Source organism: Solanum verrucosum, unplaced genomic scaffold, assembly GCF_900185275.1.
Source record: "Solanum verrucosum unplaced genomic scaffold, falcon-dt-bn FXZP01000296.1, whole genome shotgun sequence".
In the NCBI taxonomy this organism is placed as follows: domain Eukaryota; kingdom Viridiplantae; phylum Streptophyta; class Magnoliopsida; order Solanales; family Solanaceae; genus Solanum; species Solanum verrucosum.
In genome coordinates, this window is record NW_026020470.1 from 1,028,751 (window position 1) to 1,100,839 (window position 72,089).

A 72,089-nucleotide genomic window follows, 5' to 3' on the forward strand; every position below is an offset into this window, starting at 1 on the left:
GTGAAATAAAGTTGTGAAAGTTGCAAAAGAAATAGGGTGTTTGGTATTCCATTGGAAGTTGAATAATGGGGTAAATTTTGAGCATGATTCAAATGTTGAAGAAAATGAAAAAAGTGATCTTCAGACCACATTTCATGAGGGTAGCAGCCACTGAGCCTAAATAACCATACATTTACACCCATCCCCGTTACAAGCCTTAAAAAGACCTTTTTGATCTTGAGTGAGCTGAAACTAATTTTAATTAGACAATAAGGGCAAACCTATGGGTGAAGTTATGCATGTGTTCATCTATATGAGTGTGAGAGTTGTATGTGATTTCGAAACTATAAATTGTTGAAGAATTGTGTGTGAATATGGAATCATCTTTGTTGTGAGGGCCTTTGAGTACCTTTGTTGAGCGTAAACTTGCATTTGAAGCAAGTATTGTAAACTTGAGTATATTTGATAATGGTGAGTCACAACTTAAATCTTTAAGTGCACAATTGATTTGCATGGGTAAGTTCAGTCTTGTTGTGTGCATTCATGATTGAGTCTTTTGTAGCACTGTTTGAGACATCCTTTTTGAACTGTTGAACTTGAGGTTTACTTGAGGACAAGCAAAAGTTTAAGTTGGGGGTGTTGATGAGTCCTGCATTTTGACTCATTTAGGGCTTTGTTTGTATAGATTTAGTGTCCTCAAATACTTAATTTGTGCCAATAACTGATGTAAAATCCTTGATTTTCAAGTATATGGATTGAGGAACAAAGCAAGGACACTAACAGGCAAAAAGGAACAAAACATGTTAAAGAAATGAAGAGGGGCGAGCCTGAGGATCGCCGAGTGGCTCATCAGACCGCCTAAAGTTCCAGTGTGCCAAGCTTTAAAGGAAAGAACCAAATCGGTGATGAAAAGGAGAAGTCAGCGGGTCACCGAGTGATTCCGCGAAGCCAAGATAGACCCAAAGTTACTAACCTTGAGGATGTTGAATGCCAAGGCGAAGGGGATATGGAAGAGACCAAAAGGAGGCTCGCCGATCCACTTACTTTGCCAAAGGGGCTTTCATAGCACATTTTTGGTGACTATAAATATGATTTTGAACATTTAGGTTAGTTTCAATCAATTAATCTTTTGAAAAACAATCTTCTGAGTTGTTAGACATTAGAGATAGTTTTCTCCATAGTTTTTCTTTAGCTTTGAAGAATTGAAGAAATTCACTTTTGAGAAATTGGAAGTGGGTCTTTGAGATTCATCAAATTGGAGCATTGTAATGACGAAATCACTCTTTCCCAGTTGATGGATAATCAATTTGGTAACTGTTTTTACCTTTTTATAATGTCTAGCTAAAACCCCAACTCTTGGGGTGTGATCATTTGATTATGGGTTGATTTAGCTTATGGGTATTGCTAATTGTTAGTTTAAATGCTATTTAAAAGTGAGTTTAATCATTAATTGTGGTTTAATTTAAGAATTGTAGTTGTAAATGCATTTCTGTGTTTGTGTTCTTGGCTTGCTCGAGAGAGAGAGATTTTAGAACTAAGGATTTTTATTAATGGTTTGTGGGTATTGGGTTGACCTGGGTTCAGCTCGAGAGAGTGAATCCTAAACCCTTTCCCAGTCATTTAGCTCAAAAGAGTGAATGGATAAAGTTGTGGGTTGGTCTTAATTGGCATGCTTGTTTATGTTTTAGAGAAATCACTTGATTCGGGGTAATTGTTCGAGAGAAAATTACCTCCCTTATAGCCTAGCCTACTCACTAATATCTAGCTATTTACTAATAGTTGCAATTACGCATATTATGTCTATATTTGCCTATAATCGATCACATCCTAAGAATTCGTCTCATTATTGCTAATTCTTATTGTTCGTGACTGTTGTAGTTGACAACTAACACCAAAACCCCCCATTTGACATTCGTGTCACTCCCTTACTTGATTATGTTTTTAATCGATAATTTCTATTCCTATGGCTAATTAGACCGCATTCATACTTCCTAATTGAATCTTAAAACACGTACCGCTCCTTATGGGATTTGACCCCACCTCATTTAGTTGTTTCTTATACTGATTTACGATCATTGAACACCTAGAATTGGATGAGCTGTGCTTGAAACGTTAAATCACCCTTCCCAGAATCAACCCAGAAAAGTTCCTAAGGCATGACCCACAGCCAGACCCACGGACCATAGGTCAGGCCACGGACCATGGTCTAGGTCCATGGATCGAGGCCTCAGGATCAAGTCTCAGAACCCCATCGACGGTTGACCATCACGGACTGTTGGTCCATCCACGGTCCGTCAGTCAGTTCTATCGGTGGCCCCGACAACTTTTAAGTCAAGGGTTGTTTGGTCTTTTTCATATGCGTTGGACCCCTAAACTATGTGGTTTTAGTCAGTTTAAGCCTAGTAACTTAATTATAATCTATCCTAAGCGATTCATTCACCAAAATTTAGCAAATTCACAGCAAGAGAGAAGAAAAGAGTCGACCAACCCCTAGTTCAAGAACGCAACAGGTTTTCATCCGTGTCAGCCCCGAAATCGAAAGATTTCTCTGTGGAATTCTTCACCAGGTATCTGGGATTTCACTAGTGGGTTCCTTTCACCCATTAGGTCCCTAGATTTCAGTCAGAATCTTGATTTCCTTAATATTATCTAGACCTAGGGTTTCTTAATGTTAGACATTGTTGGGTTTTAGTTGTTAGAATGATCCCAAAGTAGATTATCATGTTATTTCTTAGTTTCATTTATGAAACTCAGAACCCTAGCTATGTAGTTCTTTTAGTTCATGAATTACACATGCTAGGTCGGATATTTTTAGATATACATGCCTCAGATTTGAATGTTTCATTATCAGTATATTAATGTTGCATTTTCAGTTAGCATGTCAGTTCTTGAGCTATCCAGTATTAAAGAAAATCAGTCATAAATTGTTAATTATATAATCAATTGGGAGAAGCTTAATACCAAGTGAACTAGGGTCAGTCACCCTCAAGTCCCATAATTACGTGCCCCATAGATTGTAAGTCCTCTGTGTGGGCATCATTTTAGTGATCACGCCAGTCATACCTCTATACCTCTAGCAGGGTATATTGGGTCCTCTCGATGGGGTGTATACATCGGACTTCACACTTAGTTCATGTGGTTTTATGTAGGTTATTAGTAGCTCCTTTACAGTCAGATTATATTACATTGACCACGTTATCAATCACAGCTCAATATTTAGTCTTAGCATATTATAAACTTGGTCATTGCATTCAGTTATTTCATGTTCAGTATTCTCAGTAAAGTATTATATTATGATTATTGTTCAGCTTTATTCTATCTTCCATGCTCAGTACCTTTCAAGTATTGACGCATACTCTGCGCTACATCTTCTCGTGATATAGGTTTTTAAGTGCTCAGCTTCGAGATCACGCATAGATCGGTTCACGATCTTCAGTTCAGCAGCATCAATGGTGAGTCCTCATTCTTCGAGGACGATTGACATGATTATCTTCATTTGCTTTTAGTCATTAGTTTTCGGTAGTTGCTAGATTTAGCTGGGCATGTCCCAGCACTTCTAGTCAGTTAGAGGCTATTTTCAGACATAGTTAGATTCAGCTTTAGCATTTGACTTTGACTTTTTAGTTGTTGTTAAACTCTCAGTTTTATGTATATTCAGATAGTTTTTTAGTATTCCCCATCTTTTCATTGTACATGATGATTTAACTTCCGTGTATTATTTCTTTACCTCAGTTTACTTCAGTATGCTTATGATATGCCAGCAGGGTTAGCTTGGGGTCACTCGTGATCCTAGATCCCGTGTCCACATCCTAGGGGTAGCTTCGGGGCGTGACAAACTTGGTGTCAGAGCATTAGGTTTAAGAGTCCTAGGATGTTTGAAAATCCGCACTAAGTAGAGTTCTTTTAATGGGTGTGAAGTGCACCATATCTAATGAGAGGGAGGCTACGAAGTACTTTAGCAAAACTTCACTTTCTTGATATTCTTATCGTGTGTAAGGTATGATCTAATTCCTCGTTTCTAACTCGACGTTATGCGCTTTCAGATCATGCCTCCTCGTAGAGCTTATGGAAGGAATGTGAATGCATGCAACGCTAAGTGATGCAAGAACAACTAGGGTTCGTGACTTCATTAGGATGAATCCGCCTGAGTTCTTAGGATCGCAAGTTGGTGAGGATCTCCAAAATTTCGTAGATGAGGTCAAGAAGATCTTAGGAGTGATGCAAGTGATAGGTAATGATAGGGTAGAGTTGGCATCCTATCAGCTTAAGGATGTATCTCACATCTAGTATACTCAATGGAAAGAGAACAGGGGTACAGATGCAGCTCCTATCACTTGGGAATGCTTTAGTGAGACTTTTCTGAACAGGTTCTTCCCAATAGAGTTTAGGGAGGCAAGAGATCAGGAGTTCATGAATTTGAGGCAAGGCAACAAGACAGTCCAAGAATACGACCGTAAGTTCACCCAACTCTCCAGGTAAGCTCCTCATATGGTTGCCGTTTCCAGGGCTCAAATGAACAAGTTTCTATAAGGGATATCCGACTTAGTGAAAACAGAGTGTAGGAATGCGATGTTGCTGGAAAATATGAACATCTCTAGGCTCATGACTCATGCTCAGCAGGTTGAGGGAGATAAGCTTAAGGAACATGCTAAGGATAATAAGAAGGCTAGAATAGGAAACTATGAGTATTCTCAACATAAATCAGGTGATGGAAATCACTCGCAGTTTCAGCAAAAGTCTTCAACTCCAGCACCTTCATCATCTAGTGTTCCATCCTCTAAGGGTGTGTTTGGTATGAAGGAAAATGTTTTCCATCGAAAATGTTTTCCTAGAAAATGTTTTCTTGGAAAACAAGTTGATTTTTGACTTATTTTCTCATGTTTGGTTGGTGAGTAGAAAATATTTTTCGAAAAAAATTTTTAGTGTTTAATTTATGAATGAAAAATATTTTTGAAAAATTTCTTTTATTTTTACTAGAGTAGAAAATAATTGTTGAAACTGAAAATATTTTTTAAAAACAAACTTTTTTTTTTTTGGGGGTGGGGGCTGGTAGGGGGTGGGGGTGGGGGATCGAGGTTAGGGGTGAAAAATTGAAATTTTGAAGTTAAAAATATTTTTTAAAAACAAACTTAAATTTTCTTTTGGGGGTGGGGGGGTGGGGGGCTGGTAGGGGTTGGGTGGGTGGGTGGGTGGGGGGTCGAGGGTAGGGGTGGAAAAAATGAAATTTTGAAGTCGAAAATATTTTTTAAAAACAAACTTAAATTTTTTTTGGGGGGTGGGGGGGCTGGTAGGGGGTGGGTGGGTGGGTGGGGGGGTCGAAGGTAGGGGTGGAAAAAATGAAATTTTGAAGTCGAAAATATTTTTTATAAACAAACTTAAAATTTTTTTGGGGGGTGGGGGGTTGGTAGGGCGGGGGGGTCGAGGGTAAGGGTGGAAAAAATGAAATTTTGAAGTCGAAAATATTTTTTAAAAACAAACTTAAAAAATTTTTTGGGGAGTGGGGGGGTGGGTGGGTGGGGGCTAGGGTACGGGGGCCGAGGGTAAGGGTGAAAAAATGAAATAATGTTTTTTAAAAACAAACTTAAATTTTTTTCCTTTTGAAGAGGGTGGGATAGGGGGGGGGGGGGGGCGAGGGTAGGAGGTGGGGTTGTAAAAAAATAAAAAATTGAAATTAGAAATATCTTTTAAAAACAACTTTTAATAATTTTTTTGGGAGGGGTGGTGGTAAGGGGTGGGGGTAGGGGTGAGGGTGGGGTAAAAATATTGAATTTAAAAATAAACTTTAAATTATTATTTTTTGGGGGGGCTGGTTTGAGGGTAGGGACCAAATAAATTGATTTTTTCAACAATTTTTTTTTTAATTGGGGTTGGAAGAGAGTTTTGGAAAATGTTTTCCTTAAGTTTTGAAGGGAAGTCATTTTCTTTAAATTTGAGGAAAATGAATTGATTTGGAAAATATTTTTCAAAACATTTAACCCAACCAAACATGAGAAAATTGGAAAACATTTTTTGGAAAATGTTTTCCTTCATACCAAACACACCCTAAGTTCCAACATTATCAGAAAGGTAGGGCATCAGGCTCTAAGACTCAGGGGAGTATTTCAGGCACCAGAACCTACCCAACTTGTCCAAATTGTGGTAAGAACCATCCGGGTGAGTGTCTTGCAGGAAAGGAAGGATACTTTGGGTGTGGTCAGTCGGGTCACAGGTTGAGGGATTGTCCTTCTACTAAACAGGGTGAAGGGGGCAATAATAGTAGAGCTCAGTCTACAACTTCAGCAGCACCAGCAGATCGCCCGACTCAACAGGGTAACTAAATTGGTACAGGTGGCAGAAAACGCCAAAAATGGTTTTATGCTCCTCAGGCTCGCCAGGATCAGGAAGATTCTCCTGATGTAGTCACTAGTATGCTACTCTTTCCTTTGTAACTCCTTATATAGTAGTCAACTTCAATGTTAGTCCAGAAACTGTCACGACCCGAGCTTACACCCTGGAAGCGACACAGCGTACTTGACCCCGAAGGGGTTTCATACAAGCCTCATAGCATATTCATTGCATAAGATACATAGAAATAGTGAGGAATTTAAAACTTTTCTTAATAAATCCAACAATCATAAACATTAAAAGCAAGCGAAATTCTATCCTCTCACATGGCCATCTAAACAACATACTTGAAATAAAATAGGGTCACGGCCCTTTACAATTGACAAACTTAACAATAGTCTATTACATGAAAAGAAAGGAAATATCTAAACATTTGTCCTCGATTTATGAAGACATACCACTTAGTCTTGGGAAACTCAAATCCAAGCTTCACTAGAGAAAACCACTCAAATGCCGGAACCTACACTTGTAGTAAACATAGAAGAAGAATGGGTTAGCACAATTACGTACGAAGTATGATAGTCATGCAAAAACATGCTTAAAACAGACATTTTATTTGAAAGTCGTGATATATGCCATTTTGATATAACTTCAATAAGCATAAGAGGTATAATATTAAAGGATAACCAACATACAAGTCATTTAACCACATTAGAACATAATCACATATAAACCATTACCTTCACATTAAGACTTCACCTCAAGTAACCCTCAAGCTATACTTTGTGCAATGTATGGATAGCGTCCCATACCACCATCCACTCCAAAGTACCACATTAAGGTCACCAAAAGTGAACTTACCATTCAACCTTTCCCTCCATATATAATACTCATACATAAGAGACATAAACATTACATAAGCCATAGCATCACATAAGGACCATCACCAAAGACAACCCTAAGTCATACTTGTGCAATGTGCAAGTAGCATCACATACTACTCAAACTAAGTACTCTTTTGAAGTCACCAAAGGCAAGGCACATTCATATTCATTAAGTCATGACAAGGAAGTAACTCATAATACAATCCAAGTATAGCATACATCAATACATTAAATACATAAGTCGCATTTTTCATTAGTTTCATTACATTAAGCACACCTTCATTCATTAGACATTAAGCCAACATTCTTCATTAACATCATCACAAGAGCACATTCATTACACTTAATATTATAAAGGAACACACCACAACCTCTCTCAAAGCCTACTTGTGCAGTGCATAGTTGGCGTCTCATACCACAACCCACACTAAGTAGTGCATTCTTAAGAAGACATAGTTCATTAACATTCTTTTTGGGGGTAAGCCTTAACCGACATAGACCATGTGAGAAATTCATGGAACCCCGGTGTCACCCTTATCGGATAAGGGATTCCTACTTGCCTAAGGTAGGACCATTGTTTTATAGCTTAAGTGGATCCACTAGCTAGACCTATGTGGGCACATAGTTATGGGATAAGGAGATTGATACTAGATACCCTACCTCAACTCACGGATGAGAATCCATCTCAAGAGGTTGCTACTAGATACTCCGCCTCAACTCACGAATGAGCATCCACCCCAGTTCACATACACTCGGTGCTTAGCATTATTCCCCACGGAGTACTTTACAGTCATTGCATTAGTTCATCATGGGATAAGAGATTGTTACTAGATACCCCGCCTCAACTCATGGATGAGTATCCATCTCAAACCCAACATTCATTAAATTGGAATATAGGGATTGTTACTAGATACTCCGCCTCAACTCTCGAATGAGAATCCATCCCATCCCAACATTCATTAATTGGAAAGATCATAGATTCAAAGATGAGAATAACCTTTCACCTAAGAATCCCCTTATTGTGAGAAAGTCCTTTCACAACAAGTCATTATCATTCATTAGAGTACAATTGAGAATAGCCTTTCAATAAACCCATCATCATTAACATAATCATAGAAACTTCATTCATTAGTCATTCATGAGTGTGTGTGTATGTGAGAATCACCTTTCACATATAGCCTCATCATTCATAGGTGTTAATTCAGAAACAACATTCAATCATAACACACTTACATTCTAAACATGATCATTATACATTCATTGAAATCACACACATATACTTTACATCATGATCATATATATATCCTTCATATATAGAGGTACAAGGAAGATATCCATCAATTCACTACCACAAAATACATAGTAAGTAAACACCTCCACTTTTCAACTAGATCAATAGATCAAGCATAATTCTATATGTAATTTGATCATAACTTGTTGTTTCAAGGCTATGAACCAACATCAGCCCATAAATCCAAACTACTACAATAGAATAGGAAATTGACATGATTCGATCACTTAATTCAATATAAACATCAACAATTCAACATACTTGCAAAATCAATCAATTCCCACTCACAAATCACAATTAAGGAATTTGGAGAAAAACATGGGTTCTAGGAAGAAATCATCTTAATTCATCTTTGAGTCGACACCCCATTCATAAATCAATGCAATAAAGCCTTTGGAAATCATTTAGAATCGAACCCATGCATAGATTGAAATCTAGGGTTTTAGAGAAAACACTGGAGACTTGAAATCACTTTTGAGATTGGCTCCTTGAAAGAAACAAAGGCAAGGATGAAGACCAACATACCTTTTATGGAAGAATCCCACGAAAATCCCTTGAAAAACTTGAAGTCTTGACCTTGGAAGCTTGAAGTGTTCACCTCCAACGGAGGTTTTCTAGAGAGAGAACTTCTGGAAGGAAGGAGAGGTTTTGATTTAGGGATTTGAAATAATGAAGTGTAAAATATGTTTTAATACATTAAAAACCCTTAAAATACATTAATAAACCAATTAAAATCGTTCCCCAACTAAACAAGACTTAAAATGAATTTACCACTTCACCCCCACAATAGCCAACTTTAGACAGAAAACTGAAGCCATCCACGAAACCCCCATCCACGGACCGTGGATGGGACCACGGGCTGTCTTGTGCCCTCGTGATTTGTGGTTGTGGCTAGGTTTTGAAGGCCTTGAACTACGAATCAAGACCACGAGTCATGGTTGGACCTACTGGGCGTAGGTCATATCCGTAGGTCCAACTTTTTGGACAAAGTTTTGGTTTTTTTGGGGTCTTGGGGGTTAGGCTTTAGGGTCTTCCTAAAGGACCCCTAGGGTGGTCCTTGGGGAGTCGTACCTTGACATTTAACCCCTAAACCCCTCAATCATATCTCGGGACAACATTAAACCACGTCATACCTCACAACAACTCCAAGACACACCTGTTAGGCTCTAGTTTCACTTATTAGTTTTACGGGTCGTTAGAGAAACTCTCTCAGAACTCTTGTCAGTCTCTACTCCAGTCGGTGACCCAATTATAGCTAGACTGGAATACAGAAATTGCCCTGTCACAGTCTTCCAGAAAGTCACCTCAGCAGATCTTGTAGAGTTAGAAATTGTAGATTTCGATATCATTCTAGGTATAGATTGTTTGTAGAACTAGGATTTTTTATATTCAATTTCCAGATGAACCAATCTTAGAATGGAAGGGTAGTAGCTTAGGGCCTATGGGTCGGTTTATTTCTTACCTTAAGGCCAGAAAGATGATTTCTAAGGGTTATCTCTATCATCTAGTTCGGGTTAAGGATTCAAGTTCTGAAAACCCCATTTCTTAAGTCAGTTCCAGTAGCTAATGAGTTCCCGAAAGTGTTCCCAGAAGATCTTCCCGGAGTTCCTCCCGAAAGGGAGATTGACTTTGGAATTGATCTCCTTCTAGATACCCAGCCTATTTCTATTCCTCCTTATAGAATGTCTCCAGCTGAGCTTAAGGAACTGAAAGAACAGTTAAAAGACCTTTTGGATAAGGGCTTCATCAGTCCTAGTATTTCCCCATGGGGAGCACCAGTGTTGTTCGTGAAAAAGAAAGATGGTTCTCTCAAGATGTGCATTGACTATCGGGAGTTGAACAAAGTCACCATCAAGAATAAGTACCTTATCCCCAGGATTGATGATTTGTTTGACTAACTTCAGGGTGCTAGTCATTTCTCAAAGATAGATCTCAAATTCGGTTATCATCAGCTCAGATTCAGAGATAGTGCCATTCCGAAAATAGCCTTCAAGACTCGATATGGTCATTATGAATTTGTAGTTATGTCATTTGGACTAACCAATGCTCCTGCAGCTTTCATGGATTTGATGAACAGAGTGTTCAAGCAGTATCTGGACTTGTTCATTATCATCTTTATTGATGATATCCTCATTTACTCTAGGAATGAGGAAGAACATGCGAATCATTTGAGGGTTGTCCGGCAAACTCTCAAAGATCGACAATTATTCGCTAAGTTTAGAAAGTGTGAGTTTTTGTTGCATTCAGTTGCTTTTCTTGGGCATATAGTGTCTAGTGAAGGGATCCGAGTGGATTCTCAGAAAATAGAAGCACTGAAACAATGGCCCAGACCTACCACTCCTACAGATATCAGAAGTTTCTTAGGTTTGGATGGCTATTACAGAAGGTTCATGGAAAGATTTTCATCCATAGCCTCTCCATTGACTAAGTTGACTCAGAAAAAGGCTAAGTTTCAGTGGTCAGATGATTGTGAGAAAAGCTTCGTAGAATTGAAAACTAGGTTGTCTATAGCTCTTATTTTGACTCTACCAGAGGGTTCAGACGGTTATGTTATCTATTGTGATACATCCAGAGTTAACCTAGGTTGTGTGTTGATATAACGAGGTAAGGTTATAGCTTATGCTTCTAGACAGCTTAAGGTGCATAAGAAGAACTACCCAACTCATGACCTCGAGTTTGCAGCAGTGGTGTTTGCATTTAAGATCTGGAGACATTACTTGTATGGTGTTCATGTAGATGTGTTTACAAACCATAAGAACCATCAATATGTGTTCACCCAGAAAGAGTTGAATCTTTGCCAGAGGAGATGGCTTGAGTTCCTTAAGGATTATGATATGAGTGTGCATTACCATCATGGTAAGGCCAATATAGTTGCAGATTGTCTTAATAGACTATCTATGGTACTGTAGAACATGTTGAGGAAGAAAGAAAGGAACTAGCCAAGGATGTTCACAGACTTTCTCGCTTAGGAGTTCGTTTTTTGAGCATATCAGATGATGGTGTAACAATTCAGAATGGGTCAGAATCTTCATTGGTAACGGAGGTTAAGGAAAAGCAAGACGGTGATCTAATATTGCTTCAACTAAAGGGTACAGTCCATCAGCAGAGAGTTGAGGTTTTCTCCCAAGGGGGGAAATGGTGTGCTTCGCTATCAGGGTCGATTATGTCTTCCTAAGGTAGGTGAGTTGAGACAACAGATTCTTGCAGAAGCCCATAACTCTAGGTATTCTATTCATCCAGGCGCCACTAAGATGTACCGTGATCTGTGGGAAGTCTTTTGGTTGAATAGCATGAAGAGGGATATAGTAGATTTTGTGGCTAAGTTCCCCAATCTTCAGCAAGTGAAGGTAGTACATTAGAAACCAGGAGGTATGACTCAAGAGATCAAAATTCCTACTTGGAAGTGGGAAGTGATCAATATGGACTTCATTACAAGTTTACCTCATACTCGCAGACAACATGACTCCATTTGGGTGATAGTTGACAGAGTTACTAAATTTGCGCGCTTTTTGGCAGTTAAGACTACAGACTCGGCGGAGGACTATGCCAACCTTTACATTAATGAGATAGTCAAGTTTCATGGAGTTCCTATGTCTATTATTTAAGATAGAGGTCCTCAATTTACCTCTCACTTCTGGAAGTCATTTCAGAAAGGTGTTGGTACTTAGGTTAATCTTAGCACAGAATTTCATCCACAGAAAGATGGTCCGGCAGAGCGCACTATTCAAACCTTAGAAGACATGTTGAGAGCTTATGTGATCAACTTTAAGGGTAGTTGGGATGATCACCTTCCCTTTATAGAGTTTTCCTACATTAATAGCTATCATTCCAGCATTCAGATTGCCCCTTATGAGGCATTGTATGGGCGTAGATATAGATCTCCAGTTGATTGGTTTGAAGTAGGTGAAGCAGCCTTGATAGGTCCAAATTCAGTGTATGACGCTATGGAAAAGGTTCAGATCATTAGAGATAGACTTAAGACAGCCCAGAGTCGCCAGAAATCCAATGCAGATGTAAGGAGAAGGGACTTAGAGTTACAAGTTGATGATTGGGTTTTTCTGAAAGTATCACCTATGAAAGAGGTGATGAGATTTGGCAAGAAAGGGAAGCTCAGTCCTAGATATGTAGGCCCTTACAAGATCTTGAAAAGAATTGGTAAAGTGGCTTATGAGTTAGAGTTGCCAACAGAACTAGCAGCAGTGCATCTGGTTTTTCACATTTCGTTGTTAAAGAAGTGTGTGGGTGATCCCGCATATATTGTACCTTTAGAAGGTGTGGCTGTGAAGGATAATCTCACTTATGAAGATGTACCAGTTGAGATTCTTGATCGTTAGGTTCGAAGGTTGAGAAACAAAGAAGTCTCTTCAGTTAAGGTTTTGTGGAGGATTCAGTCCGTAGAGGGAGTTACTTGGGAAGAAGGCCAAGTATCCTCATCTCTTTCCTTCCGATTCCACTCCAGCTTGAGGTAATAGGTCCTCTTCAGTTTTTTAGTCATTCATGCATAGCCTCAGTCTTTGTATCATGTTCCTTCTGTTATACTTGCATTTTTAGCGTATTTGTGTGTTCTTGGAACTTAGTTCAGTCAGAAATCAGTTTCAGTGTTTAGTGGTAGGGTTTGCAGCTCTTTTCCTCCCTATTCAGCAAATTTGTCACTAATTGTTCGCTTTTAGTGACAAAATTTACTTTTCGTGCTTATATATATGAGACACATACTTTTAATGACGAAACATAAAAATTTGTAGCAAAGTTTTGTACACTAAAGTTTCCCACCAAAATATTAATTGGAGCCATTTGTTAAGTAGTGTTAGTCACGAATTTAAAGTTTTCGGTGACACATTATTTCATCACTAATAATGTATCTAATTCACGACAAATTATTTTTTGTCTTAAATTTATTATTTTTTGGAAACAAAAAAATAAGTTGTTACAATATAGACAAATTAGAGTTCGTAGCTAAATATTATAAGTTTTAGCTATAAAAATTTAGATTTAACTATGACATTTATTTTCGTCACTAATAATATAAATAATTGGTGACAAAGATTTTATTGTCTCTAATCAATCTATGGTTTAGTGACAACAAAAAAATTGTCACAAAATATGTAAGGTGTTAAATAGCGACGACTTAAAATTTGTAGTGAATAATTCAACTATTAGCTACGGAAAAAATTCATAGCTAAATACAATTTTTTTTTGCTACAATTGTTCATAATTACAAGTGACAACTTACAACAAGAATAATACAAGTGCTTCATAAGAAATAGAAAGAGTCCATTCGTTAATTAGCGAGGGAAAATATTAAAACCAACTAATTCGGTCAATTTTGTAAAAATGAAAAAGTTCAATTCATCAATTTTCTTAAATTACGCAATTATAAAATGTGTCATTTGAAAAATATAATCCAGGTTATAAGTACCGTGAGTAGGGTACGGTTCTACCACTAGATCATTAATATTTGTTGGTTTAACACTTTTGTTTTTTATTTGATACACTTCCATCGATAAAGACGATAGAAAAAATAATTTCTCAAGTCTTGGTGCTAATTTTTGTGCGTGTCTATTGATTTGTGATTGGTAAACTGCATAGACTAAGTCGATCTATTTGCTTCTGTCTAAAAGTATGTACATATTTAATAGTAATTCCACATAGGTACGTAGAGCAACTATACAGAGATAACATCGATTTACAAACTTAGACTTTGCAAAGGTGCGAAATATTTCTTGAATTTCTATTGACTTTTTCCATCAGTGCGAAATCGAAATAAACTAAAAAATGAAAGCACAAATGAAAGAAATAAACCAATTAGGATTTCAAATATATTATGATGAAGTACTATAGTTATGGGCATCGATGTTTTTTTCAAAACAATTGATTTACTAATCGAATTGAACCGATTATTCAATTTTTTTAATAAAATCGAAAGCTTAATTGAATTTGTTGGAGTATATGTGAGTTCATTTCAAGTTTGAGTCCCAGATATCCTTACTAATAATAAGAGATTACAAAAAGGAACAAAAGAGAAAATGAACAAGACCTTTGGATAATTGAGAGAAAATTTTATATTGATGAAAATTATAATTTTTTAAGCAGGACAATAAGTCGGGGTAAGTATGGATTTTAGTTGGATCCCCATTTATGAGTTGGGTTACATTATAATAAATTGGGGTCGATTTAAAATAAGCCAATAGAAAGATATCATGAAATTAATTATTTTTTCAATATTATTTTCAAGTGCATCGGGTCAAATTATGAATCATGAGTGGTTTTATAGAAAAATAGTATTTTTAAAAATATCATTTTTTTAGAAGGATTTAAATTTGGACCAATCACATTAAGCAATATAATAAATAAATATTTAATAATTATACTTTAAGGGAGCTATTAAAAAAAAGAGCAAATATGAGTCAAAGGATTAACATCGAGGGTATTTTTGAGCCAAAAAGTGGACGTCAAGGGTATTTTAGGGCCGATAGGTGGATGGAGGGTAATTTTGTACCAATTCATATGCTTGAGGTGCATTTTAGACCCTTCTCCGATAAGAAAGATAAAACAAATGTTAGGTGTACTAGTGTAATGACCTGTTCCCGTCGTTATAGAAAACCCATTACGGAAAAAATTAGGGTCAGAAAACTTTTTGGTAGTAACTCGAAAATTCCTAGCCTAGTCCATATTTGGATGAAATTGGAGTCAAGAGAGTCTAGGGAAATTTGGTAACAAATGAGAGATCTAATTATGAATTTGATCGGATGAGTGGATAGATAAGACGTTAAGGAACCCATACGACTTTACGGAATCGAATTCGGGGTGAGTAGAACTCCCAAAACTGATTTTAGCATGAACGGGCAGTTTCTGAGTGTCATGGGTTGAAGGTGTGTTGTGAAATGGGGGTTTGAACTCTTAAATCGACTCTCTGTTTCCATGCAAGCCGCCAGGGCGGGATTATTTCTGCTAGAGCGGGGCCGTTGTGGCGGGATGGGGGCCGCCATAGCGGGTAAGTCGTGACTTAAGTCGGCAATAAACCCCAAAAACGCCATTATTCTGTAATTTTCATTTTTGAGAGCTAGGAGAAGACTCCATGCGATTTCATAACAATTTTCCATGAAATTTGGTGCTAAAGGTAAGGTTTTCACTCTCCAAATCCGTTCGTCGATCTGTAGAACGTAGAATCTTAGTTATTTATTGTTCAGGAAGGGTTTTGAACTGTTTTGGATGGTGAGAAAAAGCCCTAGCTGCACCTTAGGACAGTGGGTTTGGCCTTGAGTTGATAATGTTGATTGTAATATGGATAATTAGGCCTCGTTTATTGATCCTTGCATTAAATTGATTGTTTGTAGACCTAGAACAAGTGGAAAGAATCCGGAAAGGGAATAATCAAGCATCTTAAGAGGATTCAAGCTTGTTTTAGAGGTAGGATATGGTTTGATTTCATGTTTATGTAATATATGTGCTTATTTGCTTCATTGTAATACATGTATTTATGCAAATGTTGCACTATTGATCATCAAATGTGAATGATTATAAACAAATGATTGTATGCCATGAATCAATACTTGATTGTACGATTATGAGAATGTACATTGTGATTGTGATTGTGGCTTGTGGAATGAATCGGGTGTTACGTTCCAACACACTAACTTGGATCGGGTGCCACGTTCCAGCACATATATGGGGTTGGGTGTCACATCCGGCACACTAATAAGGATCGGGTACCACTTTCCGTTACATTAACAGTTTGGGTGTGGGTTCTATGAGAGGACCATTAACTTGTCATTTATGCGTAATTACTTGATATTGAAAATGTGGAATGGTACATTGCTCCTGAAATGATAATTAATATTGTATATGTTCGGTATATGCGTGTTTACTTGTTGTGACTACTTTCGTATGTTTCACTTATTGGAATAGCCGTGTGATCCTACTAGTACATTGTGGTTGTGTACTGATACTACACTTTCTCTTTCTTTGTTGAGTACAGGGCATCTTCAGGCGGCTTCTGACATACCTCATTTAGGAGATCAGTGATCGAGATTGAATTCAATGGTGAGCCAGTTCTTCTAAGCTGCCATGAGTTCTCGTTATGTTTAGTCCATTTCTATTCAGACTTAGACTAGTACTTTAGATATTCTTATGTTTAGTTTGGGATTGCACCCATTTTTTTAGACTTGTCGTTACTAAATGTTTTGGTACATTGACTTTTAGGTTCTAGGCATTATTTCCGCATTTGTTTGTTAGACTTTCGGAGTTTATGTGAACTCCCTATTTTTTTTCCTTTAGACATTCAAACCTGCTTTCGTATCTTTAAATGTTTTAGCTTTCATTAATTTGGTTGGTTGGGTTGTAGTAACGGTTCTCCCACCAGAGGGTTAGGGTGGGTGCCAATCATGATGGTCTGGGTCGAAATAAAGTTGGTATCATATCCCTAGGTTTGTTGATCTCAATGTACCAAAATGAGTATAGTAGAGTCTTACGAAACGGTACGGAGACGTCTATACTTTTCTTCGAGAGGCTATAGGACTTTAGGACATCTCTTTGTTTTCTTTTGTCTCATTTTGTGCTATAAATTTGTTCCGATTGATATTTGGTGATCCAAATTGGTATCTAATCTCCTTCACTCTTCTGTCCGCGGATAGTTAACACTAGGTTCAACAGCGTCAGGCCCGTAGCTCCCGTCAATGTGCCTGTTAAGGAATCTGTAGAAAGAGGTCGTGGTCGAGGCAGGGGTAGAGAAAGAGCAATGGGTAGAGGCAGAGTAAGGGTAGCGCCTACTAGGGATGGAGCACCAGTTGAGAATGCTCCCAGAAATAAAGTTCCTCCTGCACAGTGTGAAGAGATAGAGGAGAATGTAGAGTTTGAGAATGAGGAGGATGTTAGACAATAGAAAGAGGTGCAGGCTGAGACTATAGGTATTCCTCCCTTAGATCCAGTGTTATCTCAACAGATTATGTCTTTCCTGAAGGGATTGGTTGGTCCTGGAGTTCTTCCCACAGTGCAAGCAACTCAAACTCCCGCCAACCCCCTATTACTACTACTTTCCCCCAAGGTGGGTGGAACTGTAGGTACTGATGCTTTCTTCCTTCCTTTGTTGGGTCCCATAATGAGTGGTAATGAGCATGAGATGTTGACTAAGTTCTTGAAATTGAAACCGCATGTGTTCCATGGTTCCGAGAGTGAGGACGCCTATGAGTTCATTCTAGATTGTTATGAGAGGCTTCATAAGTTGGGAATTGCCCATCAGCATGGAGTAGAATTTGTGACTTTTCAGCTTCAAGGTGAGGCTAAGCAGTGGTGGAGAGCTTATGTGGAATGCAGATCGTCAGCTTTAGCCTTTACCCCCACTCACTTGGATCCAATTTCATGCTCTATTCATGGAGAATATGTGCCCTGCACTTTGAGAGATCATAAGAAGGATAAGTTCATGGTGTAACACCTTGCTATTTGAAAGAACTAGAAAGACTTAGAATTAGAAAGAAACCATTTTTGGAAATAATCAAATTTAGAAGTTTGACAAAGTTAAGCTAAGTAAGAGTTTTGGGTCGACTTAAAACAACCATAAATCCTAGCTCAGAATGAGTTAGGTGTGCTACCAGATACCATAGGAAAGATCTTTGAATTATCTTTCCAAGGCCACTGAGTTTGCTTAGTTTCAAGTTTGTATGAGAGAGATATGTCCATTCGAAGTTGGGTTGTCTAGATAAGGAAAGTCAAAACTGGATTTTAGAAGGGTATTATGGTCTTTTCACTACCCAATCAATTAAATTCTTTTTTGGTAATTAAGTTGGGGACAAAACTGATTGGATTCAATTTACGCTTCATAAAAATAAGTTAGGGTTTTGAGAGAAGAGAAAAGAAGAGGACAAAAGAGGAGAAAAGAGGAGACGATCAAGGCGTTCGACGAGGTTCTTGCGTTTTGTTGCGGATTTTCACCATGGGTTTAAACCCTAAGAGGTATGTAAGCCTCCATAGTGTTGGGCTTGTTCACCCACACTCCAATCATGTTATTTTCAGGGAAATTTCATTCTTGAAGTTGAAAGAATAGAGTTCTTGATGAGTTCTCCAGAAGTGTTCTTGAAGTTCATCCTAAATCTTGTTGTGTTGGGGTTTTGATGAGTTCTTGAGATGTAAGTGAGTGTTTTGAGGGTTGTATTAAGTTAATTAGAGTGTACTTATGTTAAGTAATCGAATCCAAGTGATTGGGGAACAAACCGTTCGATTCTAGGCGAGTTAGGGTGAGGAAGCGAGCAAAGAAATTCGTCGGATTTTCTGGGTTGGGGCCTGCGCATCGCTCCAGCCAGTGCGCCCCAAATTATGTTCTAAATTTTAGGGGCTGGGGCCCCACGCCACTCAGCATACCAGGGCCGCCTGCCCCATCCAGTTTGCATCGATTTCTCCGTTTGAGTTCTTTTAAAGTGTACCTTCACTCCTTTTCGATTTTAACTACTCTAAATGAATTCTAAACACCTAGAAATCATTCATAATATGATCATAACCTTGAATTCATAATTCATAATTCAAATTCAAGGTATAGTTAAGAGTTAAGTTTTGAGAATTCTTGCAGACATTCTAAGAAAAACCCCTTTGAGTCCTTTTGTGGAGTCTTTTACAACTTCTAGTAACTTGTTTCAAGACTCGAGCAAGTGAGTATGAGAATAAGGAGAATGTATTCATGATTCTACTTTGTCATCACTATGTCCTTCATATCATGAACCATAACTCTTGAATTCATAATTCATAATTCAAATTCAAGAAAGAGTTAAGAGTAGAGTTCAAGAAATTCTTTGATTTTAATTGTGAATCCTTTGAGATCAACTGTCGATTTAAGCTAAGTTTTGAGGAAATAAGTATGAGAATGAGAAGAGTCGTATACCTTATTTTCATATTGTTATTTAGACCCTTGAGTCGAGTCGTTCATGCCCATGAATTCCGCATGAACTCCATCAGTTGAGTATCTTTGAGAGGAGTAGTATCTTCCAGTTCTAAGTCTTGAGTATTGAGTTCCTAATCATTTTGTGATTATATTTCTAATCATGGGGCAACTACATGTTACCTGTAACACCAGGAAAACTAGTAGGTGAAACTAGAGCCTTACGTTACAGTTTTTGAGTTTTATGTGGGGTTTAGAAGTCTAAAATGGTTTCCTAAACTTAGGTTGAGGGGTTTAAGGGTTAAACATCACGGTACGACCCCCCAAGAACCAACCAAGGGTCCTTGAGAAGGACCCTAAAGCCTAACCCCCCAAGACCCCCAAAGCTGCCAAAACTGCCCAAAAGAGGGTCACCTACGAATGGCACCTACTGCTAGTAGATGGACCCACGCCCAGTAGGAGGGGGTCGTGGGGTAGGCCCTTAAAATAGGTTGCAGTCCACCCACCCACAGACCTGTAGGACGGGGCGTAGACCCACCTACGGTCCGTAGGTCATGGGCGTAGGTGGTTCCTGCAAATTTGTCCAAAACTCTGCCAAGGCAAGGGTCTTTGGTAAATTCCTAGGTTAGTTATTATGAAGTGAGGTCATTTTATATTGATTATTTAGACCTATTTAAGACTTTTTAAGCTATTAACTAACTCATTACCTCATAACTCCCAAACTCAAATCATAACCAACTTAACCCTTTCCAAAAATCTTCTCTCTAAAAACTCCATTAAAGAAAAAGAAAAAGATCAAGTTAGGGCTTAAAGTAGGGGGGTTTCTCACATGATTTTGGTTGGATTTCTTCATCTATTCATGGAATGCTTTCATCCATGAAGCCCTCAAACTTTCAATTTCAAAGAAGCAAATTCTCCAAAACTTAGGGTTTTCATTCTAAGTCATGGATTCTTTCTCAAAATGTTTTCAATGGTTTAATTATCATATATTAAGTTTGAATTTCTGTTTTGTGGTGGTTTTAAGATAAAATCTCCCATGAATCCATGAATTCCCCATAACCCTAATTTATGACTATGTTATGTGGGTGAGTTGTAGTAAGATGAATACTATGCAATTGTTCTTGTAGTAGTCTAATTACTTGAATTATGTTATTATTCATTCCTAAATTTTTGTAATTCTAGGTGTGTTGGTGAATTATGTTTCATGGTCCTTGAAGGGTAAATTATGAAGATTGATGTATAATCATGATGCTTATGTACATGATTTGTGATTTCAATGAAAGTAATATGATTATGACTATAAAGTCATTGTTGTATTGTTGAAAGGTTATTCTAAATTATACACATGTGAATGATGATGATATGTTGTGAAAGTTTTCTTCAATGTAATGTTATACCTTGAATTGGTAGGCTTAGGTCATCATCTTCTTGTGTAATTGAAAGTGATCTTGATTGGTATACCTTGAATTGGTGGCTGAGGGCATCCTCTTCTTGTGTAACTAAGTTATCTTGACTTAATGAACCTTGAATCGCTAGACCAAATGGTAGCACTTTCATAAATGATTAATGAAGTATTCTAAAGCTTTGTCTTAAATTGGTAGACCAAATGGTAACCCTTTCATGATGAGTCTATGAACTACTACAATGATGAACCTTGAATCGGTAGACCGAATGGTAGCCCTTTTTTGAGGATTCAATGAGATATCCTAATAATGTACCTTAAATTGGTAGACCGAATGGTAGCCCTTTCATGTGTGTAATAATGTACCTTGAATCGGTAGACCGAATGGTAGCACTTTCATGTGTGTAATAATGTAATTTGGATCGATAGACCGAATGGTAGCCCTTTCAATTATAATAATGTAAAAAGAGAATGAACTACTCTATGGGAATTTAAAGCTTAGCACCGAGTGGATATTTTAAGGTGGAAGCTCTCCCCACATTAGGTCAGGTTTCTATGAACGCCTTCATTATCCCATAACTATGTGCCCACATAGGTTATTAGCTAGTGGATTCACCTAAGCTAAATTACTGGTTCTACCTTAGGAAAGTAAACCAACCCTTTTTGGTGTGGGAGACACCAGATTCCATGATTTGCTCACATGGTCTATGTCGGTTAGGGCTTATTCCCATCATGTGAGTTATGTGTTATGTTTACTCAAGAGGTTCTATGACGTGTGGGTGGTAGTATGGGATGTCATCCATTTGCATTACACGAGTAGGCTTTGAGAGTGACTATAATGTGTTTCTCGAATGTCATAATGTCTAATGAAATGAATGTGCTCATAATGATGTTAATGAGAATGTTAACTTAAAGGCTTAATGTAAAGATGAATGCTGAACTTAGATTGTTATTATGAGTTACTTTCCTTGTCCTGACTTATTAAATGAGAATGTTCCTTATCTATGAGTGTTGACTAAAAATGAGAATGAAGAATGGTAAGTATGTTTATAGTGGCCTCAAAGTGGTACTTAGTATGAATTGTATTATGGGATGCAATTCATATATTGCACAAGTATAACTTAGGGTTGTCTAAGATGATGATTTTATTATGTTATAATGATTTATATGATAATTATGCTTGTGACTCATGTTTTACACTAAAAGTACATGATGATTCTCAAACTTGTTAAATGGATGGTTTTCAACTAAAATGTCCTTTTTAGCATGATTTTTGCATGGCTATCATACTTAGTGCATTTTTGTGCCAACCCATATTTCTTCTACATTTTTTCTACAAAGTGTAGGGTTTGGTGATATTGGCTTCCATCCTCGTGGATAGGTTCATAGTAGATCAAGAAGAGAAGTTATGGTGAGTCCTCATAGTATCTGAGGGATTGACCATCATGTCATTTACCTTTTATTATTATGTTTAGAGTTTTTGTATGGGTTGCATCCCAAAGTTTTAGTCTTATGGTTCTAGATGGTTTGAGACAGTATAGACTACTGCTCATGTTTATAAAAGACTTCAATTTTAAAAGAAAAAATTTTAAATTTCCACACCATATTCTATTGTCTTATGTTATGAATGTTATGAGGCTTGTATGATGCTCTTTGAAGTCTTATATGTCATGTCACGTCCGGGGTGTAGGCTCGGGTCGTAACAAACATGGTATCAGAGCACAAGATTTTGGGATGGTTATAGGATTGTCTCAAACCACATCTAGTAGAGTCTTGTTCATAGTGTGAAGCGCTCCACATTTATGAATAGGAGGCTATTGGGTGTTAAGAAAATCTCACTTCTTCATTCTCCAAGTCGTGCCATAGAGTTTAACTCTATAAGATCTCTCTCTCTTATTTCTTATCTGATGGTCTTTAGGATATGTCCACTTGAAGGGCTCATGCTACAAGGATCAAAGGACAAAAGGTTAGTAGTGATGCCAATTATGGCTATGTGACTAGATGAGTCTTGGTATGATAGGGTTAGATGGAATCCTTTGGTATAAATGGGTTGCTTTATGGTTATGTGTTGAGTTGGAGGATTTGATGAATAATGGTGTTTAAGTGATGCCTAGAGATGTTGAGCGAGCAGACTCCTTTAAAAGAGGGTAGAACTGTAATTCTCCATGGTGTAGAATCATCTTGTGTGAAGGATTAATGATAGCTTGGCCCAACCTTAGAAGTTGAAAGAAATGGTGCTCAGAAAAGTCTGTGTAGGTTTACTCCCAAGAGGGAGAAAATGTGCTTAGATAGCAAGGTCATTGAGTGTTCTAGATGTTCAGGATTTGGATTGGCTTGAAATTCTCACCTTAAGAGGTGTAGTGAGTTTGAAAAGTTTAGTCCCAGTATGGTAGGCTCATATGAGATGTTGAGTGATGTTAAATGAGAACCTCTCTAATTTAGAAGTTCTGATAGAGGTCTTATACCGGCAAGTTAAGAAATAGAAAAGTGAGGAAATTGCTTTCATGAAGGTGTGAAGGTTGTAGGTGAGGGTGCTACTTGGGAGGCCAAGGGCCAATGAGGTGTCCCGATATCCTTATCTTTCCTTCTATTCCTCTTTTAGCTTGAGAGGATAAGTTTTCCTTGACTTGTTTCATGATTGTGGAGTCATGTGTGATTTATGTGTTTCCATGGTCTCCTTATGTTATGCATGTTCTTGATGAATTCATGTTTAATGAGAAAATGAGTTTTCATGATTTATGTTCCCCGTGTTGATGTGCATTTAGTATGAGTTGTCGATACGCTTCATGAGATGAATTATTGAACATGCTTAAATGTGCTTTTGAGAATAATTGCATAATTTCTTCATGATGTTATGATGAGCATGCTTTGAGTTGGAGAAGGTAATTCCTCCAATGAAATGAGAAATGTTGAAGTTTTCATGCATAATGGGTTGTTGATGTAGTTCCTAGTTCCTTGGGTTGCATTGAGCATATGGAGATGGAGTTGATGTTTCGTCCTTGTTTTATTGTTATGATGTTTTATGCATGATGGGCTTTTAGTCTTGAGTCCTTAATTCCGATAAGTGTTTAGAAATGTCATTTGAGGACGAATGTTCCCAAGGGGGAGATAATGTAACACCCGAAAAACTAGTAGGTGAAACTAGAGCCTTACGTTAGAGTTTTTGAGTTTGATGTGGGGTTTAGAAGTGTAAAATGGTTTCCTGAACTTAGGTTGAGGGGTTTAAGGGTTAAACGTCAAGGTACGACCCCCTAAGGACCAACCAAGGGTCCTTGAGGAGGACCCTAAAGCCTTACCCCCAAGACCCCCAAAGCTGCCAAAACTGCCCAAAAGAGGGCCACCTACGGATGGCACCTACGGCCAGTAGGTGGACCCAGGCCCGTAGGTAGGTATGTACCTACGAATGTACATACATACATATATTGTCTAACCCATCGGTGACCCCCTAAAGTTGGCACTAACTTTCACTTAGACACTTCAACTAGGCTTTGTTCATTTAGACATCTCATGTCATGTTTTGGTGTGTCATTTATATATATGTACCTATATATACATACATATATATATACATACATATATATGTACCTATATATATATATATATATATATACATACATATATATATACACACATACATATATCTATCTATGTACATACATATATGGCCTAACCCATCGGTGCCCCCCTAAAGTTGGCACTAACTTTCACTTAGACACCTCAACTAGGCTTTGTTCATTTTAGACACCTCATGTCATGTTTTGGTATGTCATTTTGACACTTTTTTTATAATCAGCCAAATATGTAAGGCGTGTGTAACACACTCGCGGATGATGTGTCAAAATGACGAATTAAACAAAGACATGTGGCATATATATTGAAAATAATTTTATTTAATGAATTTTGAGTTTTAAAAAAAAGGCCAATGACTTAATGACACATGGCAATTTTATCCAAATAATTTAAAAAAAAAAAATTAACCACTTACAAGCCCATCCTATGTTGTCTTCTCCACCAGCCCCCCACCCTTGATCCTCAACCCCTCCCCCACCAAATTGTCTTCTCCACAGTCCACAACCCCCTACCCCTCCCACACTAAATTCATCTTCTCCACCACCTCCCACCCCCGCAACCCCAACCTCTCCCCAATCCAGATTGTCTTTCTCCAATATACTTTCATAGTAATTTAACTATTTGAAAAGAATTATTTTACAAAAGCACAATTTCTTTACAAAAACTGATTTGTCTTACTTGTAACTTCAAATAAAACCAAATTCTTCAAATCTAAACAAAGAGTTCCCTAAAAGAATTTCCTAGATTATTTTTTTAAAAAAATATTTCGATTTTTTTCAAAACATTTCAAGGAGGAAGAATGGCAACAAAATAAGAAAAGTTGTTTAAGCTTGAAATCTCTTGGTGTTGTAGCACTATTAGATCTATTTCTCCATGGAAGGAGTTTAAGTTTTGAAAAATGGTGGCTAAAATGGGGAAGAAGAAGAAAAAAATAAAATAAAAATAGGTTAAATTTAGCTCTTCACGCGCTGGTAAGGAGTGTATCACACTCACTATGTCATGTCAGCAAAAAGTGTCAAAATGACACAGCGGTACATGGCATGAGGTGTCTAAAATGAACAAAGTCTAGTTGGAGTGTCTAAGTGAAAATTAGTGTCAACTTTAGTGGGACATGACATGAGGTGTCTAAAATGAACATATATATATATATATATATATATATATATATATATATATGTATGTATGTATGTATGTATGTATGTAAACACAATTATAATTATTATAATTCAAATAAAATAGTAGTTAAATATTAGATTAACAAAATATTTGAAAAAATGTCATTCTTTGATAAACGTTAAGATATTTGAATTATAAATAAATATTTTAAGTTTGATAAAATGAAACTACATGAATTACATATATAAATTATAAAAATAAAAAAAATTGTTAGAAAAAAATTTAGTCATCATTTTTTGAAAACAAATATTCAACACAAACTAATCTTAAATACTTAGGTGAAATATCTCTACGTTCTATAATGTGTTTGCCCATGTACTCTTTTTTAAAATAAATAATGAATATGATACATTCAAATGATTTTAAACAAACTAATAAAGGCACCATAGTCCAATTTCAACCACACATATTTATGAAGTTGTTTTGCAGTTTACTCAAATAATTTTTTTTCAATAAATTTTATCAATTCTTCATAAACAAGTAGTAAGAACAAAAATTAAAATTTTAAGGAAAATAATTTCGATAAATAATAAAGCTGGAGAATGAAAGAGACTTGAAGTTTATTTTATTTTGAAGAAAAAAATATGGAGCACAATTTTTTTTTCTGAAAATAAAAGTGTATTTAAAAGAGTCTGAATGAGAATAAGAACCTGTTACATATCTGATTCATTCAGACCTTTTCAGACCCATTAAGAGATTTTTAAATAAAAAAGCACAACTAATGGCCTAATGTCTGAATCATTCAGATTCAGATCACCATTAACTGCAAACACGTGAGGTCTTAGAGTAGAAATGATGATAACAAATTCTTTATATTAAAATATTGTCATGAAGGGGTAGTCATTGTGTACTAAGGTCCTTTCATAAAGATTGTTTTTGATGAATGAATGAATAAATTAATTCGACGTCCAAGTACCGGCAACGAATTAGGGTGATATTTTCTTATTGGGCCAAAAGACTATAGAAGACATATAGATTTGTTAGTTTGTCACAGTGAATACACCTGAATGAGTTGATAGTAAATTATTTGTTTGAGTTTCGATGTCTAAGAACTATAACTTTGATTAAAATACAAGGACATAAAGTAGTTAATATTTCTCATCTAAACCCCCAATTGTCAATAGTAGTTACTAATCACAAATTTCAATACCAAATTATAAATATCTCTATCAACATTTTCTACGAGATTCAACTTCGATCTATTTATCCTTTTTTAGTTATTGTAAAAATATTCTTGAAAATAGAAATAATTCAAAGTAAAATCATAAATATGAGTAATTAACTCTCTTGAATTTATCACCTAAAATGTAAATGAAGGACATGAATGAAAGAGATTTTCATTAACTCTCTTAAACATTGAACAAATAACAACATTAAAAGAAGGCTCAAAAATTCAATTATTATGAATTAGTGGAAATACGAAACTTTTTTGACTCTCTACAATTTCGTTTACATTTTTAACATTAATTAATTATAAGGATAAAAAAAAAAAAATTAGTTCTATCTTAATTTTATAAATTTACAAGTAATTTAAGACGACTATTTTAGTAAGGGAAAATTTTCAAAACAACAATATTTTAATTTTTAATGGGACTCCTTAGCAATAGTTTCACTATTTATTTAAAATGTCAATATTTTAGTTTGTTAAGGGCTGAGTTATGTATTTATTTTATTTTGATTAATTTGAAAGAATACAAATAATTAATAACAAAATAGAGAAAATCATGGAACAAAAAATTTCAAAAAAGGTAAAAAAAATTAAAATTTAACATCAATTACGTTTTTGAAAGAGCATATGTTGCCATTTTTCTTTCTAGTTTTTTTTTTATTTGTTCTTAAAAATTTCAATTTTATTTTTTTTGAAAACAGTAGTTTGTATTTTATATCTTATATGAGTGGAAGTGTTGGAAAATTTCTAATGCTCTCTGTGTTGGATATTTAAATGTTTGAACTTCTTTGAATATGTGTTCATCCGAAATGTATTCGAATACCTAATGATATGTATAACTAATTTAAAATACAAAAATTGTTGGTATTGATTTATGATGAATACAACTCTTTGGCATTCTAGTTCAAGTACAAAAATAAAGGCAGTTGTGAAGTATATACCAAAATATAAATACAAATTAGTTGTAAATCGAAATGATATTGAAAAATACAGTTGCGATGAATACATAATACATATAATAAGTTGTATTCAAAATAAATTGTATTTATATTTCAATATCCAGTTTTGTTATATTATTATTTCACTTTAAATTTGTAGAAAGTATTTTCTGGCTCAGTTTTTATTTCAAATATGAGGTTGTATCTCAATATCATTTTATATGTCAAACGCAGAATGAATACCAATAATTTTTTATTCCCCTTCTTGTGATGTATTCGTCGCAATTTTATATATTATGTATTCATAAAAATTATATTGTTTTAGCCAAATAAAAGACAAAATATGTCTTGTTAAGTTTGTATTTCAAATATCAGGTTGTATTTCAATATGATTTTGTGTTTCAAACGAAAAAATGAATACCAATAAATTTCGGATTGATTCCGTCATTGTAGACAATTAGATGCTTTCCCCAAAATCTAAAACCCTAAAAGAAAATTTTGATATTATCAAAATATATGTATTTGATGAATATCTAAACAAAATCACATAAAAATCGAAAAATTTGACTGAAAATCCGTGATATATATAATCCGAAATATACACCATAATCGATGATTTTAAACATCAAATCAAAATAAATCTAACTAAATAATGGAAATTACCTTGCCAATCGAGAAATCTCTTGAATTAATAAAGAGATTTCGTTTAACAATTGAGAAAATTTCTTGAATTAAAATATATATTTTGATGAACAATTTGTGAGCACCTTGAAGAAAGAGAATCTGAAAACGTGAAAGGTGGGGTAGAAACGTGAAAGGTGAAACAGGAAGGTTAATGGGTATTGGTTTTTAAAAAAAATCTGTTTTAAACGATTATTGGTTTAGAATTTGGTCCAATATAGGATTGTTTTCATAAATAAAATTAATTTTAAATAATAAAATATGAATACATATTATTTTCTAAAAATATTGTCATTCTGATATTTTAAATAAATATATTAAAATATTATTATTTTGACTAATTATATTAGATATTATGACTTAATTGCTAATTTTCCATTTTAGGATGTTTACTTGAGACAACTATCCACAACTATTTTAGAAGTAATGTTGACAGAATAGAAGGGAGTAAATGCTAATTTGAAATGTTATGTTACAAGTTTGGATTACCGTTGACTTTTTTTCAAATATATTGTTGTTCATATTACCTACTTTTATGATTACAACTACTCCATTCATTTCATATTAATTGAATTTTTAGATTTTTTTTATTATGTAAAATAATTAAATTATTTAAAGTTTGATATGAATATTTTAAAAAAATCATATTTATCCTTTCCTTTAATGAACTTTGATATTTTCTTTAAAGTAAATAACACTATTTACATTTTACGAAGTTATATTTATAATTTCACAAAAAACAATATTGAAAAATATGATTTAAATTATATCTTTAAATATCTATCTTACTAGGTGTGCATTATCTTACAAATTCGGTTAATATGAAATAGAGAAAGTATATGAATAAAAATAAAAAAGGAAATTAATAAGATAAAAAAATTAGGAAAATATTGTGGGGTGGGTTTGCTGTTTCCCATGATAGGCACCGGGGTTAAATAGAAATAGAAATAGTTAGAAGTGTCAAGGGTTGCGGCTAAGTGTGCTTCAGTCTAGGAAGCCTTATTGTATTTTAATACTTTATACTATATATTTATTTGTAAAAATTAGGCAAATGACATACTATAAGAAAGAAATTACTTTCTTTCCCTACTCTTTCATTAATTACCAAAAATCCCTTTTTTTAGTATTTTTCGGATACATAATATAGCAGTGTGGATACTTTATATAGCAGCGCGGATACTTAAATTATTAAGTTGTTAGCAGCACATATACTTAATTAACGGGCGGATGCATAATATAGCAGCGCGGATACTTTAATTAATAATGCGTGGATACTTAAATTATTAAGTTGTTAGCAGCACAGATACTTAATTAACGGGTGGATGCATAATATAGCAGCGCGGATACTTTAATTAATAACGGACGGATACTTAAACTAATAAAGTATCCGGTTAAGTTGATTTGGGGGAAAATAAGGGATTTTTGTATTTTAGTAAAAGAGTAGGGAAATATTGAGAATAGGTAAAGAAGTGTTGTGTTTTTAAGTAATTTTTCCTATTTAGTATAAGTAAATATACGTGGAGGTGTTTTAACTTTGGGACCACTTCATTGGGCTTCTGTATAAGCCACGCGCCCTACAAATATTCCAGCCGCCAAGTCAAATTTTTGTATAAAATAAAGTAAAGTTTTTGTAGTTTTAATACGCGTCCACATTTCTCCTAAAATACATATTCCATCACGTTTTCATTTATCCACCCCCCTTCCCACGTGTGACTCCGTTTTTCTATTCAACTTTTTCACCTCTTCCGCTCACTAATCTCTCTTAGACACACGCACACAAAAAAACTTGTGTTCATAATATAACACAATACAAATTCGTTTTTTTTTAAGGAGAATCAAACTTAATACAGCACAATCTACATCGATCCAACAGTAACACTCTTGTCTTGTCTCCTTCAGGATACAATAGTCCAACAACGTCGTACAACTCAAGCAACTCTAGATTAGTTGAAGAATCTAAAACTCTACATATATATAAGAACATCTTCTTTCAAGTCTTCAACAAATAATTACTCTCTTATGTATAGTGAATGTTGAAGACTTAAAATATTATTCTTTGTCACAACTCTCTTTCACTATACTAACTCAATAGATACAAAATACAACACTTTTATGTAATATTGTTATTCCGAAAATTGACTGTAGCAAACCCCTTCGAACCTCGCTGATAAAATTGACTCTTGAGCTATAATATTGTTATTCCGATTTTTTGTTTAGCTTTAGACAGTATAATTTTAAACTTCTAACACAATCTTAGCTGCTTTTTGTTTTTAGAATAACATGGTTAAAAAAATATCATCCTTAATTTACGACACAAGTGAATTATAAAAAAATACGTAAAAAAACTCAAAAAATACATATAAATTACTATTTTCATCACTGATGATATGCATGTAGCGAAAATCATTGATATATTGTTTGTATTTCATCGGATCGTAGAATGAAGAGGTTCTACTTGTCTCTTAAACGAATTTTTTGGAGAAAAATCGTTTTCTGCTTGATGCCGCTTACTATTCAACTTCAGACTTAGAAATTAAAGCTTAACTTTGGTCATAATATAAAATTAGTTGAAAGAAAATATTAAATTTGCATACATAAAAGATATATTATCGACGAATAATATATACACACACTTAGTTTTGAATATTTTAAGGGCCGGTATATATATTTATTCTTTTTTTCTCTTATTAATCAACTAATTAATTAGGTCAATTGAGGTTTCCCGTTAATAAAATTAAGGACATATTTGAATCACTATTGAGTACTAGGTGCATGTGTGAACTAAAGTAATAAAGAAAGACATATCTGTCCAATTTTAAATACTTTAAGAACATAGTTCGCTTTTTTTTTTTCATAAAATAAATTGACTTATCTAGATTCTAAATAAAAAAGACACTACTACACATTTATAATAAAATTAAAATATTTGAGAACTGTGTACTCAAAGAAGGACCAATAATAAGTACTTCACCGATAATAATAGTATCATTCTAGTGGCATAGATGAATTTACTTATAATCTCTCAATAATAAAAGATAATTTGGGCTATAAGGATTTTAATCTTGAATACTTCTCATACTATTTAAGGGCCTCATTGGATAAATGAGATAAATTTACTCATAATGAGATGAAATATATTCCTAAATTCTCGTTTCAATACCTGTTCGATTCTTTAGTAAAAGCTCTATGCTTTTACAAAAGTTTAAAATCACACTTGCTACGTCATGTGACAGATCGAGGGTGTATGAAATTTTGATTAGTCAAATAAAGAAGTATTTTTAAGCCAGCAATTGTTCAAAAATAAACTACTCCCTCCGTCCCATTTTATGTGAGGTACTTTGACTGGGCACGGAGTTTAAGAAAGAAAGAAAGACTTTTAAAACTTGTGGTTCAAAATGAATGATAAAAATTTGTGTGACTGTAAATCATTTCATTAAGGGTAAAATAGACATTTTATAGTCTAATTGTTACTTAATATAGAAATGTGTCATTCTTTTTTAGACTGATTAAAAAGGAAAGTAAGTTACATAAATTGGGACAGAGAAAGTAATAATTTACACCAAACTTAAAAATGTTTTCGATACTTCTCTTTTTTCCATTTAATAAATTTCAAACAGTATGAATCAATGATTAGCCACCTATCCTTATTGTCACTCTAGAAGAGCCGAAATGAAAAGGGTATGATGTAAAAAGAGAATATTGTTGCTTAAACATTATATCATACTTATACTAAACAAAATAATTAGAAATTGGAAGGTACATTGATGATGTTTTTTCCCACTCCTAAGTAGAAACGACAAAAGATGTTTTTTCTTTTGCCATGAAAAAACAACCGGACCTATAAAAGGTTAGGGAAAATGCATGTATCTTGAGATTATTTTCCAAAATAAATGCAAATGACTATTTTATTTTAACTGCACTTTCTAGTTCTAGGGATATGTGTGAGAGGGTTATTATTGGCAGACAGAAAAAGTAAATAAATAAATAAAGAATATATAATTATTGGAAAATTGTCGAGTTCTATGGGCTCAATGAAAACATTGTCCGTGCGATGGCAAACAAAGTGCCAAAACAGAAGAAAGATTAATAATACTCCCGTCTCTATGTGATATCTATCGAATTTTGAGATTCAATTAAGTCTATATTTTATTGTATATCTTTTATATATATTGAATTGTCAATTATTATAGTTTACAAATATATAAATTTCATTTTTAAAAAATTGAAGATTTCATGAGCAAATTTACAATCAAACTTAAACTGTCTCAAAAAATAAAAAGTGTTACATAAATTGGGACAGAGCAAGTAGGGTCTGTCTTAATTAAGAGATAATTGGGATGTTTATGATGTGTATTATATTATAATTAAATGTCCATTAGTCACTAGTGACATTGGAAGCCACTAAGGTAGCATTCACACAATATGATGATAAGATCATACAGTAATGGGAGACTTTACACTAACAAGGGAATGGAATAAGAATTGCAGCAATATGGATTTAACAATATATAAAATACATAATTGAGAATATGCCACGTCCTTAAATCTTTGCTTATGTACTTTTTTTTCCCTTAATCTAGAGCAAGGACAATGATCTTTTAATATGGTTCAGGTCCCATAGGCTATGTTTGTGAAATTCCACAACTTAAATTGTATAGAATACAAGCAACGATGACATTTTTACTAGTAAAGATAGTGGAACCAATTATGCACCCTCCTCCAGCATCAACTTTAATTTATACCTATAGCCTTTTCCCCCCTTCTATAATGCAACCTTAATTCTTTATTTTAATTAGCCATTTAGGAGAATATGCATAAACAATATATATATATATATTAAAAAAAATCTTTAGGACAATTAATTGACGGCAATAGTTTAATTATCGCAAAATATGTACTTTTAGCGACAAGCATTCTTTGTAAATGTCTATAAAACATATAACAATGTTATCAAATGACAATTAATTAATGGGTAAAGATTTAACACTCTTTGTTAATGTGTAATTATTGTTGATCAAAGTTATTTTTTGTTGTAGTGCACATATAAAAGAAAAGAATAACAAAAAAAAAGAAAATAAATATCTAGCTACTACAATATAATTTAAGAGGAAACGAGATCTATTAGCTACTTACCTATTGAGTAGAATAAATAACTCTCTCAGATCTCTTATGTCTTATGGATTAAAAAAAAAAGAGATTTTGTAAAAGGAATATCAAATTAAACAAAAAAAATTATGATTGACCTACAAATTCAATACTCTCTATAATCGGGGTGTGGAATCTCCTGATTTTCATGTTATTACTTTTCTTGTATCTTATGTATATTGGTTTCTATCATGCGCGCTAGAAAGAAGAATATAATAAAATAGAAAGAATATAAAAGATTGTTAAAATGCAAAGAATATAATCGAAAGAAGTAGATGTTATAAATAATTAAAAATAAAGATGTTACAAAATCAATCCTTTTAACCCAACCCAATTCCTTGGAAAAAAACAGAAAAAACCTAAAATAGAGAAGAAAAGTAATTTTAGGCTGTAAAATTCACAAATTAATCCTACATGTCTCTCTCCCCAAAAGCTACATGTATATGTCCTACATAAGGATGGAATTTTAATGCATCCACAATTCTTCTATGGTAATATGCGACCTCTATAATATATATATTTTTTCTACATGATATTACGTTTATTTAATATTCAAACGACATTGTTGTTGTTGTTGTTGAGTTGTTGCTGTAAAAACCACATGTCTTCAATATTCCACAAATTGTCAGAGAAATTTGCACCGTCCATCCATTGAGTGGTGTTTTGTTGATGATCCATATCTGCAGCAGCAGCGCCTTGGAATTCTAAAGCATGGTGAAAGTAACCTGTGGGGCTGATTAAAGATTCTCCAATAAGTTGACTACTTATACTTTGATTAACTTGAAAATAATCTTGTTGTTGTTGGGGATAATTGTAGCAACAATCAGTGAGGTCTGAAACGAATGAGTTTTCTGATGAAGCTGTTGCCGTGCTTGAATTTGTGTTGTTATTATTGTGATCAATTTGAACCATGTTTGGATTAATTGTCTGAGGATCAATCACTTTGGAGGTAGATGCCCCTGCTGCTGCTTGAATTCTCTCTACTAACCTAGGCATCCATAGATAACGCATCGTATCTTTGAATTGTTTGCTGTTCACGTCACATTTAAGCTGTTTGGCATGTTTTTGTACTCGCGTTCTCCAGTAATTTTTTATCTCGTTGTCAGTTCTTCCTGGCAAATGTTGAGCAATTTTTGACCACCTACACTCATTTAACATTATTCATCAGAATTCCTTACTTATATTACTGAAACCACAATTATAGTTAAGTGATGTTTAAAATGAAACATACCGATTGCCCCAACGAGAATGTAGTTCCAGAATCAAAAGTTGTTCTTCAAGAGTGATATTTCCACGTCGTACATCGGGCCGGAGATAATTCAACCATCTTAGTCTACAACTTTTCCCCGTTCGCTTTAGACCTATTTCAATTCCCATACCATAAAAATATATTAGATTTCTCATTTCATGATATCAACTACTTAAATTAGTATCAATTGCCTTCTTCTTCTTTCTTTTTTTTTTAAATGAAAAAAGATATTTTTGCAGCCAATTATACCTCCTTTATCTTTATTACATTTGGATGAGTGCTTGTTTGCTTTTAAAAGATTACCTAGTACGGAAAGAAATTATAAACCACACAAGCACCCACTTGAATTCTTATCTAACACTAACTTTCCAACAAGAAAAGACCATTTTCTTTCACAAGAAAATATCACACAAATAAAACACATAAGTATAAAATGAATTACCAGCACAACGAGCGAGAGAATTCCAACGACCTTCACCATGATGAGCGATATAATTCATGAGGGTGAAGTCTTCTTCAACGGTCCATGGACCTCGTCGGAGGTCCATGTCATCTTCATTCTTATTAGCATCTACACGGCTCAAACCGGCTTTAACATGTTGATGATCCATCAAGATTAATGATTTAACTCGAACCGATCGAAGAAACTGATTGATTGATGATGGAGATAAAAGTATTGATGGATAGATGAAATTAAAGAGAGAGAATAAAAGGTGTTTTAGAGAAAGAGAAAGATGAGATGAGTTGAGAAGAAAGATGTATGTTTGGATTACTACACGAGAGAAGGTGGTGGGGCTTTTTATAGATATATAGAAAGAGATAGGTTGGAGAAAAATTGTGACAATTTTAAAGAAAAAAAGTGGCATGTGATTGTGCGTGAAGGATGAAGAATTTGAACTATCCCACAAAGCCGCAATATCGAATTAAACTCTAATACTAGCTTCTTTTTTTCAATTCTATAGTTTAATTAATTAAAGTACTAGTAATAATTAAATAAAGTTTAACTCGTTTGACACTTTTGACTTTGCCTGTACTGAACCACTTACAAATACTTATTCTATTACTTCCCAGAAAACGATACTTTTTTATTTTTTTGCTTTTTTAAAAATAAAAATAAAAATTTACCCTCCCTAGGAGCTCCCACCCTTTTTTGCTCCCTTGGAGGCTTGAACTCGCAACCTTTGGATTGGAAGTAAGGGATGTTTATCATCCGAGCAACTCCCTCTCGTCAGTTAAATAGGTGCTATTCTGATTTAAATAGTATGTTCAATCTCTATACGAATCAATCATGCATTATTTGATTGAGTTCGGTTTCCTCCAATACCAGCTACACACTGCTGAATGGACATGAGTCCATAGAAGTTCAATAATAAATCAGTGAAAAATGTGGAGGGGTAAAGCAGGATTTTAATGCTAAATCAGAGGATAATTAAAGGCCCAAAAGGGTGGTAGTTTCAATAGGTCCTTCTTTAAGGGGTTGATTCCTTTGGGGTATTGATGAGTTGGTATTCTATCTACCCAGTAGACTCAAAATCATGAATTATTGTTAGGTTTTAATGCTTATTGAGGGGATTTTAGGTCCTAGTTCTTTTGGGTGCAGGCATTTCTTGAAAAGATCAAGTTTAAAGAATTTGGAGTCTAAAATCACCAATGCACACTAGCGAAGGAATCAGTCTCTCACAGGAGCCAGTTGGCGTCTCACTGGCTAAATGTTCGGTTGACTGGAGAAAAATTACCTAAGCATCGGCAAATCATTAATGTTATACAATTCATGATTGATGTTTTGCCAACCCAAGTGCATATGCTTTTGAAGAAACTGAAGGCTAAAGTAGCGAGGCGATTGGTGCAAAACAATCTTTGTTCGCCGTTTTGCTTGTCCAACACAAGTTGAAGAGCAGAAATTTAAGGGCAAAAATGTATTTGGAGGATAAAGTGTTTTCTTTGGAAGGTTCCAAGGATATAATATGAATTTGTGTAATTATGTAACTTTATCTTTTTCCCAATTGGGAATAGTCTGGAGAGAAGAATTTTTTGGATAATGTTTTAGTGATAGAATATAGCTAAGAAGTTTTCTTGCTTGCTAAGGAAAAAAACTCAGTGTTGCAAGCATTTAATGAAAGTGTGTACCATAACTCTCTTTCTCTAATGATTATGGGGACAACTCAATAACAATCCCTTGAAGCGTTTCCATGCTTGAGGGAAGCCTCCCTTTTTCTTTCTACGTGAACCCTGAAATTTCAGTTCTAAACTAATTAGTTGTCTTCTCAAAGGGGAAGATCTCTTGTGATGAAATTTGTGGCTAGATTAGCCCAATAAGTGATTGAGTTGGTGACAAGCACAAACACACTATAAGTAGGGCGGATAAACCCCTTACTCAATAAATCCTATAACTGATCTTTCAATTCCTTCAACTCAGCTGTAGCCATATGATAAGGAGGAATAGCGATGGGTTTGGTGCCCGACTCCAAGTCAATAGCAAAATCAATATCCCTATCCGGAGGAATACCTGGAACATAAGGAAACACATTCAAAAACTCTCGAACTACGGACACCAAATCCATGGGATGTGACTTAACACTAGTATCCCGAATGAAAGCCAAATAGGACAAACACCCTCTATCAATCAATCTCTAAGCTCTAATAAAGGAGATAACTTTGCTAGGGTAAGAACCACTAGCACCCGTCTACTCAACTCTCGGGACACCCGGCATCGCTAAGGTTATAGTCTTAGCATAACAATTAAGAATAACATGATGCGGAGAAAGCCAATCAATACCCAAGATAATATCAAAGTCTACCATTCCCAAAATGATCAAATCTACCCAAGTATAATACCCGGCCAAAGAAATAACACAAGATCAATACACTCGATCCACCACAAAGGATTCACCCACTGGCGTAGCAATATGAATAGACACATGAATGCAATCAAACGTCATATCATACCCAACAACAAAATAGGTAGACGTAGGTCAATGTCAAACTAGGACAATACATGTCATCACAACATCAAAAGTCTCAGCCTCAAGACTCCCTGGAAAAGCATAGCACTGGCCATCTCGGTTTCATGTAGCCTAAGTAGAACATTTACCCCCACACTGCGGAACTGGAACACCCCTACCAGAAGTCCTACCACCTCTACCGGTCTGAACTCTGTTTAGACCTCTGGACGGAGGCGCTGAATCCCTAACAGGTGTGGCTGAATAAGAACTTTGAGGTCCTGAATGAGTCTATAGAGGACATTGTCGCATCATATGACTTAGATCCCCACAAGTAAAGCAAGATCTAGGCACATATAACTGCTGCTTCGAACTAGATGAACTACCATATCAACCTTGGCCAGAACCATAAGATCATCGGGTTGACTGCCCACTCTCAGCTATTGGCATAGAAGCATGAACCATCCCACAGTGCTGGAAGGAACCACTACCTCTATGCAAACCTCTTCCTCCAGATGAAGCAAGAGAAAACTGACTAGAAGAAAATGCACTTTTGGGCTCTCCAAACTCCTCTAAAACCATCAACTCCGCCTCTTTGGCGATGCTCACAATGAACTAGAAGGAAGCCCCCTCTCCGGCTTCTCTTAACACATAAGACCTGGCGGAGAAAGTCAACCCTCTCACAAACCAAAAAACTCTCTCTTCCTCATCTTGGACAATACTAATAGCATGCCTAGAAAGCTCACATAAATGGGCCTCATACTCGGTCACAGACAAACTCCCTTAGTCAAGATCTCAAATCTCAGTTGACTTTCCTCCCTCACGCTCCAAGGAATGAACCGGTCCTGGAAAGCACTAGAGACTCTACTGGAGGAGATTCAACTGGTCTAGACCTCAAAAAAGTCCTTCGCCACTCTCTGGCACGACCAGGAATCTGAAGTGCAACAAATCGGACACCACGACCATCCACCATACCCACTGCCTCAAGCATCTCATGGCACAAAGTCAAGAACTCATGAGCATCATCTCTCTTACCACCCTGAAATTGGGGTGGTTTCATCTTCTGAAACCTCTAATAACATTGCTGCTCAACTGTAGTCAGAATAACCTCAGTAGCAATCTGAACACCCACAACCGGTGTCAGAACCATTGGTGGTTGACCCACACCTGATCCTAGGGTCTATGCCCCTACCCTCATTTGGGAACTTTGTGGCATACCTGTCGCACCACCATGAGAAAAGTTTCCAACACAACTAACATCCTCAACAAAGTCTCATAAACAAAGGAGCTCCAAACTTGGGAGGAACTTGATCCTCAACAACCTTAACTTGTGGCTCGAGAGAAAACTCTCTAACTCTGCTTCTGGCTGGTGCCTCTCTACGGGCACGCGGTCTAACCGGTGCTACTCCATGAGCACGAACTCTAGCTCGGGCCCTACCTCTACCCCTAGTTGGGGCTTCAACAATAGTTGTTGGCACTACCTCCCATCTACCACTGGAAACAGAAGCTTTGGTTCTCGGCAAAACAACACGCGGCAACTCAGCACTAGCAAAGAAAGACACGCACGATAAAAAAGGATGAATAAAATAAAGTTTCCTAACAATATTTGTAGCCTCTTGAAGATAATTACAGACGTATTTGTACCGATCATCAAGACTCTACTTAGACTTGTCTTGTACACACATGAGACCTATGAACCAGGGACTTTGATACCATTTGTCACGACCCAAAAATGGACGTGATGTCAGTTGTCGATTCCCACCAAGAAAAGTCAACCTCAACCCAACAAAAATGAAAGAAATGCGGAAAAACAGTAAAATAAGAACAAGATAAAGCAAAAAGGTTATTTTTCTATTAAAACCCCCAAAATCTGATTGTCACATGTACAAGCCCCTAAATATATAAACTGCGGACTTGAGAAATAAGTACAAGTCTCAGTCTTTGTTTCTCAAGAGAACAAAGCTTAAAGAAAAGGAAAAGAGGACTCGCCACGATGACAAACAACTACCTCTCAAGTCCTTCAACGAGCCTCGACAGTTAGGAGAAGAAGAAGAATAAGAAGATCACATGGGTCTTGGCTTGGAACTAAGACAAGTGTAGAAGCAAGGGGTGATTACCCACAACACGGTACCCAACAAGTAACCTAATAAACAAGGTATCTAGCTAGAAACAAATACCCCTTACTCTCCAACCGAACCTCCTCAAACTACAAGTTGCACATAAATCAGCCAAACCTAGCAATTCTACAATACACGGCTCACAAGGCCCAATAACCACAACTCAATAGTCACAATCAATAATCATATGAATCAAATAAGTCAAACTCAAAGTCAACTAGTTCAATCACATAGAACAATTACATCAATCTCAAGTAACAAGCAAGTCACGCAAAGCATCAAATTCATCAAGTTACACAATAGTAAATCTCTTGCCGGAACCATTTCTCATTGACACAATATCACTAGCCGGAACTATTTCCCATCGTCTTTATATCAAATCACTAGTCGAAACCATATCTCATCGGCTTTATATCACTAGCCAGAACCATTTCCTATTGGATTTATAAACACTTACCGGAAATGACCTTTGGCATCACAACACTCATCGACAAAGACCTCGACATCATAGCACTCACCTATAAAGACCTCGACATAATTAATCATCACGGTGTTCGCAATCAAGGTAAAAAGTAATATAACACCACACGGAAGAGACAACAATTCACACAATTCAAGTCCACATTTATTCTTTCAAGCATTTTATCAATCAATCAATAGGGGTCACAATAAGGCAATTCATATCATATGTTCGTCACATAGCCCTTTTCATTTCAACCCCTTTTTTTATTTCTTTTGATGTATCAAGTGGACAATTTACATCATTCTCATTACTCCCAACACATAAACAATAAAGGAAGTACACGAATTCTACTAAAATGTGAGGTTTAGGAGTTCACTTGCCTTAAAAAAAATCACCAATCACTCCAGTAGTTGAGTCTACCCCTTTTGAATCACTTCCAAAGCCACACAATTCAATTGATTTAGCACAGAAAAATCCTTCCAAAAATCGCCACCAAGGTCCCTAAAGCTCAAAATTGGAAAAATGGGCTTACAAAATATGCAGGCCAAAAACCCTCTCATGTATCACACAAGCAACCAGGGGTTTGCTTAAGAGCGAAGGTTGCTTAAGAGACATGTCCTTCGCTTAAGCGACAGGTTCTTCGCTTAAGCGACATGTCCTTCACTCAAGCAGAGGTTGTTTAAGCAACATGACCTTGGCAAAAGTGAAGCATGATGTACTAGAAACCACAGCCAACTTTCAACAGTCTGAAAGGACCCTCGAGATTCGTTTGAAACCCCGTACACATAAACTAGATATGCAAATCAATTATACTCGATGTTCTGAATTCAGTAAAATTGTCAAAACATGAATCTGAGGTCTCTTTGATCTGACATCTGCAAAAAACACAAGAAATTAACTCACACCTTAAAAGGCTAAAACAAGCTCGGGGCCTCTCAAAAATCAACTAAGACCTCACCTAGGCCTAAAATCATCCCCCAAATCTAACGAAACTCACAATTCTGATTCGAGCAGCCGAACCCTGAATATTGACTAAAGTCAACTCAAAGGCTAAATTTTCATAAATTCTCAACTTGGGACCTCAAATCCTCTGAAGGACTCGGAAACTGAAACCGACAATTCTCACAACTGAGATTCCAGGTTTCAGTATTGATGAAATCGACGGAATTCTATTATGGTACTCGAACTCCAAAAGTCTCCAAAACCCACTTTCTTAACAATATTAGCCTTTCAAACTCAAAACTTACCAATTTCTCAACTTTTAACTCAAAGTACAAAACAAACTTTTCAAACTCAAACATAAAAGACACGGGGTCGATATTAGGAGGGGAAAAAGGGTAAATTCACAAAAAATTTAAAAAATGATCGATTGGGTCATTACATCGACAATGACATAAGGGAGGGGGAGGGGGGGAGGAGAGGAAGCTAGAACATTTATGTAAATAATAAAATTTTAAAATTAATGTCATTAGCACTAATCTTAAAATTATCACCTATACTCAATAATTAGATCTGTGTCAATTTTTCTTAGTTTTGTGAATTTTTTAAATCACTTAATTACTTTTTTTCCAAATGAGTTTGCATTTTCCTCCATTAATCCATAATTATTACAAGTTTTCCGGCTTGTATTTGAAAACTATGATCTTTGAATGCACATTGAGCACACTCGCAAGTGGCTTAAATAATAAAGCTGGTACATAACATAGGTTCCACATTGCAGATTTTGATTTACATTGCACAGTTAGAGGTAGAGGTATAAATTTTTAAATTGGAAGGTATTCAAGTCGTCGTGGAAACCTTATCATCATAATGTTACCAGAAACATGTATATGTTGATAAAAGTTAGAAGGCCAAATATGACAATGTCAGGAGGTTGGGCAGAAATGATAAAAGATCTAGAGATAAGAGGTGCACAAATGAAGGTAACTGTCATGCCCCGAGCCTACACCCTAGACGTGGCCGAAACTTGAGAACCATTGTTGGCACCAAGCAAACCCTTGGCCTGACTTAACTCACAGCGGAAGACTTACTCTACAACACATGAACTCAAAAGTAAATTTACTGAACTGTCTCAAAAGATAAACTTAAAATATTTTAGAAATAAAACATTCACTAGCCAAAGTGGCAATTCAAGTCTCAAACATTAATAACTGAAATGAAAATGAATCATGAATTAATATTGTCTATCTATCTATGAAGCCTCTACTAACTAAGATGGACGTCGGGACAAGACCCACGACATCCTAACGACAAAACTGAAATGATAAAACATAAATGAGAGACCCTCCGGAAGCAAGGAGGCTCACCAAACAACTCTGAACTGCAACTGGTATCAACGAATAGCCTGTTGAAGGCCCTGGTCTCCTGTATCTGCATCATGAAACAATACAGTCCAAATGGCATCAATACATTGAATGTACAAGGCTGTAAGGGGAAAACTGAACATAACATAAAGCTTGAACTTGGAAAGAATGAAACATACTCACCTCAACTCTACTCAACTCAACCTCATCTCATGAATACTCAACTCAATGCAGTATAAAAACAACAATAAAGATGCAGTTTATATAAAGCATTTAAAATAGTAGATAACAACTCCATGCATTTAAAAATACAATAATAACTCAGTTTGTATGTAAAAATACAAAATAACTCTGTTTGGGACATTCTCTAATCGACAATCATCACTATGGGCTATGTGATGATACATCGTATCGTCCATGCTGCCAGAATTGTCCTATACCTTGTCGGGGTATAGAACTCCTTAACTAAGTGGATCCACTAAGGTATGCTTAAAAAGCAATAAGGAATCATCTAAAAAGGATGATCCTTTCTACCCACTTTGCTACATGGTTTATGGGGGCTGTGAGTTGTCTGAACTTTCTCCCATATCGGTGCTCAATACTACTCCCAAAATATAACTTAGCTCATATGTTTTAAAAATAACATTTCCTCATCCTCAAATTTGAAATTATTACTCAAAATATTTCTCTTAAAAGAGATAGTACTCAAAACTCTTCATGAACTCTTTTGAAAATTAGTGTTTCTTTTCATCTTAAATGTAAAAAAACATTTACTCTTGGGAATACTTAGTTCCCATATATCATTTAAAAAAAAATAAACTCAACTTTACTCATCCTCATACTTAAGTACTCAAGTCTTAAAACAAGCTTTGAAAAGATTGTAAAAGACTTCTCAAGTAGACTCGAAAGAACTCTTAAGACTTTACTCTTAACTCTACCTATAATTTGAATTATGAATTCAAGGATATGATTTATGTTATGAAAGACCTCTTAATGAATAAATGAGGTTTAGATAGTTGATAAATAAGAAACGAGTGAAAATACTATCCGGGGAGCAAAGGCGCGACGCGGAGAAGGTGTAATTTATTTGGTCGTGAAATAATTTTTTAGACAGTGGAGTCCGCGCTCTCTCCGCGATGCGGAGAGAAAGGAAACTTTCTAAGGGAGCAAGCCCGCGACGTGAACCTAGGCACTTAATTCTGCCTGATCTTTTCTTCCTCTCTCAAACTCGATTCAACTCATACCCACTGAAATTTTAAGGTAAAAACTCTCGAATTCTTATAACCCAGAACAAGTTCAACGAAATCCACTCAAGAATTTATCAATTTACTCAATGAAAACTCATACTTAAAGAATAGATCACAAACTTCAAGAAACACATCAACAACTCAAATATACTCAATCTTATGGATGAAATTCGAATATGGAAATCATGATTAGTGTGTGGGTGAACGAACCCAACACTATGAAAGCTTACATACTTCGATTTAGCGAAACAATTCCTCGATTCGCAAGAAACCTTGATCATTCTTCCTTTTCTCTTCTTTTCCTCTTCTTGAACTCTCTTCTAAAACCTTAAGTATAATCTAGGATTTGTAAAACTGACCCACATCAGATTTGACCCCAAAATATTACTAACAATGTTTTAATCTGAAAGGGTAAGGAAAATATCAAATACCCCTCATCTTTTCGAGTAACTTTTCTTAACTGGACAGACAGATTTCAAACGGGCATCTCCCTCATCCGAGCTTGAAACTTAGATAACTTGGTGGCGTCGGAAAGAGGATTCCAAGTCCTTTCATTTGGTATCTTATGGGCCACCTGACTCATCATGTACTAAAAGTTATGGCCATTTGAAGGTGACCCAAAACTCACAACTTAAGCATAACTTGTAAGATTCTCAATTTGGCTATTTCCAATTTAGCGGTTTCTAAATCTAGCTCTTTCTAAGGTGGGATGTTACAGTAACCATGGTAAGATGAGAATATCCCCAGAAGGATGGGTCAATTACAACACTGATGGTGCATCCAGGGGAAATCCAGGAAAGTTCGTATGCCTATTTCTTAAGGGATGGTATAGGAAATATTATTCAAGCAAACGGAGTTCATATGGAGAATACTACGAACACATTGGCAGAAGCAAATGTTATTTTAGCACCAAGTAGGCATTGCAAACAATCACAACATCATCAAATAATAATACAAACATATTCCATGGTATTAATCAAAGTGCTAGAAGGAAAGTGGCATGTCCGTGGATAATAAATGAAACAGTTGAAAAAATCAGAAAATGTTTACAAGGCTAGCAACACAGTTTCCAACATATAATGAGGGAAGAGAATCAACTTGCAGACTACTTGGAAAATATAACTATAGAAAAAAAATCGCATATTAACAGATTTTCATAGCATGGAGGCGAAAGGTAGGATAATCATAAACCGTGACAAATTAAACAACTCATATCTAAGGTTTTCACTAATAAAGAGATAATGGGGAAGGGAGGCCACAACATAGTTTTTTCACAAGTACATCATTTACAAAAACATAAGGGTATCAAGAAATGTTAAATGCTATCTAACCTAGGCTACTTTGAGCCATCAAAAAGGACTTGGCAAAAGTGGAAGATCTTGATCAAATGGAGACTCTTTAACTTGGAAAAAGCTTTAATCACTATTGAGGAGGTGGAATGAAGCTACTCATGCACTCCATTCAAACACCAACTGCAAGGGAACAGAGGCAAACAAAATCAGAAAATGGGCAATAAATGAGAAAAGGAAGAAGAAATCACCAACCTAATGATTAAGCATTCTTTCATTAGACTAGATCGTGAAGCTACACACAAGAAGCAACGACCACCGAACCAGTGAACACAATTGCAAGGGAGTATGGTCAACAGAAGTACGCACATGAATATGAAGGTAGGGAAAGTGGAATATACTAACTCTTGTTAGTTGATGAAGGACACAAGGAGAAGAACTCAATGTTAATGACCTATAACATGAGGAGGCGAAATTTACTGTTCTCCTAGTAAGGGAACAGTTTCTCAGGTGTTTTGGGGTGAAGGCGGTAATGGTGGGAAGCTAGATTAGAAAACCCTAGACGAAAGTACATGTTTATAGAGATAGGATATGTTTTATGTCTAATTTATTTTTTATTTCGATTTTTGTTTGTCTTAATAAATATGGGCGTTAGGTCCATATGAGTTTAGGCCCCTCTAATTTTTCATCAATAACAATCCTGAAAATTCAATTTGATTTTTTTTATTGGCGATGCATGCCATTAGGGACTACATGCACTATAGCAATCAACAAACTAGAGACTGATTAATTGTAAGAGCCGTTAGACCATCTCCAACCCAACACCAAATTTTACATCAAATCCTAAATTTGGTGTAAAATTTGGTTGTTTTGAGCTCCAACCCACCCCAATTTTTACACCAAATTTGGTGTGTGAATAGTGTTACACCAAATTTGGTGTAACACTATTCATCACACCAATTCACTTTTTAAATATTTTAATATTATTTCATCATACAAATTTTTAATTAAACATTATATAAATTGTATGTTTTAATTAAATCTCTTGTATATTTAATTATTTTTATGTAATATTTTTATAATATTAATTTTAGATATAAAATTTAGTTTTTTTATAAATTAATTTTCTATATATGACTTTTTTTAAAAATTAAATTTATGTTAATTCTACTATAAATTATAATTGGATATAACTACAATTAACCTTCACAAAAATTAAAAATGCAAACATATAGTTTTTTAAACAAATAATACAATGTACTTAAAAATAACCGAAAATAATAAACATTCAACAAAGTAGTAATTGACATACATCAAAATTGAAATATAAAATACATAGTAATTTTAAAAAATACAACAAAACATAATAATTTAAAAAAATTACAACAATAACTTAATAATCTGACAGATTCTTTCCGGATCCATCAATACTATTAAAATATGAATTGTATGGGATATAATAAAGTATACATCAATACTTTAGTTAATTGTATTTCATTAATGATTTCACTTTTATTTGTATTATCCATTATTATGTATAATATTTGCTAGCAATTTATATTATTTAAAAAATTATGGTACAAAATAATTTTATATTAAACGATTATAAAAGGAAATAATATGAATTATATATGGTGAATGTTTTAGAAAGAATTTGTTTTATGAAATAAGAAAATATAAATGAAACAAGAAATAATAATATAATAATAAAGAGAGAGAAAAATATTTATTTTTGGTGTAAAATTTGGTGCAGTGGGTTGGAGTTGATTAAACAAAAAATAGTGCTGACACCAAATTTGATGTAAAATTTGGTGTTTGGATTGGAGATGCCCTTAGAGACAGAAATATAAAGTACTACTCCCTCGAGTTCACATTAAGTGGTGTTTTTATCTTCTTTTTTTTAAAAATGATTTAGTTCAAAATAAGGGGTGTGTCACGTAATGAAGAAGGTATTTTTTTTTAATCAAAAGTCACCTTCAGGGTGGGGTTAGGCATGATCCCTACCTTGTATATTAAATATAAATGAAGAACGTGTTAATTACTCCTTTCGTCTACTTTTATTTTTTAATTATATTAAATATAAATGTCCACTTTTATTGGTCCAATTTAGAAAATCAAGATACAATTTATACTTAGTTGCTAATTTACTTTTATTATTAACTATCGTCATTTTTCAAAATATTGAATTTTTTATATTCAAAAGGAGATATAGTAAGATTGTCGTTCTATTTGTTTTAGCATTAAAGACGCTTTTCAAATCAATACTGAATAAATAAAAATGGACGGAAGAAATGTTTTCTTTCAAATTTACCTATATTATTTAGATAACTGAATTTCATGTAACCAAGAAACTATATAGGTACTATTTAATTAAAGGTAAATTTAGTAAACATACTTTTTATTTTCTAGGAGTAAGTAGATTTTGTAATGAGCGCACATGTCCAAGCTAACAAAATCACTTAATATGGACCAAAAAGAGTATTATTCAAGACTTTTGGACAATTTACTAGTTATTCCATTGAAAATTGGGATTAACCTCACATATGTACCTGGCTAATAATGATATAGAATATAGATTGAAGATATCTTTAAAAACATAATGAGGATCTGAGATAAAATTATGCCAGAGCGGTGCATGCACTTCCGATAAAAGAAGAAAATTTCGTAGAAATAAAGATGAACTTATGAAGAATACAATGACATGATAGAAATTTTCTAATATTTTTTGCATTGAAGTCCCGATTTGGGGTGACGTTTCTAATATGATTTTTTCTATATTTAGGGTTTAAATTCGAAAGGATGAAACTGTCTTACCACTGCACCACCACCCATGTTGGTAGAAATATTCTAATATAATTCATTGTCCAAATATCCCTTTCCCCTATAATTAATATTTTCATATATTTATGTTTCTTTTTATCAACAGTAGATTGTGGCTCCTACTTATAGATATTCATGGACCACTACAATTGTGGAAAAACTACCATATTCACCACAGACAGCTCTTTGAGGCAACAACTTTCAAGTGTAATTATTATTAATTTAAAGAGATAACATTGAGATTAGAGGACACAACACTATTAGATTTATAGATAAAGTTGATTTCGCAGTTTACGATTTTGAAATAAATGAAAAATAATTGACGATTTTCTGTTATAAGGGTAGATTAATGAAAAATAGCTAAATGATTTTTCTCTTGCAAGGGTAGTTTGATTTTTAATGAATAAATATCAAGTAGATTAATTTAGTGTTAACCAATGAGATAAGTGTCAAAAACACACCTAAATTATCTTGTTTTTTAGTTTTATACCTAAACTATTGAGAGTATGAGTTTCATACCTAAACTATCACTTTTTAGTTTGAGAAACACACCTAAGTGGTGTGTGTAATGCATTCTCTCTTTTATTTGAAAATCTTAACACATGATATTTCACATAGATAAAATATTTCACCTTGACAAAAATTAAATAATAAACTATTAATATTAATTAAAAATTAAAGATTAAAGTATTAATATCCATAAAAAAAATATTTTAAAAAAAAAATAAAATTTAGATTATTTTTCTTACCTCACTCCACCACCTCCTCCACGTACCCCACACAATCCCCCATCCTTTTTTTAAAAAAAAAATATTTTAAAAAAATTCATACTCCCCCCTCCCAAAAAAAACCACCCACACATCCCCTCCCCCCCCCCCCCCCCCCAAAAAAAAAAAGAATTGATATTATTTTTTAAAAAATAAAAATTTTACTCCATCCTATTTAGCCCTCCGCACCTAATTTTTTTTTTTTTTTACATTTTTATCATTTTGTGTTAGATATGTACGTACATATATTTTGAGAAAAAAAATTCTACTAGTGTACCGAATATAACATAAATAAATAAAAAATTAGAAAAATTTTGCGGCGGCAAGTAAAAAATATTTTCGATATGTATATATCTAACAAAAAATAAGAAAATAATTTGGAAGCGAAGGGTTAGGTGGGGTGGGTAGAATTATTTTTTAAAGAAAATAAAATAATATCTAAATTAGTATTTGTGGGGGGGGGGGGGCAGGAGAAGAAGTAAAAAAAAATTAAATCTTTTTATGAAAGAAATTTAAACAAAAAAAAAATGACCGGGGGTTGGGGGTGCGGGGTGCAATGAGAGGTGATGGAGTGGGGTAAGAAAAAAAAATTACATTTTATTTTATAAAAGAAATATTATTTTTTTGGATAATAATTTTTTAATTTTTATTTTTAACTAATACTAATAATTTATTTAATTTTTGTCAAGGTTGAATGTTCTGTCCATGTGGAGTGTGATGTGACAAGTTTTTAAAATAAAAGACGGTGTATTACACACACCATGATGAAAGTGGTATAAAAGAGAGGGGTGTGTTTCTCAAACTAAAAAGTGATAGTTTAGGTATGAAACTCACACTCTCAATAATTTAGGTATAAAACTAAAAAAAAGTATAATTTATGTGTGTTTTTGACATTTATCTCTTAACCAATAAATATTTTTATCCGGGCACACACAATATTTATCTATGTACTGTAGCTAGCCAGCTACTACATTTACCCCCATTTTTTCTCCTCCCTCTAAATTTTCTTTTTATTTTATAAAGTCCTCGTGGTTATGGCCGGTTAATATATTTCATTTATTTTTCTTAAGATTAAGACATATATATTTGAATATACATTTAAATATTAAGATAGGTATTAAGATTTAGATATTTGAATCTAAATATGCATTTCAAAGTTAAATAGACTTTGCATTAAAATATAAATTTTTTTTTTGTATATTAAAATATAAATATTAAATAATTAAGAGTGTTTTTTTTTTTTAAATATTGAATACATAAAATTTGTGGTGGTGATGTGATGGTTGTGGGTATCAATTGAGGATGGTATTGGCTAATAATGGTATTCAGAAGCGGACCCAGGATTTTCGTTCAGTGAGTTCAAAAAATAAAAGTATAAACGTGTAAATAAGTCAACAAAATAAAATTTCAAGAAAGTAGTATTATATAGTTTTAGTGGCGGACCCTTGAATTTTTTGGGTTTAAAACCACACTTTTAGCATGTTTTATAAAATAATAAAAAAAAACTGTGAAAAACGGAACTGAAAATTAAAAAAAAAACCTGAAACTAAGAAAGGAAAAAAAACGCTCGAATAGGGATTCGAACCCTCGGCATGCAACTTAATGTCAAGGGACCTACCGCTGGGCTATCAATTTCTCTTTGTCTTTAAGGGGGTTCAAAATATATATATATTCATATATGTACAGAAAATTTACCTTATATATACGGTGTAATTTTTTACCGAGGGGGTTCGGGTGAACCCCTTGGAACCCTCGTGGGTCCGCCCCTAGTGGTGTTGATGGTAAAAGCGAGTGGTATTAGCGGTTGACACCAGTGGCGGAGTCAGAATTTTCAATAAGGGGTTCATAATATGAAAAAATAGGCACACGAAGTAGCCGAAGGAGGTTCAACATCTACTATATATAACTAAAAAATTATTTTAAACATGTATAAATCATATAATTTTCGAATAAACCCCCTAATTGTAAGGTGACTCCGCCATTGGTTGACACTAGTGGTTGATGGTGGTAGTTAGTTGTGACGGTCAATAATTGTGATCCATAATAGTGATCATAACTAATGGTGATAGCAAATAATGATAGTGTTGACAATATATATTGGTGATTTTTGGTTTTAATTATGGTAATAGTAATTGAAGGTGGAGATTATAAATGGTGGCTAGCGCACAATGATCACAGTTAATTGTAGTGATTTGTAGCGGTGGTAATTGTGGTTGAAGTTGATAGGAATGGTAATGACAATGGTGCACGACAACAATGACATTTGATAATAGTGGGTGATAATGATTAGCAGTAAATGAATGAAATTGATGAATTTTAACTTTTGTAAAAGACTTAATCATTCTGATCGGATCTGTTAAGTAGTTTTAATGCATGATTAAAATATGAATGATTAATACTTAATAAACAAACGTATTTAATTATTGAAACCCGAGTAATTAAAATTAAGATATTTGTTAAATCCAAATAATTATGGCCTAAGCTAACCTGATAATTAGGGGTCATTTTTTTTTTATGGTGGACCAGAAATCTCTTATAATCTTCTCTATATAATTTTGGGATAATGTGTGAAATCATTTTATTCTATTATTGGTATAATTTCTAATTGTGAGATTAACTATATTGGGACTATTTATATCACAATTATGATGTTTATTACTGTTATACCACACCTTGTATGTGGCACAATCAATTGGGATAGGTAAGTCCATTATAAAACAAAAAACAAAGTGACACATCTTCACTTTTTCAACCTATTCCTCCATTTTAAAGAAAGACAAGGATAAAATTGAAAATGAATATTGAATAGATATCTCAATTTATTAGATTTAAACCAAACATATATTATATTTAATATGTTCCATTTTTTATCTGATAAAAGTATATTCACTTAATAATATCATTATATATTATTTAATTCTCCTATTATAATATCAATATCATAATTTTGAGATAACTTGTTCCTGTAATTTCTTAATTATATTAGTATATAAGAATCATAAAAATTAGTATAAATTGAGGAGGGAACATGTAGTCTTTGCCTACTTGTGCCTTTTGATTGATTAGAATAGAAACATAATTAGAGTAACCTTTATGTTTGCTTCTTTTTTCTTTTAAAGAAGTTTATAATTTCACGTGACACAATGTATATAATAGTAGTGGTTGCAGTATAAAATATCACCATGACACTATATATTATATTATATACATATAGGACATTATTATTTCAAAAGTATAAAATATGAGCACACCACAAAAGTAAACTGGACCCTCTATTCCTTCCATTCACCTCTCCTAATAGCAAATGGATAAAGCCTATTATTTTTTTTCTTTGTTTTTGCACTCCTCCAATTAGTGTGTGAACCCTACTAGTTAATTAGCAGCTCGTCTTTCATTTTTCTTCAATCTTTTATGTCTTTCTGTTTTTATATTATGAAGCAATAATTTATTTATTTGGGTTTCTTCTAATCTAAAGTCATTTCATTAGCTAAACTAAGTAACCTTTTTTTCAGAATTATACTGCTTAAAGTAGGAAAATAAGGATATCTTATTTTTAAAATATAAGACATGCATGTTCATTGCTTTTATAAAAAACAATATGCTTGCCCACTGCAATTATATTCATTCAATCATTGTTTATGATATGTCATGTTAATTCCAAATTTTATATGTAGAGTACCTACTGTAAACTAGGCTGACACGTTTTGCTAATTTTATAAGCTCTAATCACAATCATAGTATGTAAGTTTTTTTCTTACAATAGACAAGTAACACCAATGTTTTAAGTATAACATCGAATGGAATCACATATATAATTATTCGCCAGCTCAGCTCTCAAGAATCATCTGCTTTCTCTTTCTCTTTCCCTTTCACACTCACAGTGGTGGGATGCAATGAACTCTAAGGATCCTACTCAGCGTCAGAGTCAAAAATTTATGAAAGTAGTGAGGATCGAATCACAAATTCAGACTTAAATGAGCATACTTACCACTGGATTATCAACCTCTGTTATGACTAAGGGTGTTTATATTTTAATATAGGAAAAAAAACTTAAATATACAATTTAAAGTCTTTAATTACATCAATATATCAATACTTTTTTTTCAATTATATAACAATATTTTTTTTTCAAAACTAGAATTTTTATTATTTTTAAAAAACGTTTACCAAGTCAACCACAAATATCACGTATCCCTTAAATTTCTCCAATTATTTTACTTTCCTTGATTTACTCCAATTTGTTATATTATCTCCCATGAAGAGAGGTTTCATACAAAAATAAAACTCTTCTTCTTTACTAAGTTCGACGATCCAAAATGCATACCAATAATTTTTCAATTCTAATTCAACACAGCGGGCGATGAGACTCATCAGGTAATTGATAAAAAGTAGTTCATATGGAGGGGTTTTTTCGTGGTTGTATTTGATTTTTCACAACATATCGATTTTAATCTTTTTTGTAGTTATTCTTTTGGTTTATTTTGTCGATTTTGGTGGAATGTAAATTCATATGATTTGTTTGATGTTCTGGAGCATCAATATGCTGATTTAATTATTAAATAAATATTAAAATTTATCAATTGTTTGTGGAATAATATTGAGTTTTTCACAACAGCTGGATTTTTATTCTTTTGGTATTGATTCGTTGTTTTATGTTAACGATTTTGGCGTAATTACAACAACTTCATATGATTTTTATTGTAATCTGATGTGTCGAATAGGATTTTTTTTTAAATTTTTTTTAGGTTTAATTGATTAATGCAACAACTTAAAATAACATCATAAATTATGTGTTTAAATTGGTATGTTGAATGGAGTATGTTAACAAATTGTATCAATAGTTACTTTTGATATGTGATATGGTGTTACACATACCAACTGCAAGTAAGATTGTAGGTGCATGTATATGTGTATTTTGTTGTATTATTTGGTATATAAAATACAACAATAAAATAATTTTTTGGTACATTGTTTGGTTTATTTTGATTATCTGAATTGGTGTATATAATAAATTGAAAAATTGATAATATATTGGTACATTTTTGGTGTATTTTAATTATCTAAACTGGTATATATAATAAATTGAAAAATTGATAATATGTTGATTGGTATGTGATCTGGTACTTATGCTCGAATAGTTGATTCTATGAATTGGTGGTATGTGTTGATGTATTTTTTGGTCTAAATTGTAATACCTTAAAGGTCAGAATACTTATGATATGTTTATTGGTATAATAAATTATTTGGTATACCTGTTAGTGTGAATTACCACAAGTATGCCAATTTATTATTAGTACAGTAATTGGTGAAAAAGTTACTTACTTACTAGAGTGTATCAAAAATAAAACTTAGTTGTGTGCCATCAATTACCAATGTAACTACCAAGATGTTTAAATATATGGATGTAGTAAGCAAATTATTAAGAGTTTGTAATTCAATACATAGTAAGTATTAACAATACTATATTATACATAGTATGTTTTGGTATTATTATTGATAATGTATGTTTTAAATTTAAGGTATGCTCATTAATAGAATACCTTCATACAGTTATAGATGGTGCAAAGAGGTTTACAGTATGTCTGAATACTGGTATGTGCCGTTGTGGCAGATTTCAACATGATGAGATCCCTTGTAGTCATGCAATTCCTGCTATCAGATATAGGAATAAATATTGCGATGACTACTATTCAGCTTATTACAATAATAAGGATTATCAGGATATATATGCAATATCAATAGAACCCTTGCCTTGCGAAAGCACTTGGGATGTTCCATCACATGTTTTGAAAGAGGTAATGTTACCACCAATTGCAAGAAAGCAGCTAAGCAGACCACCAAAAAATGATCGCAAAAAGGAATTCACCGAAAGAAAGGGGAAGAAAAGAAAAGTCACCTCTAGTGAATGCGATTTATCTGGGCATAAAAAGAAGACTTGCCAAAAAAATCACATAAGAATTAGCGTTATCGTATTTTTATTGTTATTTTTACTTTGCAGAAAGCTAGGCGGTTGAACTCATTTATTTGATTATACAGTTGAACTCAATGAAGCCTTATTTGAAAGTTGATTACTATTTGGTATCTTATTAATATTATTGAATTCGTAATTGTTATTAATGGCTATCATGAACTCATTTAATAATCGTATTGTGAATGAGCAAGTGAGGTTGGTATAATTCTAGCCTAAAATAAAAATAATTAAAAACTAGTTAATGTGAAGAACTTGGTTACCAGAAACAATAGACTATGTTAATGTAAAAAGTTGATTAAACCAATTATTTGAAAAAATATAGGACTATTGAAAAAATGATGTGTGTTAATACATTGGTTTAATCTGGAACCATAATAAATACAATCTGTTAAAGGAAAAATTTGGTGAACTTACGATAAAATAGGAACGAAAATTGGTAAACATATAGGAACATAATAATGGTCGTATGTAGGGATCATATGTTTGCATTATATAGCAACCTAAGACAATAAATTTGAAAAAACTACTTAAAGTTAAAATCATGGTTTGAATGATACCAGAAAAAAAACTCACTCTGTTAATATAAAAAAAATGGTTTACTTATAATAAAAACTACACAAAACTTGGTAAACTTAATGGTAAATATAGCAAACTAAAACATTGAATGAAAATAAATAGCACAAATAAAACAGATTTGGTATAATATTTGAGTAATACTAAAACCAATTGACATAATAATGGTTGTATAAAGTAATTCAAATGTTTGAATTATATACCAACCTATAACGGTGAATTGTAAAAAAAACTATAAAAAGTTAATATTTTGGTTTGGACTATTACCAGAATTAACATATTCTGTTCAAGTAAAAAAATTGTTAGGCGTTAGAATCTGATAAGAAGAAGATGGATGGTTAGGCGTTAGAAATTATGGTGAGGCCTCTGGTTAATTGGAATGACAAGTGATTAAGTGATGAAGATGTAAGGTTTAAGAGATATGGATGAATAAAATTGAAGGATTATCTCAATATACCGCTGAAAAAGGGAATCCTAATATATCTTGGAAATAACTCAGTTATAGATAATTGTACTAATTTTATTGGTATCATAAAAATCTTCAAATAAAAGGAATAAATCAATATGGACAGAGAAAATGACTACAAAACGTAAAAAGGAAAATAAAAAAATAATGAAACGTGTGAAAAGGGATTTGTAATATTTCTCGGAACTATACCTCAATTATAGTACTGTAACAACTTTATTGGTACCACAAATCTTTATATAAAAGAAATCCCAATAAATTACTACAAAACATAAAAAACTAAATAAAAGAGGAATAAACAAACATGTGGATGTGGGTCTGTTTAATGAGAGAGAATATATGGTAAAATTAAATACCTAATTACACTCCACATAATATGGCACAAACTACTAAGAGTCAGAGAGAGAAAATTCGGTAATTTTTTTTCAAGTAAAATAAAAAATTAAATGTTTTGTTATGTATGTAATTTAAAAACTTAGTTTGTAATTAAATATAGTATATTGATATTTTGTTAATAGAAGTCTTAAGTAGTATACTTTTGTAATTTTTCCTATATATTCAATTAATAGTGAATATTTTACCTATATACACCATCTAAATCAAGAAAAAGGTGAATGTAATCATATCAAATATTATGAATATTGTTAGTATACTGTGTATGTATGCATTGTTCGACCAAAACCGATCAAGGAGTTCAAATCTAATAAGAGGGGTTTGCCCGATGATCACCATCCTCACTTTCAACTTTAAGATTGTGAGTTTGAATCACCAAATGAGCAAAAAAGTGAAAGCTCCCTTAGGAAAAGGGGTAAAAAGAAAAAGAGTTCAAACCTATAAATTAAGACTCCATTAACCATGATGAGGCAAAATAAAAATCAGTTCGACCTACATATTATTTCATAAAAAAATAAATTATAAAATGAAAGTACACTTTTATAAGTGCATAGTTTGATATCAAATCATATGGTAATTAATAAAGTATACCATACATAAAACTATACTAAAAGAAACATATATTATTATATGGCTTGACCAATTGACCTATATAAGTAAAATAATTTACAGAATTTCATACGTCCAAATATGAAATAAAATTATATTTTTTCTTTCAAGAAAAGTTAAAACATTTATAATAATACTTTAATTTTTGTGCTAAAAAAATAGGACAAAATCCTTAACACATGGAACAACACTTTCTGGATTTCCACGTACGAATAATGAATTTCTATCCTTTTCACCTTACTAGTAGGCTTTACCTATGTACAGTAAAGTTAATTAATTTTTTCATAATATTCCTTTTCCTCTAATCTAACAAATTAAAGATTAAAACTATACACCAACAGTGTATATATATTCCATGTTTTAATTTGTTTGACTTATTTTGACTTGATACAGAGTTGACGGAAATAAACAAGATTTTTGAATTTTTTGATCTTAAATCAAAGATATATCTATGTACATCAAATTTGTAATTTTAAATATGTCATATGAAAAATTAAAATTAAAAAACTATTTAAAAAAACACACGAATATATATACCCACACGCTCCGTTGTTGTTTTGCTAATTGGCACATCAAGGGTTAGCTGTAATATTAATTTGATTACCTTTCGATTGTCACTTCACAAATAGACTATTTTTGTGTGGTGAGCTATCGGGCCATGTGGGAAGTACAATGTATCAGATATGATTATGATTGTGAAGAAGATTAGAAAAAATAATTTTGTCATTTGGTACTACAGTATGTATGACAATTTATTGTGATGAGGAAATACATATGATGTCACAACTATGAATAAATAGTGATTGATGAGATGGTTTTAAACAACATCAGTCAATCAGATATGGCCATACGCAATGACCAAGCACCAACCACTCTACACTATTCAACAAGAAAAACAATTCCATAGCATTATTTAGAAAAAATAAATCCTTATCAGTATAAAAGTTGAATATTGATTTAGTTCAAATCACGAATTACAAATGCCAAAATTTAAGGTAACAGAGTAAAGACAGATGGATAGCATGGTGGCTCTACAAACCTAAAGCCCCCAAATTTTAGGGGCATCATTTTCAATATTGGGTATCATATGAGAGGAAAACATATATAAGTCTGACAAATCTAGAATATTATGTCTAAAAAAAGATTAAATAGAATGACTATCATAAACATCACTAAAAAAAATTAAAATTTAAGGCCGCTATTCAATTTTATCTTTAGGTCACTGATATGTTTTAGCCGCCTCAGATAGATAGATAGATAGATAGATAGACACAAAAAGGAAATATAAAACAACTAAATGGTATACTAAACTTTGAGACCTCAATCCGTTAATCCTATAAGAAATACCTACTTCTTGCAACCAACGTTTCTACACAAGTTTCAATCTAACGGTTAAAGGATGACCTAAACTAGTTATTTAGGGGTCGTTTGGTACAAGGACTAATAATGTAAAGATTACCCTTAAATTATTATAAGATTTCCTATTTCATAATAATTGGCAAAGTATATAACTGTCGGATAATATTATTGTCACGCTCCAAGCCTACACCCTGGACATGGACTGCATTCGAAAACCATTGCTAGTCCTAAGCAAATCCTTGGCCTGACTGACTACTGAACTGAAGAGTAAATATACACGCGAAAGCTTTAAAGGTAAAGGAAACATGTAAAACATTTAAGATTCTTTTATACTGAACGCCTGGAAATCATCTCTGAAATCATGGATGGTAAATATTTTTAAAACATTTGATATTGAGGACTGAATTGATTCCCTGAATTGCCTATCTATGAAGCCTCTACTAATTGAAGATAGGTTCAGGGACAAGACCGACAACTACCTAAATAAAGAACTAAATGTCTACTAATACTGAAATGCATAACTAAATGGATTCCTCCAAAAGTAAGGAGGTCTCACCAAAGCGGATGAGGTAATGATCTCAATGAAGCGCCTTGATGATCCCAAACACCCGTATCTGCATCATAAAATGTTCCAACATCGAAGACATCAATATATGAAATGTACGGTATGTAATAAGTCAGAATGAAATGAATATCTGAACTGAATGAATAAACTGAAAGGAAACTGAAAGTAACTTCACTGAAGGTAAAGTATGCATATGTAGTACAAAACTGATAATTGTTTACCTCCTTATGCGGGTTTAATAATATTATTTTGGACTCATTTTTAGTTATGTATTCAATTGTTGTGAATTAGGTTTCAAGTCTTCTGTATTGACATTGTGATTGTTTATTTGTTAGCATCACAACGATCAGAGCTATTATGCCTTATAAATCCTCTAACGTCATTTAAGATGATTCTATCTCTTTGTAGACTAATATGGCAAACTTGAGTCTAATAGCATGGATCCTTATCTTGATAACAACTCCGCTCTTGCTAGAATTTCATCCATAACTTCATATACTACGGCCCCGACATGTTTCAATTGTGTTTTTCGGCCTTATTTATTACATTGGATCATGTTAGAGGCTTCGAGCTGCAATGGGCCCTTTGTGACTCTGAGGGAGGTTTCGTTTTATGATTGGTTCCTGCATGATGATGAACATGTAATATTAGAGTCCTTCGAGGTCTACTACCATGGTTTGAGTTTTGATGTAATTTTACTAGTCATAGTTTAAGTCCGAGAATACTTCTATTAGTCGGGTTTGAGTCCTAACACCTTGGTTCTATTATATTCTTTGGGGTTCCTTCGCCACAATTATAGTCTGGATTAGTTGTTTCAATTTTGATTACACTTAGTCAAAACTAGAAATTTCTTTAGCTGTTCTATGCACTCATCAGGCTTATGGGATCCATTTGGGTTATTTACCTTTCAATTATGCACGAGTGTATCTTCTAGGCTTATGAGAGTCCAATTGGGTTATAAATAGCCTTTTTAGCTTATCAGTCTTCTCTTTCTAGATTATTGAGGTGTATAATTAGACTTATCATTACTATTCAATTTATATGACCTTTAACTACTATTTATTTCTCCGCTTTTCATTATGTATTTTCTTTCCAAGCTTAGTCAACCTATGATGCCTACTAGGTACTAGTTGATTTGGTACTCATACTAGACTCTGCATTTGTTATTCTAAATGCAAATCTTAGCGCCATCCAACAATGTTGATTTCTGTGCAGTAGGGAGAGCTTTTGGAGATAAAAGGTGAGATGATGGCATCCTAGTTAACTCATTTCCATATGTATATATAGTTTTTTGCTAGTCTTTTGTATTCGAGACAAGTATGTGCTTATTTTGTTAATTTTTTTTTCAACTTGTACTCATTTTAGTAGGTTGTACCTTCATCCACCAAATCGTGGGATTGGATCTTGTAATATTGTATATGTTTATGTCATTCTTCTGTTCATTATTATTTCTCTATTATGTTGTTTGTTTTTCCATTATTGTACATTTTTTCCAAACATGCTCGTTACTTGTTGTTTCAGGATATGGGTTGTCTTACCTACGAGTGGGTCCTGGTAGTTGTCATCATGAATAGAGTGTTTGGGTCGCTACAAAGTTGGTACCAGAGCTCTAGGTTTGTTGGTTTCATTGGTGCAAAGTTAATGTCTAGTATAGTTCTACAGATCGGTGCAAAGTCATTTGTGTCCTATCTTTGAGATATTATTGGACATCTTTAGGAAGATTCTTTCTTTAGTTCTTTATCATGCATTAACTTTCTTATTCCGTTTCAAGAATCTTACTTATTTCACTCTTTTGTAAGATGGCTCGTATGCACGGTGTGGCGACTGAGGGTAACACTCTCTAGTCAACAGATAGAGCCCTAAGTAGGGTAGAGGGTGACCCTAAGGTCGTGCATGATCTGCAACACCATCTCACGATCGTGCCAAATATATGACTCGTGATCCAGTTGTGGATCCACAACCAAATCCTGTTTCTCAACAAGCAGTGGGGTCGGGACCAACCCCGCCCCCACCTTGGCCAACTATGGAACTAGAGTTTCAGGTGGCTATGGACTACTTATTAGGCATACTAGGGGGCATGAAACAAGCCCAAGCTCCAACTATATCATCATCACAAGTTTAATTAGCAGTGATGGCTTCTTAGGTTAAGGTGCCTCCCGCACCAATCGCCGTTTACTTAGTTATCACGCCAGGAATGATGCTATTAGAGAAGTAGAGATTTTCAGAGTTTTTTTTTATTTCGACTCCTCTGAGGTTTTCTGAGGATGTATAGGAGGACTCCCATGAGTTTTTGATGATCGGCATGGAGATATTATATGCCTTGGGATTAGTAGATACGAGAAGAGCCGACTTTACCATGTATTATCTTGATGGACCATCCAGACAGTGGTGGCGTTTGTATATGGGGGTGTAGACTAGTTGGGTCATCTCCCATGTCTTGGACTGAGCTTTTAGAGGCTTTATTTTTCAGATTTATACCAATGAGCGTTATAGATCAACTTTGGGATCAGTTTGCTATGTTGTAGCAAAGCTCCATGGCCATGTCAGGGTATAAATCCAACTTTCACAAGCTCTCTAGGCATGCTAACATGATTCTACCTACCCATCAGGAAACAATTCATTGCTTTGTTTGTGGATTGAGGTTGCAGTTGCAGATTGAGACTGGGTTTATGGCTTCTGCAGGCAGATCTTTCTTGGATATTGTTGATCACTCCTATACTATGGAAGAGCTCTGTCATGAGACCGAAGGGGCGAGTGATAAGAGGGCTCATCCTAGGGCAAGTATAATAGTTCCCAAACTAGGTGCATGTGCTATTATGAAAGACCTCACTAGTACTTCCAGCATTAAGTTTAGTCTACTCGGGCAGTTAAGGTGGCACTCTAGACCTCAATGGTCGAGCAGTATAGCCAAGGTGGTTCTGGTTCAAGTTAAGGTTTGAGAGGCTCATATTTGATTCCTTCGAGCCGTTGTGATTGATTCTCTTAGATCCATTCTTTTTAGGGTTTATATGATTGTGTTGATTTTGATCTCTAGTTCAGAGAGTATCACCAGCGAGGGATGATTGCACATGCTCTATAGACAACTTTGCCAGTTTTGGTAGTAGCACCTCCGGCTAGAGGCGATGCCCAGGGTCAGGATCGATGTAGTGGCCACCAGGGGCTCGAGGAGGATCCTAACAATGTAGGGCAGGATGTAGATCAAATGATCTATTCAATGGTAGATAAGGGCACCTTTGTGCATCTCCAATAAGGGAATAGGCTAAGGCATCAGACGATGGCATCATAGATACGATTCTTATATGTCATCAGCTCTCCTGGACCTTATTTAATCCGGAGTCTACATATTTTCACTTATGCTTCTCAGTTGAGTTTGTACTCTGAGACTCTATCAACACCATAATGTGTTTCGACCCCAATGGGTGAGTCTTCAGTAGTAGATCAAGTGAGATTATGTTTGGTGACTATCCAGGGGCGTGGCACTTGAGATGACCTTATTGTGTTCGATATGTTAGACTTTGATGTTATCACGTGCATGAATTGATTATTACCCTATAGTGCGGTCTTGGATTGCTTCACTGAGATTGTTACTTGAGCCATGTTTGGTATCCTTCGAGTAGTGTGGCAGGTCTCTTTTAGTCTCAAACTAATTGGAGTTATCTCTTATGTTCAGGTGCAGAGATTAGTGTCTAACGGATGCTTAGACTATTTATCCTATGTGAGGTATGTTAGTAGAGAGGGCCCTACATTTACTTTGGTTCCTGTTGTGTAAGAGTTCACAAATATCTTCCCTACCAATCTACATGGCCTTCCCCCTGAGCATGACATTGATTTTTCTGTTGACCTAATGTTGGCAACTCGTCTGATCTCTACTCTACTGTCACGCCCCGAGCCTACACCCTGGGCGGGACCGGCACCCGGAGACCATTTCTAGCCCCAAGCGAACCCTTGGCCTGGCTTTCTTAACTCAGCGGAAACCTCAACAGAATAACTCAATGCAATGCAATATTACAAAACAACTTAACTTATAAAATATGGCCATAAAGGCAACTCGAATCTCAAAATAGAATATTTACATATATATATAGATGAGAGACTCAAAACTAACTGACTGACTGTCTGTCTATGAAGCCTCTAAAATACTGAGATGGATGTTGGGACAGACCCCACAACATCCTAATAAAACAAAAACTAAGAACACAAAATAATTGAGTCCTCCGGAATGCAAGGAGGCTCACCACTGACTCTGGAGTGCTCAGCTGGATCAACGACGTGCAGGATGCTGATCCGGGGTACCTGAATCTGCATCATCAAACGATGCAGGCCAACTGGCATCAGTACATGGAATGTACGAGTATGCAAGCTGGAAAACTAAGCAACAAAGGCTAGAAGGAAAACTGGAAGAAACTGAATAGCTTACCTGGCTCAACTTAACTCAACCTGACTGACTTCTTTCAATATAAGGCAATTTAAAACAAGTGCGATATAAAGAAAGATTGCTTAAAACATGCTATGAACTCTGTGTGTATACAAGGATACAATAAGCCTGAAATGTGTATAAAAATACAATGAACTGATGTATATAAAAAATACAATAATCTCTGTGTATGAAAAATACAATAACTGCTGTGGGAGTTTCTCTAACCGACAACCATCACATAAGAGCTATAGTGATGATACAGCGATCGACCTCACGCTGCCAGAGCATCTTATACCCGGCCAAAGGTATAAGACCTGAACTGCCTAATGGATCAACTAGTCTAATCTGAAAAGGATTCATCTAAAAAGTATGATCCTTTTCTACCCATGGTGGCTAACATGGTTCTATGGGGGCTGTGGGTTCTTTGAACGCTCCCCCAATTCGGTGCTCGATACTACTCCCAAAAATGTACTGGCTCTTATGTTTTTAAAACATATTTCTTCCTGCTGATATGAGATAATTACTCAAAAACTAGCCCGAAGGCTTTTTGGAAATCTCAGTTTCCAACCTTGTTTAAATGTAAAAACATTTCTTTAAAACTTCTTTGGGAATACATAGTTCCCTAATAACTTTGAGAAAAGAACTCAACTTTAAACTCTTTACTTTACTTGAACTCTTGGCTTGATGTGAAACTCTTAACTTAACATGAAACTCTTAACTTTTGACTTGACTTGAAACTCAATACTTAACTTGGAACTTGAGCCTTAGAATGAAGTTAAAACGCTCAATGAAGACTCTTGGAAAACCTTAAAGACTTGCTTTGACTTACTTACTTCTAAGCTTGACTTCACTTGACTTGGAAACTAACTTCACTTGAATTGGAAACTAACTTCACTTGACTTGGAAACTAACTTCACTTGACTTGTAGTTTTACTTGACTTTTGGAAGTACCTTGGAGTGTTGGAAACAACTAGGAAACATAGGTATAATACCTAGGAACATGTATAAAAAAAGAAATGGTGAATGAAAGGGAAGGATTGGTGTCCTTGGCACTAGGAGAGGTGCAACAGCCCAGCCCCTTTTTCCCCAAAAATCCGACTTTTTCCCCTTGTTTCTTTCCAATTCTAAACCCTCTCAACCTCAAGGTTTCAGCAGCAACACTTAGAATCATAAAGACCCTTATTATACAATAGATTCAACTCAAAAATCACAGCCAGAAATCTGTACTAAATCAGCAAGAACTTCAACACAACACCACTACAACTTCAACAACCAATAAATCTTCTCTTGGAATTAAAAACGAGTTGGTGTGTGGGGGTATGAACCAACCAACACTAAGGATCATAAAATCCCTCAATATACAATAGGTCACAACTCAAATACACAGCCCAATCCTGTCCCACAACCAACAATAACTTCAACAACACAACTAACAACATCAACAACAACTAACAACTTCAACAACTTCAACAACAAATCCAATCTCTTCTCAAATCATAAAAACGAGCTTGGTATGTGGGGGGAAAGGATAAACCCACAATAAAGACTCACATACCTTGATAGGGATCACCCCCGACGAAAATCCACAATGATCTTGACAAATCTTGTTGATCTCCTCTTTCTTCTCTTCTTCTTCTCCTTCTTCTCTTCTTCTTCTCTTGAACCCTAACTCTTTCTCTTTCAAAATGGGACAAAATGATCCAAATATCAGCCTAATACAACAATATAAGCTCAAAAGAAATTATTTGTGAAAAGACCAAAATGCCCTTAAATTTCCGGAACGGAATCCCTGCCAACTGCCCAACTTTCAAAGATCATAACTCGCTCATACGAACTCGGAATCGAGCAAACTCAGTGGCGTTGGAAAGATCGTTCCACAAGCTTCGAAACCATAACTGGAACTACTCCTAAATCATCCTGATCTAGGAGTTATGACTGCTCAAAGTTGGCCAAAAACTCACTGATTTCCACACTTAGCCAAATTTTCCAGATTTTAAATTTTTCCAAAAATGACTATTTCCAAATTTCAAGCTTCTTCATATTCATTTTTAAATTGTCGGATGTTACATCTACCTTACTGTATGGCCCCTTCAGAGCTTAAGGAACTTAGTGTTCAAATGAAGGATCTATGGGCTAAGGGATTCATTAGATCGAGTGGTTTTCCTTGGGTACTCTAGTTCTATTTGTGAAGAAGAAGGATGAGTCTATGCATATGTGAATCGATTATAGACATCTAAACAAGGTGACAGTGAAAGATCGGTACCCTATGCCTCATATCGATGGCTTGTTTGATCAACTTTAGGGTGTCATGGTGTTTTCTAAGTTTAATTTGAGATCCGGTTATCATCAACTGAGGATTAGGGTGACCATCCCCAAGACTACCTTTAGGACTCGTTATGGCCATTATGACTTCCTCGTGGTGTCTTGTGGGTTGAACAATAATACCCCAATGACATTCATGGACTAAATGGCGTAGGTATTCTTGCTGTACATAGGCTACTTCATCATATTGATGGCATTCTGTTATACTGGCAGAGCATGGAGGAGTGATAGAGCTCAAACTACTATTCAAAACCAATTAAAAGAGTAACCAGTTGTAGTTAATAAAAATATTCAACTGAGAGTCAGGGTTGAATACTAGAAAGAATGATACAAGGCTAGTAATTCTATCAAGAAATATGGAATGTAAATTCGTTCATTTGCAGCAATAAAGTAAGTCGGTGGATGATTCCACCAAATTTAGTAAAAGGATTTGATTATCAAAAGTCACAATTAAACTAAGATTTCAGAAGTTTAAATAAGTAACAAGTAATCTAGGGGTGCGGGGATTGGAAATCGATGTCACATAGGGGTAATTGTGTTGCTCTATATTGATGAACATTCATGGATAGGCTGGGTCATCTTCATTGACACTAATCTTTTTTCGATCTAAAAGTATCATTTCACAGAATTTCCTTTCGGTCTCATCTATGTGTTATATTGAACAACCCAATACCTTACATTGTTCTCTCTTTCAATGCAACAATAGGGCAAATAGATACGACCCATAATCTCTATTTTCAAGCAAGTTACAGACATCAAATCTAAATTGCAAGTATCAAACTAATTACTCCAATCAATCTCTTTCGAGCATCAATCGGAGATTGGAAGTAGGAATTGAGTTTGCAACCTTAACCCAGAAATTAACCCCATGGCAATTAGCCCAAATCCATGTATGAACAACAACATAACCATAACACAATACCCACTACATTGATTAAACACCCAACCCCGTAATTGCACCCTTAGATCTTGGAGTTTTAGCCACCCATCACAAAGAGTAAAGATATTATACCTTTCTTGAAAGCAGTTATGGGTACAATGAAATTGAGAAATTACAAGTAAACCCACTTTGAATTCAACTTCAATTCATCAATTTCAAGAACAAAGTTGAAAACCCCCAAAACTAGAAAGTGTTTCTTCACAAGGTAAAAAAGAGTTTTCATTCTCTAAATATTGTTCAAGAGTTTTTATTTTTATTTTTGTCCTTTTGCTCGAACTACCGTTTTCTCTCCCCTTAAGACATTCCCCAAAATTTGGCCTAAAACTCAATGCGTTACCCATTTGGTGACATTAGTCGGGCTCACCGATCACGTTAGGCGCATCCCCTATAGCTCTTCAACTTGCCTTTGTCTTGATCTAGGCTTCAGGTATTTGAACCTTAATCGGTGAGCTTGTTCGAGTCTGTCTTTCACATTCGGTGTATTACTGAGTACCACTTTTGTTCGCCTTTCAAGTTTTCAATTTTTCTTCTTGCATTGTTACCCTCGACGATGGTCAATATGTTCGCCTTTCAATTTGATGTTCACCGACCTGCCTTAATTAATGCAAGTTTTGTACACTGTCAACTTTGGCGAGGTCATACCCATTGTAACACCCCAGAATTTTTTTGAACTAATACTCGAACCATCCTTCGTTGTGAGTAGGATTTTACAGAGGAATTTAAAATTTCTTGAGTGTTGAGGTCACTAGATGTAGCACCTTGAGTTCTAAGAAGAACTAAAGATAAATTTATTCAAGTCCTTCCTAAGTTCTTCTAGGTTTTGGGTCAACTTCAAACGACCATAACTTTCAGTACTTTAACTGCCAAAGGAGCGGGGAAATGATGAATAACGTTTCAAGCACACCTCATCCAATTCTAATAGTAAACTATCGTTAATTAATATATAATCCAACAATTGAGTTGGGGTCGAATCCCACATGGGGCGGTACGTGTTCAAATTCAATTAAGAAGTACGAATGTGATCTAACAAGATATAGGAATAGAAATTATCGAAAAGACATGAAACAAATCAAAAGGGGTGACATTAAATGTCAGATGGGGGGTTTTTGGCTTGCAATTATCAACTACAACGTAGTCACAAACAATTTGAAATAACAATAAGGAGAGGAATTCTCGAGATGTGATCGATTATAGGCAAATTTCGATATATGGGTAATTTAAACTACTAGTAAATAGCTAAATATCAGTAGGTAGGCTAGACTATAATTGAAATAGCTTTCTCTCGAACAACTATTCTGCTTCAAGTGATTTCTCTCGAACATCAACAAGCATAGCCTTAATACATCTTCTCTCTCTCGAGCAAGATGGGTAGGATTGGGTTTAGGATTCACTCCCTAACCCAAATAAACCCAATACATACAAACCATTAATTAGGAGCTTTGGTTATAAGACCTCTCTCTCGAGCAAGCTAAGAACACAAAATTAGAACTGCATTTGCAACTACAATTCATAAATTAAACTTAGCTAATGATGAAACCCACTTTAATATAGCATTTAAACTAGTAATTAACAATACCCATAAACTAATTCAACCCATAATCACATGATCACACCTCAAGAATTGGGGTTTTAGCTAAACATCATAAAAGAGTAAAAACGATTACCAAATCGATTAGCCATCAACTAGGTAAGAGTAATTTAGTCTTTACAATGCTTCAATTTGCAGAAAATTCAAAACCCACTTGCAAAATCTCAAAATTGAGTCTCTAAAAGTCTTCAAGTCTACTAAGAAACTATCAAAAACTCAAGAGAAAATTGTTCTAGACTAATTCAGCTCAAGTCAGCCTCTCAATTAACGGTTCAAAATGTAATTTATAGGTGCCAAAAATAAGCCACGAAGGGCTATTAGGCGAAGTAAGTTGGGTTCACCGAACCACTCGGCAAACTACCCAATGTTCTCTTCTCTCACCTTTTTTCCTTGGCATTCAGCATCCTCAAGTCCTGTAACTTTGGGCGATCTCTCTTTGCATCGCGGAACTGCTCGGTGATTTACCAACTGCCCCTTTTTATCGCCGACTTTGTTTCTTGCCCCTCAGGGCTGGCACACTGAAACTTTAGGCTGTCAAAGTAGCCACTCGGTGATACTCCAAGTGCTCTTCGCGATTCTCAGACTCGCCTTTCTTTACTTCTTCAATTTGGTTTGTTCCTTTTTGCCTGTTAGTGTCTTTCCTTTGTTCCTCAATCCATATACCTGAAAATCAAGGCTTTAACATCATTTTATGGCACAAATTAATCATTTAAGGACACTAAATCTATATAAACAAATCCCCAAATGAGTCCAAATCTCGGACTCATCAACACCCCCAACTTAAACTTTTGCTTGTCATCAAGTAAAACTCAAGACCAGCAGTTCAAAAGGGATGTCTCAAATAGTGCTGCATAAGACACAATCATAAATGCACACAACAAGGTTTAACTTACTCATGCAATGATCAACTGTGCACTCAAAGATTTAAATTGTGACTCACCATTATCAACGATGTTCAAGTTCACAATACTTGCTTTAAATGCAAGTTCAAGCACAACACAATTACTCAAATGCCCTCACAACAAAGATGATTCCATATTCACACAAAATTATTCAACAGTTCATAGTTCCGGAATCACATACAACTCTCACATTCACAAAGATAAACACATGTATTACTTCACCTATAGGTTTGCCTTTATTTTCCAATCAACTTTCGTTTCAGCTCACTCAAGATCACAAAGGTCTTTTCAAGGCTTGTAACTGAGCTGAGTGTAAAGGTATGTCTATTTAGTCTTAGTGTCTTCTACCTTCATGAAATGTGGTCTGAACATTACTTTCTTCTTTTTCTTTAACATCTTGATCATGCTCATAATCCACCCCATTATTCAACTTTAAATGTATTACCGGATACCCCATTTCTTTTGCAACTTTCACTACTTTATTTCACAACTTTTTCATTCTTTTTCTTTGCTTTCTTCTTCTCCTTTTTTACATGGAGGGGTTCCATATTTTTCAAAATCATTACTCAAAGGGGGATTTTTCACACTTCTTGACTTTCCTTCTCTTTTCACCACATCCCCAACTTAGGCTTTTGGACTAAGTTGTCTATTCAAACAAACCCCACTTCATGAAAGTTATGGGTGAATGGATAAAGAGAGGTCACAATTGTTCAAGTTTCTTCCAAGAAAAGGATAAGGTTCAAGAGGGTTCAAGCAAGGTTCACACATCTCACACTGTTGGCCACAAAAGAGGTATATTGTCAAATTGTTTCACTCTTCAAAATTGCTGTCTAAGATCATTTCAAGTGCTTGCATCACTTAGTCAACTGGACCAACAGGGCAAATTCTAGGTGTCATCACACACAATGTTCAAAGTAAGCTCATCACACAAGGTATTGGCATCAATATCAAACAAGACTCTAGACTTTCTAGCTAGTGTGCAATGTTCATCACAAGAGACTCATTCGATAACCGGCTAGTCACAACGAGATGCTAAAATTTCACACATTCACTATGAAACTTCATTGGCCTCAACGTAGCCGCACATTCATTTCGTTCAATTAAGAGCACTATTCAAGTCATCAGTATTGATCATAACCGGTACTCAAATTCGCACAAGAACAACCACAATCACACACAATAGAGGTGGCACAAATTGTACAATAGAGGGTTGAAACCATTTCCATTCAAAACAAGGGACCACAAGCTAAACCATCCATAAAAATCAAAATCAAAACACATATATAGATCACAAAAACCAATATTCACAAACAAAATAGAATCACAAGAGGTAGGTATGGAAATACATCACCCCACCCACAAAAGAAAAACAGTCGCCCTCAAATGCAACTAAAACAAAGATAATCAATAAAAACAACAAAGAGGGAGGTAAAAATGATCCTGTCTACTCAGTTACTCCGTCTGTACCTGTTCGACGAGTCACCGATTAGGCAATTGGCCCACCGAGTTTTACAGACTTCCACTTTAGATTTTGTGAGTCCAACGACGGTCCAAGTCGGGCTTGCCAACCTCTTTGGTAAGTCGCCGACTGGACCTTCGGCTTACCAAACTTCCTATTTTTAAACATACTTCACTTTTCAACCTGCACAATCATTATCCGTTATTCAAAATCTAAACTAAAGCATTAAAAACTTGGGTTGCCTCTCAAGAAGCGCCTTAGTTAATGTCGTGGAATGACAAAAGTACCAAATCAAGCTTCATTTTTAGGGTTTGCCATCTTGTCACTAGGCAACCCCACTTGTTATCTTAGATTTAAATGTGAAGATATTTGACTCATTTGGGTCTCCAACTACTTAATAGAGATTGAGTGAAAGGTCACCATCTGATTGAGAGTCGAGACATCCTCTTTCATCTCTTTCAACACTTTTTCGGACCCTTTAACTTTGTTAAGAATGCGCGAGAGCATATCTTCTGTTCGGCCACCTTGAGATTCCTTAGGCTTTTGACGCTCATGGGGAGGAACATACCTATCCTTCTCCCCCTATCTTTCCTTCCAAGTGGCGTTACGATCATGCTCGTACATTCCGTGTAGTGAGCCATTTGGCCTGCATCATTTCATGAAGTAGATACAGGTACTCAGGATCATCAACATACACTTTGTTGATACCACATGAAGTTCGAGTTAGCTATGGTGAGCCTCCTTTTCTTCGGAGGGTTCCACTTGTACTTTTAGTTATATCAGTTGTTAGGATGTTGTGGATCTTGTCCCGACTTCCATCTTTGTCTGTTAGAGGCTTCATAGAAAGACAATAGATAGGCAATAGAGTTTCAGAAGTCTGTTAATTCATTTTGTTATATGTTTTAAAGACTTAAGTTGCCTATTTTATTGTGAGTTGAATATATTATTTTTATTCAGTTTTTAAGCTTTGTATGGTTGAGTTAGTCTTCTGCTTGTAGTCATCCAGGATGATGGTTCACTTGGGGACCAACAATGGTTCTCGAGTGCCGGCCACGTCCAGGGTGTAGACTCGGGTCGTGAAAAAGTTGGTATCAGAGCACAGAGTTCAAGTATCCTAGGGTTTCTATTAAGCCATGTCAGTAGGATCTTGTTTATGATTGTGAGGGCCCCACTTCTATAAATGAAGGACTACAAACATTTAAGAAAAGTTTCCCTTTTTTTATACTCTTAATCATGCAATAGAGCTTTGTCATAGAGATTTATTCATACTCGTGCATTTTTCAGATTCATTTGACTACCCCTCATACTAGAGATGGTTGAAAAGAAAAGTCGATCCTTTATTGATGAGTTGTTCTTTGCAAGAGTCTTGAGGAAGTCACAAGACTACATACGGGCTTGAGAGGATCCCTTGAGTGAGTTAAGTGTTGAGTTTTAGAGGAATGCACTCATGTTTATATGAATTGTGCATTCAAGCTAAACGTGAGATGTACTTTCTTCTCTAAGCCTTGTGTCAACTGAGATCCTTACGAGGAAGTATAAATAGAGCTTGGGTAGTATTTTCACCCGAAAAGGTAGCCTGAGTTGCGAGATTATGAGCAGTAGTAGTAGAGACATGTAGAGGTTCAGTAATCTAAGGAAATGAGATAGTGATAGGAAATATTGTTGCAATCATGTACCAGTGAGTTATAATTGATGAGTTCCTTTATGAGTAGAAAAATTAATAATAATACTGTAAAGAGTTCTTGATTGAAGTAAGAGGAATAATTATTAGTCAAGATGAGATATAGTATATTGTTAACCAAAATACAGTTGATGTCGATGTGTCATTATGTTAGAGAAGACAAAGTGTATGTGTGGAATCAGAAAGCAGAATATTCATGAGGTGATAGACCCAAGCTAGGCTTATGAACTT

At 34.7% G+C, this 72,089-nt stretch overlaps 1 protein-coding gene and 1 non-coding gene across 2 annotated transcripts; one reads left to right on the plus strand and one right to left on the minus strand.

Moving 5' to 3' along the window:
* Positions 1-33,955: 33,955 nt before the first annotated feature.
* On the minus strand, positions 33,956-35,480 carry LOC125809041 (transcription factor MYB108-like). The gene is made up of 3 exons (XM_049488714.1): positions 35,111-35,480; positions 34,651-34,780; positions 33,956-34,560 (listed from the first exon to the last, which is right to left on the minus strand). The coding sequence occupies exons 1-3, from the start codon at positions 35,277-35,279 to the stop codon at positions 33,972-33,974; spliced, it is 888 nt and encodes a 295-aa protein (XP_049344671.1). The 5' UTR covers positions 35,280-35,480; the 3' UTR covers positions 33,956-33,971.
* Positions 35,481-36,811: 1,331 nt separating this feature from the next.
* Positions 36,812-36,919, plus strand: LOC125809076 (small nucleolar RNA R71). The gene has a single exon (XR_007441759.1). It is a non-coding gene; the product is annotated as a small nucleolar RNA R71 (small nucleolar RNA).
* The last annotated feature ends 35,170 nt before the right edge of the window (positions 36,920-72,089 follow it).

What these genes read in the sequence shown, in the direction of transcription:
- LOC125809041 (XM_049488714.1), bottom strand. Translation starts at nt 35,279, where the DNA reads ATGGATCATCAACATGTTAAAGCCGGTTTGAGCCGTGTAGATGCTAAT. An exon ending in TTCTCTCGCTCGTTGTGCTG is followed by an intron (nt 34,781 to 35,110) that starts GTAATTCATTTT and finishes GAATTGAAATAG; the next exon opens with GTCTAAAGCGAACGGGGAAA. An exon ending in CATTCTCGTTGGGGCAATCG is followed by an intron (nt 34,561 to 34,650) that starts GTATGTTTCATT and finishes AAATGAGTGTAG; the next exon opens with GTGGTCAAAAATTGCTCAAC.